Source organism: Rhinoderma darwinii, chromosome 3 (genome assembly GCF_050947455.1).
Source record: "Rhinoderma darwinii isolate aRhiDar2 chromosome 3, aRhiDar2.hap1, whole genome shotgun sequence".
Lineage (NCBI taxonomy): Eukaryota > Metazoa > Chordata > Amphibia > Anura > Rhinodermatidae > Rhinoderma > Rhinoderma darwinii.
The window spans coordinates 409,632,531-409,687,777 of record NC_134689.1 but is presented as its reverse complement, the minus strand read 5'-3'; the positions used below and the strand labels follow the sequence as shown (position 1 = coordinate 409,687,777).

At 44.3% G+C, this 55,247-nt stretch overlaps 1 protein-coding gene across 1 annotated transcript; it reads left to right on the top strand.

The window, feature by feature from the left end:
- The first annotated feature begins 24,150 nt into the window (after positions 1-24,150).
- On the top strand, positions 24,151-53,952 carry GPC2 (glypican 2). Its single transcript, XM_075859203.1, has 11 exons — positions 24,151-24,255; positions 28,922-29,103; positions 31,002-31,160; positions 32,478-32,791; positions 40,444-40,524; positions 41,387-41,552; positions 44,487-44,617; positions 46,509-46,643; positions 46,726-46,862; positions 48,969-49,144; positions 50,122-53,952. Exons 2-11 carry the CDS (start codon positions 28,950-28,952, stop codon positions 50,367-50,369), a joined length of 1,701 nt encoding a protein of 566 aa, XP_075715318.1. The 5' UTR covers positions 24,151-24,255; positions 28,922-28,949; the 3' UTR covers positions 50,370-53,952.
- The last annotated feature ends 1,295 nt before the right edge of the window (positions 53,953-55,247 follow it).

Sequence of the window (55,247 nt, the reverse complement as noted above, 5' to 3'; positions counted from 1 at the left end):
TAATATTGGCCTTCTATTGGTGAGTTGTGATCAGTAACAGTATGCAGGTAATATTTCATCTGGTGTAGTGGTATGATATAATAACTGTATATGTATATAGATCATTTTTTTATGTGAGAGAGGGACATATGCTTTGGGTTTTGCAACACTCCTGGACGTGCTAGAAATCAGTGATGCAGTTATCTGCACACGGCCTTCAGAATTGACTGCATTATTAATACACTAAGGCCTCCTGCACACTTCAGTCTTTTTCTTCAGGGTGCTAGCCATTTTTCTGACGGCTTGCACCCTGACTGATTAATTTCAATGGGGTCATGAACACTTCAGTTTTTTTGACGGTCCCGTTCTCCGTTCCGACAAAAGTAGAGCATGTTCTACTTTGGTCCGAGATTCCGTGACCGTGAGGCCCATGCAAGTCAATGGGGCCATCAAAAAAGCTGAAGCCTAGCAACGGCCGGGCGGGCAGAAGTATATTACAGATATATTACACTAATCGGCAGCCACTTCTCTCTATCCAGCACTGATAGAGAGAAGAGGCTGCTGATAAAAATAAAATAAAAAGCAGTTCATACGTACCCCGGTCGTTGTCTTGGTGACGAGTCCCTCTTCTTCCTCCAGTCCGACCTTTCTGTATGACGCGGCAGTCTATGTGGCCGCTGCAGCCTGTGATTTGCTGCAGAGACGATCACGTGGGATGAAGCGTCATCCCTGGAGGCCGGCCTTCTGACCTCATCCAGACTTGCGTGACCGCCACTACAGCCTGTGAATGGCTACAGCGGTGACATGGGATGAAACGTCATCCTAGGAGGCAAGACAGGAGGAAAATGCAGGGAGTTCTGGGTAAGTATGAACTGATTTTTTTATTTATTAAAATTTTATCTTGCGAGCGCCGAGCATGGTCATTCTTCAGAGCTAGTCACTGTCCAGGGTGCTGAAAGAGTTACCGCCGATCAGTGTAGCCCATTAACTCTTTTAGCACCCTGTACAGTGACTAGCGCTGAACAACCCAACCCTGCTCTTTCAGCACCCTGGACAGTACCATGCTCGGCGCTCGGAAACGGAAACACGGAGTGCACACAGAAATCACACGGCCGCTAAAACGGGCACACGGATCCATCAAAAACGCCCGTGAAAACGGTGATGGAAGTGAGCACGAGGCCTAAGGGTGTGTTCAGATCTTCGTAGGGGTTCCATTGATGGCTTACAGAAACCTTACTGAATGGAGACAAACGTTGTAAAACATTGTAATGCAAACGGAAGCTATGGTTTACTATTGGTTTACGTTCATGGTTTCCCCTGACGGATAGGTCTGACGGAACCCATTAATGGAAGCCCAACGCAGATGTGAACAGGCCCTAATTCAGCATTTGGAGCCCCACTTTTAACCTTGCCCAGGGCCACACTTTGTGTTAAATCGGCCCCTCTCCACATTTCCCACTAACATCTGTTAGACATGCTCAGTCAGGGAGTACAGACTATAAAGGTAGCTGCTATGGGGCCCTGCATATTGAGAGAGCGGCCACCTCATATTGGTCCTATCTCCATTTCTATTGGTTGATGTGAACATGTGAAGGACACACTTATTCATTAATAACCCATCATCATCTCTGTATATAACCCCCATCATCCCTGTATAAACCATTGTAGCGGGCACTGTCCGCTCGCTGTGGTGCGGTCATTGAGGCAGAACAAGTAAAGGGGGTGGGCATTGACAGCGTGGACCAATAGGATGCCTGAAATATGAGATAGTCATAGAAAAGTAAATAGAGAGTATATGGATTACACCGCGTTCCAAATTATTATGCAAATGTTATTTTTCGCTGATTTTCCTAAATAGTCGATGCAAATGAGAGTCAGTATAATCTTCAAGCCATCAACCGTCGGAGTATAATTTGAATTTTATTGAACAAATCTCCTGATGATAACAGATTTTGTTTTAGAAGTAAAAAACTCAAGATGCGCTGTTTCACATTATTATGCACAACAGAGATCAAAACATTTTAAAGGTTGTAAATAGAACAAAAATGGTAATTTGTTGAATTTGCAGCATCAGGAGGTCATATTTACAGAAATCAAAAGCTCTTTCAATAAAAAAAAACTTAACTGTAAAGGATCTGCCAGGCACTACGTCTGTGTATACTCCCAGGATTAATCAGTCGACACCTGAGGCCAGACCTCTTAGACTGACACCGGCTCCCACCAATCAGGGTGGCAGGCTCAGGAGTGGGAGAGCCTATCGCGGCCTGGTCAGTTGGAGTTAGCTCCGCCCCCTGTCCATTTATACCTGCCGTTTTCTCTTCCTCATTGCTTGTGATTCTTCTTGGATTCCTGGCCCCACTGCTGCCTTGCTCCAGCCTGCTTCTGACGTGCTTCTGCCTTGCTTCAGTTCCCGCTTATCCTGCTTCGCTCTGCCCCTGGCTTGCTTCCTGCTCCGTTCTCTGCGTTTGTATACTCCACTTGTTAGGGATCTGCCAGGTACTACATCTAGGTATACTCCTGGGATTAATCAATCCACACCTGAGGCCAGACCTGTTCGACTGACACCATCTCCCACCAACCAGGGTGGCAGGCTCAGGAGTGGGAGAGCCTATCGCGGCCTGGTCAGTCGGAGTTAGCTCCGCCCCCTGTCCTTTATTACCTGCCGTGTTCTACTCCTCAGTGCTTGTAATTCTTTTGGATTCCTGGCCTCACTGCTGCTTGCTCCAGCCTGCTTCTGCCGTGCTTCTGCCTTACTGCAGTTCTGCTTAACCCGCTTTGCTTTGCCTCCGGCTTGCTTCCTCCTCCGTGCTCACTTGGGTATACTCCACTTCATCCTGGTCCTGACAACTCATTCACCGCTCCATTTCCTCGCGGCGTTCCGTGGGCTACTGCCCCTTCCCTTGCGTGTTCCCTGTTTGTTCTCCCGTGCACTTAGACAGCGTAGGGACCGCCGCCCAGTTGTACCCCGTCGCCTAGGGCGGGTCGTTGCAAGTAGGCAGGGACAGGGCGGTGGGTAGATTAGGGCTCACTTTCCCTTCACCTCCTTCCTGCCATTACATAATTACAAGCCCCTTACCTAGTCTACCATTTCCCCTACGCTGACGCTATCATGGACCCCCTTGAGACCCTGACCCAGCAGATGCAGGGCCTCTCCCTACAGGTCCAGGCCCTGGCCCAGAGGGTCAACCAGGGTGACGCTGCCGTAGTAGTTCCCCTCACCTCACCTCTAGAACCCGACCTCAAGTTACCTGACCGGTTCTCAGGGGACTGTAAGACGTTTCTCTCCTTCCGGGAGAGTTGCAGACTGTATTTCCGCCTTAAACCCCACTCCTCAGGTTCCGAGAACCAGCGGGTGGGTATCATCATATCCCGACTCCAGGAAGGGCCCCAAGAGTGGGCCTTCTCCTTGGCTCCTGACGCCCCTGAACTTTCCTCTGTTGATCGTTTTTTCTCTGCCCTCGGACTCATTTACGACGAGACTGACAGGACTGCTTTAGCCGAGAGTCAGCTGGTGACCTTACGTCAGGGTAGGAGACCGGTTGAGGAGTACTGTTCTGATTTTAGAAAGTGGTGCGTAGCTTCTCGGTGGAACGATCCGGCCCTAAGGTGCCAGTTTAGGTTAGGATTATCTGACGCCCTGAAGGATCTGCTGGTTAGCTACCCCTCTTCTGACTCCCTTGACCAGGTTATGGCCCTAGCAGTACGACTTGACCGACGTCTCAGGGAACGTCAGCTTGAACGCTTCAATGTGCTCCCCTCTGACTTTTCTGCGACCCCCCCCCGAGGCCCCGTCTCCTCGCCCCTCCACGGAGGACTCGGAGGTACCTATGCAACTCGGGGCCTCCATGTCCCCTCGACAACGTAGGGAGTTTCGCAGAATGAATGGTCTCTGCTTCTACTGTGGGGACGACAAGCATCTTCTGAACACCTGTCCCAGGCGCAAGAATAAAAAGCCGGAAAACTTCCGCGCCTAAGTGATCATCGGGGAAGTCACTTGGGCGCACAGGTATTTCCCGTTAATGTGAAACGCAATAAAATTTTGCTTCCCTTTCAGGTCTCGTTTGCTGGCCGGTCTGCCACTGGCAGTGCCTTCGTGGATTCTGGCTCATCTGCTAATATCATGTCTGTGGAATTTGCTATGTCTCTAAAAATGCCTTTTATTGATTTACCTTATCCTATCCCTGTAGTAGGTATCGACTCAACTCCCCTTGCTAATGGTTATTTTACTCAGCATACTCCTGTTTTTGAACTCCTGGTTGGCTCCATGCATTTGGAGCAGTGCTCTGTACTGGTGATGCAGGGATTATCGTCTGATCTGGTATTAGGTCTTCCCTGGTTGCAGTTGCATAATCCCACGTTTGATTGGAATACTGGGGATCTCACCAAATGTGGTAGTGAATTTCTTTTGTCATGTCTTTCTGTTAACTCTATTTCTCCCTGGAAGGAGGTAAACGCGCTTCCTGAGTTTGTTCAGGACTTCGCCGATGTGTTTTCTAAGGAGGCCTCCGAGGTGTTGCCCCCCCATAGAGATTACGATTGCGCCATCGATTTGGTGCCTGGTGCCAAGCTTCCTAAGGGTAGGATATTTAATCTTTCATGTCCTGAACGTGAAGCTATGAGGGTGTATATCCAAGAATGCCTGGCCAAGGGTTTCATTCGCCCCTCGACTTCTCCTGTAGGTGCTGGCTTCTTCTTTGTGGGGAAGAAGGATGGTGGTCTTAGGCCGTGCATTGATTATCATAACCTGAATAAGGTCACCGTAAGGAACCAGTACCCACTTCCTTTGATTCCGGATCTTTTTAATCAGGTTCAGGGAGCCCAATGGTTTTCTAAGTTCGATCTATGGGGGGCATATAACCTTATCCGCATCAAAGAGGGGGATGAGTGGAAAACTGCGTTCAACACACCCGAGGGTCATTTCGAATACCTGGTCATGCCCTTTGGGTTGTGTAATGCCCCTGCTGTCTTCCAGAATTTTATTAATGAAATCCTGAGAGATTACATGGGTAATTTTCTTGTTGTGTACCTTGATGACATACTGGTGTTTTCCAAGGACTGGTCCTCCCACGTGGAGCATGTCAGGAAGGTGCTCCAGGTCCTTCGGGAGAATAATCTGTTTGCTAAGACTGAAAAATGTGTCTTTGGGGTACAGGAGATACCATTTTTAGGGCAAATCCTCACTCCTCATGAATTCCGCATGGACCCTGCCAAGGTTCAGGCTGTGGCGGAATGGGTCCAACCTGCCTCCCTTAAGGCGTTACAGTGTTTTTTAGGGTTCGCCAACTATTACAGGAGATTTATTGCCAACTTCTCGGTCGTCGCTAAGCCTCTTACGGACCTTACTCGCAAGGGTGCTGATGTCCTCCATTGGCCCCCTGAGGCCGTCCAGGCCTTTTGAGACCCTCAAGAAGTGCTTTATCTCGGCCCCCGTGCTGATTCAGCCCAACCAAGAGGAGCCATTTATTGTGGAGGTTGACGCATCCGAGGTGGGAGTGGGGGCCGTCTTGTCCCAGGGTACCAGCTCCCTCACCCATCTCCGCCCCTGTGCTTACTTCTCTAGGAAGTTTTCGCCCACGGAGAGTAACTATGATATTGGCAACCGCGAACTTCTAGCCATTAAATGGGCTTTTGAAGAGTGGCGGCACTTCCTGGAGGGGGCCAGACACCAGGTAACGGTCCTTACGGATCACAAGAATCTGGTTTTCCTAGAATCGGCCCGGAGGCTTAATCCTAGACAAGCTCGGTGGGCACTATTCTTTACCAGATTTAATTTCTTGGTTACCTATAGGGCTGGGTCCAAAAATATTAAGGCTGATGCCCTGTCACGTAGTTTCATGGCCAATCCTCCTTCCGAGAAGGATCCTGCTTGTATTTTACCCCCTGGTATAATCGTTTCTGCCACGGATTCTGATTTAGCTTCTGATATCGCGGCTGATCAGAGTGCAGCTCCCGGGAACGTCCCTGGGGACAAACTGTTTGTTCCCCTGCAATACCGGCTAAGGGTACTCAGGGAAAACCATGACTCCGCTCTATCTGGTCATCCTGGCATCTTGGGCACCAAACACCTCATTACCAGAAACTATTGGTGGCCTGGGTTGCCTAAAGACGTTAGGGCTTACGTCGCCGCTTGTGAGGTTTGCGCTAGGTCCAAAACCCCTAGGTCCCGACCTGCGGGCCTACTACGTTCCTTGCCCATTCCCCAGAGACCTTGGACCCATATCTCCATGGATTTTATCACCGATTTGCCTCCATCTCAGGGCAAGTCGGTGGTGTGGGTGGTAGTAGACCGCTTCAGCAAGATGTGCCACTTTGTGCCCCTTAAGAAGCTACCTAACGCCAAGACGTTAGCTTCTTTGTTTGTGAAACACATCCTGCGTCTCCATGGGGCCCCAGTCAATATCGTTTCTGACAGAGGGGTACAATTTGTTTCCTTATTTTGGAGAGCCTTTTGTAAAAAGTTGGAGATTGATCTGTCCTTCTCCTCCGCCTTCCATCCCGAAACTAATGGCCAAACGGAAAGGACTAACCAGTCCCTGGAACAATATTTAAGGTGTTTCATCTCTGACTGTCAATTCGATTGGGTCTCATTCCTTCCCCTTGCTGAATTTTCCCTGAATAACCGGGTCAGTAACTCGTCAGGGGTCTCCCCGTTTTTCTGTAATTTCGGGTTTAACCCAAGGTTCTCCTCCGTTTCCCCTGGTTGTTCCAATAATCCTGAGGTAGAGGATGTTCATCGGGAAATGTGCACTGTCTGGGCCCAGGTTCAGAAGAACCTAGAGGCGTCCCAGAGCGCACAAAAGATTCAGGCGGATAGTAGACGTTCTGCTAACCCCCGGTTTGTCGTCGGGGATTTGGTCTGGTTGTCGTCCAGGAACTTGCGCCTTAAGGTCCCGTCCAGGAAGTTTGCTCCCCGATTTATTGGGCCTTATAAGATCATTGAAGTCCTCAACCCTGTATCCTTCCGTCTGGAGCTGCCCCCATCCTTTCGCATACATGACGTCTTCCATGCCTCCCTCCTTAAACGCTGCTCCCCGTCCTGGTCCCCCTCGAGGAAACCTCCTGTTCCCGTTCTCACCCCTGAGGGGGTGGAATTCGAGGTGGCCAAGATTATGGACAGTAGGATGGTCCAGGGCTCCCTCCAGTACCTGGTCCATTGGAGAGGATACGGGCCGGAGGAGAGGACTTGGGTACCTGCCCGTGATGTTCACGCTAGGGTATTGATCAGGAGGTTCCACCTTCTCTTCCCTACTAAACCGGGTCCTCTTAGTAAGGGTCCGGTGGCCCCTCATAAAAGGGGGAGTACTGTTAGGGATCTGCCAGGTACTACGTCTAGGTATACTCCTGGGATTAATCAATCCACACCTGAGGCCAGACCTGTTCGACTGACACCATCTCCCACCAACCAGGGTGGCAGGCTCAGGAGTGGGAGAGCCTATCGCGGCCTGGTCAGTCGGAGTTAGCTCCGCCCCCTGTCCTTTATTACCTGCCGTGTTCTACTCCTCAGTGCTTGTAATTCTTTTGGATTCCTGGCCTCACTGCTGCTTGCTCCAGCCTGCTTCTGCCGTGCTTCTGCCTTGCTGCAGTTCTGCTTAACCCGCTTTGCTTTGCCTCCGGCTTGCTTCCTCCTCCGTGCTCACTTGGGTATACTCCACTTCATCCTGGTCCTGACAACTCATTCACCGCTCCGTTTCCTTGCGACGTTCCGTGGGCTACTGCCCCTTCCCTTGCGTGTTCCCTGTTTGTTCTCCCGTGCACTTAGACAGCGTAGGGACCGCCGCCCAGTTGTACCCCGTCGCCTAGGGCGGGTCGTTGCAAGTAGGCAGGGACAGGGCGGTGGGTAGATTAGGGCTCACTTTCCCTTTACCTCCTTCCTGCCATTACACCACTACATCCTGATCCTGACTGGCTCGTTCACCACTCCGTTTCCTCTCGGTGTTCCGTGGGCTACTGCCCCTTCCCTTGCTTGTTCCCTGTTTGTATCCCCTTGCACTTAGTCAGCGTAGGGACCGCCGCCAAGTTGTACCCCGTCGCCTAGGGCGGGTCGTTGCAAGTAGGCAGGGACAGGGCGGTGAGTAGATTAGGGCTCACTTGTTCCCTTCACCTCCTTCCTGCCATAACATTAACAGGCCAAGTTACATGTTAACATAGGACCCCTTCTTTGATATCACATACACAGTTCTTACATCCATTGAATTTGTGAGTATTTGGACAGTTTCTGCTTGAATATCTTTGCAGGATGTCAGAATAACCTCCCAGAGCTTCTGTTTTGATGTGAACTGCCTCCCACCCTCATAGGTATTTTGCTTGAGGATGCTCCAAAGGTTCTCAATAGGGTTGAGGTCAGGGGAACATGGAGGCCACACCATGAGTTTCTCTCCTTTTATGCCCATAGCAGCCAATGACACAGAGGTATTCTTTGCTGCATGAGATGGTGCATTGTCATGCATGAAGATAATTTTGCTACGGAAGGCACGGTTCTTCTTTTTGTACCACGGAAGAAAGTGGTCAGTCATAAACTCTACGTACTTGCAGAGGTCATTTTCACACAGTCAGGGACCCTAAAGGGGTCTACCAGCTCTCTCCCCATGATTCCAGTCCAAAACATTACTCCGCCACCTCCTTGCTGACGTCGCAGCCTTGTTGGGACATGGTGACCATTCACCAACCATCCACTACTCCATCCATCTGGACCATCCAGGGTTGCACGGCACTCATCAGTAAACAACACGGTTTGAAAATTAGTCTTCATGTATTTCTGAGCCCACTGCAACCGTTTCTGCTTGTGAGCATTGTTTAGGGGTGGCCGAATAATAGCTTTATGCACACTTGCAAACCTCTGGAGGATCCTACACCTTGAGGTTCGCGGGACTCCAGAGGCACCAGCGGCTTCAATACCTGTTTGCTGCTTTGCAATGGCATTTTAGCAGCTGCTCTCCTAATCCTATTAATTTGTCTGGCAGAAACCTTCCTCATTATGCCTTTATCTGAACGAACCCGTCTGTGCTCTGAATCAGCCACAAATCTTTTCACAGTACGATGATCACGCTTAAGTTTTCTTGAAATATCCAATGTTTTCATACCTTGTCCAAGGTATTGCACTATTTCACGCTTTTCGGCAGCAGAGAGATCCTTTTTCTTTCCCATATTGCTTGAAACCTGTGGCCTGCTTAATAATGTGGAACGTCCTTCTTAAGTAGTTTTCCTTTGATTGGGCACACCTGGAAAATGAATTATGACAGGTGTCTGAGATTGATTACAATGATCCAAAGAGCCCTAAGACACAATACCATCCATGAGTTTAATTGAAAAAGTAATAATTAAATGTTTATGACACTTAAATCCAATGTGCATAATAATTTGGAACACGGTGTGTGTGTGTGTGTATATATATATATATATATATATATATATATATATATATATATATGTATATACATGAATATATCTATCAATGCGATTGGTGCAAGTTTTAATTACTTTTTATTGAAACTTATTTTTACTTTTTGAGATACAGCTGCTTTGTATCTTGTATACAGAGCAGCTGTATCTAGTGCTGAGACCTGAATCCATTAGGTCACCTATTATCGATCACATCTAAGTTATGAACCTAGATGTGATCGGTAACAGCTCGATCCCATCCCTACTAATTTAAAAGGGCTCGGCCGACGCTAGGGGGCCGGGAGTATACTGCAACGGGGGTCTGGGCGTTTTACTGACAGCAGAGGGCTCTATAGGGGGGAATAATCCCCCCCATAGAGCCCTCACTAGTTACTATAATGGCGCATCCGAGAAAGTTGTATCAGCCAGGGGATGTCAATCAAACATGGAAAGGTGGGTGTGGAGGCACGACTATGTGACTCTTCAGGATAGCGGCCTCGCCCCATGACCCTTTAATGAGTAATTAGCATATAGTGTGTGCCAGTTTAAAAGTGGATATTAAAGATTCTGCTGCATCTGAGAAAAAACATGCAGGGGAAATATTATCAGGTCTTGTATCACCGCATGGTGGCGGTTCAAGGGGTTAAAACTACCAGACAGATTTCTATTATATATACAATGAATTGAAAACAATTCCATCTACCCTGCAATTTTGTTATTATAGATATATCTTATATAATTACAGCTCCAGAATCAAGATCTGACATATATACAGTACCACAACCAAGCTCATATATATATATATATATATATATATATATACATACTGTACAGTACCACAACCAAGCTCAGTACGTAAATACAGTACTAGAACCAATCTCTGACATATATACAGCACCAGAGCAAAGTTCATACATATATATGCACAGCACTAGATCCAAGCTCAGTATATACAGTGAAGGAAATAAGTATTTGATCCCTTGCTGACTTTGTAAGTTTGCCCACTGTCAAAGACATGAACAGTCTAGAATTTTTAGGCTAGGTTAATTTTACCAGTGAGAGGAAGATTATATAAAAAAAAACCAGAAAATCACATAGTCAAAATTATATATATTTATTTGCATTGTGCACAGGGAAATAAGTATTTGATCCCAGTGGCGTAGCTATAGGGGTCGCAACTGCGTCCGGGCCCCCAGCTAGGGGGGGCCCGCAGGCCCCTCTCACCACAGTAGCACAGTAGTGCTACAATGATTCCTCTGCATTGCTGGGTCCCTGCTGTGGTACAAAAGAGACCCAGTAATGTATTTTGAAGCATTGGTGGCAGCTCGGCGGTGAAACAGTCATTGCACGGAGGGGGAAGACTCTTGCCCGCCCACTGTGCTGTCCAGCCAATCAGCTCGCTTCTAGCTGTTTGCCTCTTCCTCGTGGCCTGTGCAGAGGGAAAGGAATGGCTACAGCAAGAAGATGGTGTGTGTGTCGGCACCTCCAAGGAATCCTGACTCCTGCTGCTCCCTGACCCCACACCAGATGTATGGAAGTAGCTGCTAGTAATGCAGCTATTAACCCCTTCACTGTGTGTAAGTCTGTCATGCTGAGAAGTCACACTTCAGGGATGACTGTTTAGCATAACAGACAAAGTATATCTCTCTCTCTCTATCTATCTATCTATCTATCTATCTATCTATCTATCTATCTATCTATCTATCTATCTATCTATCTATCTATCTATCTATCTATCTATCTATCTATCTATCTATCTATCTATCTATCTCATAATCTATCTCATAATCTATCTCATAATCTATCTATCTCATAATCTATCTATCTAATATCTATCTATCTATATCTATCCACTGGCGTAGCTATAGGGGTCGCAGCGGTCGCAATTGCAACCGAGCCCCGAAGCCAGGGGGGCCACAGCCCCCCGCACCACGTCAATAAAAAGTTACTATAGTAACTCGGGCCGCAGGCCCCTGTTACTATAGTAACAGACTGTACTTACCTTCCTGGTTCCGGATCGCAGCGGAGGTCCTGACGTCACAGCGCTATGCGCCGCGCGCAACATCGAGAGGACAGAACTACAGCCACGGCTGAAGAGGAAGGTAAGATTAGTAGCCCTGACTGGCGGGGTCCGACTCCCGGGACCCGCCAATCAGCTGTTTTGAAGGGGCCGCAGCACTCGTACCAGAGCTGCTCCCCTTCATTCCTGTCACTTCATTCCGGTCACACTGTGAATCGGTGTCGGCGATTCACAGTGTGAGCGAGTAGTGAAATGAAGGGGATTCAGCTCTCGTACGAGTACTGCGGCCCCTTCAAAACAGCTGATTGGCGGGTCCCGGGAGACGGACCCTGGACACATCAGCTATTGATGGCCTATCCTGTGGATAGGCCATCAATGTTTAGGAACTGCACAACCTCGAAGCCTACGATGTAGCAGGCTTAGAGGGCCCATGAGACAGGATCACAGATTGTGTGATCCTGTCTGCTGGGCCCTGTATCTAAGCCAATCACATGGTAGGCTTAGATACATGGCCCATGGGTGATCCTGTCTGATGGGCCCTGTATATAAGCCTACCACACTGTAGGTTTAGATACAGGGCCCCAGCACACAGTAATCTTATACTGTATAAGATTACAGTCTGCTGGACCCTGTATCTAAGCCTACCTTATGATAGGCTCAGATACAGGGTCCCACAGACAGTATCACACATGGGCCCTGTATCTAAGCCTAACACATGTGTTACTAATCGTTTTTTTTGTGTGTTTTCTTACAGGTTCGGTCGTTGGACTACGTCGGATTCCAGGACTACTTCGATGACGGCTTTTTTTTTTTTATTATCAATAAAATTGTTAATGAGGGTTGTGTGGGTTTTTTTCATTTCAATAAAATATTTTTTCTATGTCTTTGTGTTTTTTTGAACTATATTACTACCACCTTAGTAATGGCCGCCGGCTGATTGACAGCGTCCATTGCTAAGGCGGGGCTTAGTGTTAGCCGGTGCCATGGCTAACACTAACCCCCTTTATTACCCCGGTACCCACCGCCACCAGGGGTGCTGGGAAGAGCCGGGTACCATCCAGTACTTGACCATCTGTAGTGATGGTCGGCCACTGGGGTGGCCGCAGGCTGGTGTTATCAGGAGGGGAAAGGCCAAAAACAGTGGCCCTTCCCACCCTGGTAATGCTAGGCTGCTGCTGCTTTATTGTATCTGGCTGGTTATGAAAAATGGGGGGGACCCCACGTCATTTAAAAAAAAAATATAATAATTGGAAAGAACGATGTGGGGTTCCCCCCAATTTTCATAACCAGCCAAATACAACACAGCAGCAGCATTACCAGGGTGGTAGGTGCCACTGTTTTTGGCCTTCCCCAGCCTAATACTACCAGCATGCGGCCGCCCCGGTACCTGACCGTCACTACAGATGGACAGGTACTGGTTCGTACCCGGCTCTTCCCAGTACCCCTGGTGGCGGTGGGTACCGGGGTAATAATGGGGGTTAGTGTTGGCCTCTGCACTGGCTAACATTAAGCCCCGCCTTAGTAATGGAGGTTGTCAATCAGCCAGCGGCCATTACTAAGGCGGTGATAATAAAGTTTAAAAAGATACAAGCACATAGAAAAAATATTTTATTGAAATAAAAATACACAACCCCCGTTAACCATTTTATTGAGAATAAAAACGCCGTCATTGAAGTAGTCCTCGAACAACCGAACCTGTAAAAAAACACAAACACACAAAAATAATCAGTAACACATAAAGAAGCACAATTATTATTCTTACCTTTCCTGGGTCCAGCGCTGGAGCCGCAATGTCAGCGAACTGGGCCCTATATCTAATCCTATCATGTGTGATACTGTCTGCTTAGCCAATGTATCTAATCCTACCCATAGTTTATAGGGTTGTAGTGCTATAGATATGCTATGCTGTCTCCTATACACACATACAATTTTTTGGGGGGGACACATATGTATTGGGGCTATTTCCCCTGACATTTTAAGTCCTTAGTGACGCCCCCGGCTGCTAGTGCTGCACTGTTGGGTCACTTAGGAGACCCAGCGATGCAGCTGAAAGCTGCGGACCGTCGGCCATGAGAAGTTTGCGGGGGGGGGGGGGCAATAAGAACTTTTGCATCGGGGCCCATGAGCCTTTAGCTACGCCCCTGTTTGATCCCCTACCAACCATTAAGAGTTCAGCCTCCTCCAGACCAGTTACACGCTCCAAATCAACTTGGTGCCTGCATTAAAGACAGCTCTTACATGGTCACCTGTATAAAAGACTCCTGTCCACAGACTCAATGAATCAGTCTGACTCTAACCTCTACAACATGGGCAAAACCAAAGAGCTTTCTAAGGATGTCAGGGACAAGATCATAGACCTGCACAAGGCTGGAATGGGCTACAAAACCATAAGTAAGACGCTGGGTGAGAAGGAGACAACTGTTGGTGCAATAGTAAGAAAATGGAAGACATACAAAATGACTGTCAATCCACATCGATCTGGGGCTCCATGCAAAATCTCACCTCGTGGGGTATCCTTGATCCTGAGGAAGGTGAAAGCTCAGCCGAAAACTACACGGGGGGAACTTGTTAATGATCTCAAGACAGCTGGGAACACAGTCACCAAGAAAACCATTGGTAACACATTACGCTGTAATGGATTAAAATCCTGCAGTGCCCGCAAGGTCCCCCTGCTCAAGAAGGCACATGTACAGGCCCGTCTGAAGTTTGCAAATGAACATCTGGATGATTCTGAGAGTGATTGGGAGAAGGTGCTGTGGTCAGATGAGACTAAAATTGAGCTCTTTGGCATTTACTCAACTCGCCGTGTTTGGAGGAAGAGAAATGCTGCCTATGACCCAAAGAACACTGTCCCCACTGTCAAGCATGGAGGTGGAAACATTATGTTTTGGGGGTGTTTCTCTGCTAAGGGCACAGGACTACTTCACCGCATCAATGGGAGAATGGATGGAGCCATGTACCGTCAAATCCTGAATGACAACCTCCTTCCCTCCACCAGGACATTAGAAATGGCTCGTGGCTGGGTCTTCCAGCACGACAATGACCCGAAACATACAGCCAAGGCAACAAAGGAGTGGCTCAAAAAGAAGCACATTAAGGTCATGGAGTGGCCTAGCCAGTCTCCAGACCTTAATCCCATCGAAAACTTATGGAGGGAGCTGAAGATCCGAGTTGCCAAGCGACAGCCTCAAAATCTTAATGATTTACAGATGATCTGCAAAGAGGAGTGGGCTAAAATTCCATCTAACATGTGTGCAAACCTCATCATCAACTACAAAAAACGTCTGACTGCTGTGCATGCCAACAAGGGTTTTGCCACCAAGTATTAAGCCTTGTTTGCCAAAGGGGTCAAATACTTATTTCTCTGTGCACAATGCAAATAAATATATATAATTTTGACAATGTGATTTTCAGTTTTTTTTTTAATATATATAATCTATCTCTCACTGGTAAAATTAACCTAGCCTAAAAATTCTAGACTGTTCATGTCTTTCACAGTGGGAAAACTTACAAAATCAGCAAGGGATCAAATACTTATTTCCTTCACTGTAGTTATACACAGCCCCCCTCCCTTGTAAATAGTGCCACACAGAACCCCCTTGTATATAGTGCTACACAGCCACCCCTCCCTTGTATATAGTGCCACACAGCTCCCCCCTTGTATATAGTGATACACAGGCCCCTCCCTTGTACACAGCCCCCATCATTGTATATAGTGCCACACAGCCCCCTCCTTGTATATAGTGTTACACAGAACCCCCCTTGTATATAGTGCCACATAGCTCCCTTCCTTGAATATAGTGCCACACAGCCCCCGTCCTTGTATAAAATGATACACAGCCCCCTTCCCTTGTATATCATGCCACACAGAACCCCCTTCCTTGTATATAGTGCTACACATCCCCTCACCTTGTATATAGTGCCACACAGCCCCCCATTGTATATAGTGCCACACAGCCCCCTCCTTGTATATAGTGTTACACAGAACCCCCCTTGTATATAGTGCCACATAGCTCCCTTCCTTGAATATAGTGCCACACAGCCCCCGTCCTTGTATAAAATAATACACAGCCCCCTTCCCTTGTATATCATGCCACACAGAACCCCCTTCCTTGTATATAGTGCTACACATCCCCTCACCTTGTATATAGTGCCACACAGCCCCCCATTGTATATAGTGCTACACAGCCCCCTCCCGCGACAGACGGAGCAATGCACTGCCTCCAGACGGGACGCATGTGCAGACCAGTGTGATGCAGTGACGTCATCATGCCGGCTGTGCAGGGATTCTTCACAGCGCCTTATAGGTTGCAGGCTATATTCTAATATTAATTTGAATGTTGGATGTTGCTAGCACCGGGGCCCCCTCCGGTGCTAGTGACGCCACCGGGCATGAGGGGGCCCATGCCGTCCAGCCCATAAATGTTATGGGCCGGGTGGCACGGGCCCCGTGGCAGCGACGGGCAGGGGGCCCTAAGAGGATTGGGGCCCTGGGCAATTGCCCAGTTTGCCCCCCCTAACGCTGGCCCTGGAAACAGGCTCATGGGCTAAGCACGCTCCATACTGTATGTTACAGCTGACACCTCACTGCAAGAATCACTTTAAAACCGCAGTTTTAACTCCTAAGATGCCACAGTCAATAGCGACCATGGCATCTAAGCTGTTAGAAGGATCCCATAGTGCCGATGGTTATCATATCAGCCTGGGGCCTAATGAAGGCCCCCAAGTCTGCCATCTTTGTGCTCCTATTAAGCTACTACTAATTTACAAATTTAATTTTTTGTTGTTGCAGAAATTCATTTTTAATCCATTTTTTTTGTAACACAAAGTTTTACTAGAAAAAATGCAACTCTACTATATTTATTGCCCAGGTTCTGCAGTTTTAGTAAATATCCCACATGTGGCTCTAGTGTGGTACTGGGCTGAAGCACAGGCCTCAGAAGCAAAGGAGTACCTAGAGGATTTTGGACAATCCTTTCTATTAGAATATATTTTAGGCACCATGTCAGCTTTGAAGAGCTCTTGTGGTACCAAAACAGTAGAAACCCCCCAAAAGTGACCCCATTTGGGAAACTACACCCCTCGAAGAATTTATTTAGGGGTATAGTAAGCATTTTGACCGGACAGTTTTTTTGCAGAAATTTTTGGAAGTAGGTCATGAAAATCTACATTCTTTCAAATAAAATGTAGGTTTAGCTAATTTTTTCCAAAATGACTAAAGGAGAAAAAGCACCACAACATTTGTAGAGCAATTTCTCCCGAGTAAAACAATACCCCACATGTGGTCATAAACGGCTGTTTGAACACACGGCAGGGCTGAGAAGGGAAAGAACACCATTTGGCTTTTGGAGCTCAAATTTAGCAGGAATGGTTTGTGGAGGCCATGTCACATTTGCAGAGCCCCTGAGGGGACAAAACAATGAAAACGCCCAAAAAGTGACTCCATTTAGGAATCTACAACCCTTGAGGAATTCATCTATGAATTTGACCCCACAGGTGTTTCATAGAATTTATTAGAATTGGGCAGTGAAAATAAAAACAATCCTTTTTCTTCAATAAGACATAGCTTTAGCGCCAAATTTTTCATTTTCTCAACAAATAAAGGAAAAAAAGAACCCCAACATTTGTAAAGCAACTTCTCCCGAGTACGGCAATACCCCATAAGTGGTCATAAACTGCTGTTTGGGCACACGGCAGGGCTCAGAATAGAAGGTGCGGCATTTGGCTTTTGGAGCACAGATTTTGCTGGATTGGTTTCTTGACACCATGTCGCTTTTGCAAAGCCCCTAAGGTACCAGTACAGTGGAAACTACCCAAAAGGAACTCCATTTGTGATACTACACCCCTTGATGAATTAATCTAGGGGTGTTGTGAGCATTTTGACATTTTGACTCCACAGCTGTTTCATAGATTTTATTTGAATTAGGCAGTGAAAATAAAAATTATTTTTTTTTCCAATAAGACGTAGTTTTAGCGCAAAATTTGTCATTTTCTCAAAAAATAAAGCAGAAAAACAACCCCAACATTTGTTAAGCAATTTCTGCCGAGTATGGCAATACCCAAGATGTGGTAATAAACTCATTTTTAGGCACACGGCAGGGATCAGAAGGGAAGGAGTGCCATTTGGCTTTCGGAGTACAGATTTTGATGGATTGGTTTCTGGTCGCTATGTAGCATTTGCAAAGCCCCTGTGGGACCAAAACAGTGGAAACCACGCAAAAGTGACCCCCATTTTGGAAACTACACCCCTCAAGGTATTCACCTAGGGGTGTAGTGAGCATGTTAACCCTGCATGTGTTTTGCATAAATTAGTGTGCACTCGATATTGCAGAGTGAAAATGGGATTTTTCAATAGATATGCCAATATGTAGTGCCCAGCTTGTGCCACCATAACAATACAGCTCTCTAATTATTATGCGGTGTTTCCCGGTTTTAGAATCACCCTACATGGGGCACTAATCTTTTGCCTGGACATTTGACAGGACTCAGGAGTGAGAGAGTACCATGCGAAATTGAGGCCTAATCTGGTGATTTATACAGAATTGGTTCACAATTGCAGAGGCTCAGATGGGAAATAATAAAAGAAACCCCCCAGAAGTGACCCCATTTTAGAAACTACACCCCTCAAGGCATTTATTAAGGGGTGTAGTGAGCATTTTCACCCCACAGGTCTTTTCTATAAATAAATGCGCTGCGTATGGTGCAAAGTAAAAATTAAAGTTTTTCCCCAGAATTGCCAATTCAGTGGCAAGTATGTCATGCCCAGCTTATGCCACTATAGACACACACCCCAAAAATTGTTAAAAGGGTTCTCCCGGGTATGGCGGTGCCATATATGTGGAAGTAAACTGCTGTTGGGCTCATATGGGTGGGAGCGCCATTTGGCTTTTGAAGCGTAGATTTTGCTTGGTAGTAGTTATGTTTGAGTATTACTGGTGTTTCCGTTTATAATGTGGGGGTACATGTAAACTGGGCAGAGTACATCAGGGGCATAGTCAGGGGGTATAATAATGGGGTAAACAATAAAATAATCCATAGATGTGTGTTACGCTGTGAAGCAGTCGTTTCTGCACAGGCCGGAGTCGCACTGTTAAACTGTGTCTTTACTTATCCCCCTTTTGGTCCACACTCCGCACCTTTGCAGTTTGGGGAATTTTGCTGGGATGTGTTGTCCTGGTATAATACGGGCACCCTCGCTTCTAGCAGATATGTTTGGGCCCTCCCCTTCCTGGTTCCCTAATTTTAGGGCCCCGATAAATCGCCTCTTGAAACAGACGAAATGTTCCCCTCTGATCTGCACAACCCCATATTTTTTATTTCCTGACATATTGGAGCCTTAACTAATTTTATTTTTCATAGATGTAGTGGTATGAGGGCTGTTTTTTTTGCGGGACGAGCTGTAGTTTTTATTGGTAATATTTTGGGGTGCATGCGACTTTTTGATCACTTTTTATCCTATTTTTGAGAGGCAAGGTGACCAAAAAACGGAAATTCTGCCATCGTTTTTTAGGGTTTTTTTATACAGCGTTCACCATGCGTTAAAATTTACATGTTACCTTTATTCTGTGGATCAGTACGATTCCGGTGATACCAAATTTATAGCACTTTTTTATGTTTTACAACTTTTTGCACAATAAAATTACTTTTGTAAAAAGAATGTAGTTTTTCTGTCGCCAAGTTGTGAGAGCCATAACTTTTTCATTTTTTCATCGACGGAGGTGTATGAGGGCTTGTTTTTTTGCGAGACGAGCTATAGTTTTTATAGGAAACAATTTTGGATACGTGCGACTTTTTGATCACTTTTTATTTTAATTTTTGTAGGGCAAAGTGACCAAAAAACAGAAATTCTGGCATTTTTTTTTACGGGTTTTTTTACGCCGTTCACCGCGTGGAATAAATAACATATTCGTTCTTATAGTTTAGGCTGTTACGATCACGACGATACCAAATATGTATGGTTTATTTTTATTTTTCAATGATAAAGAACTTGATAAGGGAAAAACGGCGATTGTGTTTTATTTTATAACTTAAAATTTTTCCTATTTTTTTTACAACTTTTTTTTCACATTTTTTTTACACTTTTTTTTACACTTTACTTTAGTCCCACTAGGGGACTTGAAGGTCCAACTGTTAGATTAGTTTTTTTCAAATACATTGCACTACCTACGTAGTGCAATGTATTAGATCTGTCAGTCATTCACTGACAACAAGCCGATTAGGCTTCGCCTCCGAACGGGGCCTAATCGGCTTCCATAATGGCAAACAGAAGGCCATTGTTAGGTCTCCTGGTATCATAATAGCAGTCGGCAGTCATGCGATTGCTAGCAACCACAAAGATGAAGCGATCGTATCCAATCGCTGCATCTGAGGGGTTAATGGACTTGAGGGCAGGAGACCCTGATCGCAATTCAAATGCACTGCACTACATGCGTAGTGCAGTGTATTAGAGTAGTCAGCTGGCAGCAAGCATAGTGGGTCCTCACTTTGTCAGGACCCACTAGGCTTCCGTAGACGGCATAGCCGGAGGCCATTGTTAGGTCTCCGGTTGCCATAACAACCATCGCCGCCCGCTATCGTGTAGTGGGCCAACGATGGTGGTTTAACCCCTAAGAAGCCGCGATCGCTATTGAACGTGGCTTCTAAGGGGTTAATCGGCGGGGACACCGCGATCAGTCCCCGCTGAAGGAGCTGTGGCAACTGCTGAACGAGACATCAGTTGTCACAGCTCCTGTATGTGCCGGGAGAATGGCCGAAATGGCCGATCCTCCCGTGACATACTATTATGTCATAGAGCGCGAACGATGCACTTACCATGACCTAATAGTACTTCCAGGAGCGGGAAGGGGTTAATGTACAAAAAAAGATATTATAAGTAATAAAAAAAAAACTTTTCCAATTTTTTTTCCCTAGAGTATTTTAAAAAAAATAAAAATTAACATAACTGGTATAGCCGCATCCATAAAAGTCCGAACTATTACAATTTAACATTTTTTGTCCCAAGCTGTGAATGCAGTAAAAAAAACAAAAATAAAAAACGCCAGAATTGCTGTTTTTTGTCACCTTAGCTCGCCAAAAAAATGGAATAAAAAGTGATCAGAAAGTCACATGTAGCACAAAATGGTACCAATAAAAACTAAAGCTCGCCTCGCAAAAAATAAGTCCTCGTAACGCTCAATTGACGAAAATATTGAAAAATTCTGGCTCTCAGAATATGGCGACACAAGACAAATAATTTTTTTAACCAAGCTTTTTCTTTGTAAAAGTGGTAAAACCTTAAATGAAACAGAAATTTGGTATCGCCGTAATCGTATCGACCAGTAGAACAGAGTTAATATGTCATTTTTACCGCACGATGAACGCCATAAAACCGAAATGCAAATGGTGGAATCGCTGTTTTTTTTTTTATTTCACTCCACAAAGATTTTTTTTTGCAGTTTTCCAGTACATTATATGCATAGTTGCCAACAATCCCGAATTCGCCGGGACTGTCCTGAATTTACAGAGACAGTCCCAGCAAATTACTGTCCCGGGACTTGTCCCGGCAACTGCTACATTCTATTGTATCTGCATCCTCAGGACGCAGATACAATTGAATACTATGGCAGAGAAGAAAACTATCTGCTTGCTGCTCTGCCATTCACTCCGCCTGGCCGGGGATTCCGCTCATAGAGGGAGCCCCTGACTTTACTGTCCATACAAGGGCAGCGACGTCATGGGCACCTCCTGCAGCGGAATGCCCGGCCAGAGCTTGCCGACGCTCTGGCCGGGGATTCCGCTCACAGAGGGAGCCACTGACGATGTCACTGTCCTTATATGGACAGTGAAGTCAGGGGCTCCTGCTGGAGCGCTGCAATCCCCGGCCAGAGCATTGCCAATTCTTCTACTGGTGAAACCCTTGGCGTCACTGTCCCTATATGGACAGTGAGGTCAGGGACTCCTCCAGGAGAGGAATCCCTGATCAGTGCATCGGCAACGCACACAATTGCTCTATCTACAGGGAGAGATATGGCACTATCTACAGGAGGGAGTGTGTGACACTATCTAAAGGTGGGGTGTGTGGCATCATCTACAGACAGGCTGCATGTCATCATCTACATACGGGCTGCATGTAATCATCTACAGTGGGGCTGTGTGGTATCATCTACAGAGAAGCTGTGTGGCATCATCTACAGGGGCTCTGTAAACCATCATCTAAGGGGGGCTGTATGGTAACATCTACTGGGGTGCTGTGTGGCATCATCTACAGGGGGGCTGTGTGTCATCTATAGGGGGGCCACGTGGCACTATCTACAGGGGCACTGTGGCACTATCTACAGGGGGCACTGAGGTATTATCTACAGGGAGCAGTGCATGGCAATATCTACAGGGAGCCGTGTGTGGCAATATCTACAGGGGGCAGTGTGGAGCACCGTCTACAGGGGGGATGTGTGGCAATATCTACAGGGAGCAGTGTGTGGCAATATCTACAGGGGTCAGCGTGGCATTATCTACAGGGAGTAGTATGTGGCAATATCTACAGGGAACAGAGTGTGTGGCATTATCTACAGGGAGGAGTGTGTGGCACTATCTCTTGGGGACATTGTGGAGCACTATCTACAAGGGGCACTGAGTGTGGCACTATCTATGCTGGTTTTTACGCTTCCAGTAATGGTCAGCACATATCACCTAGCCTTAATGATAAAGTAAGACATCACCTGCCTGTAAACAACCAGATAACCAGAGACATACCGGCCACCATAGTAGTTGTCAGCCAAACTAGTGCAGAAATTTTTGTTTGCTTGTTTGTATGCATAAATTCTGGAACGCCACGCCCACTACCCCACACCTACCGGATAAGCCACGCCGCATAAAACACACACACACCAAAGACGCCACAATCTGAGTGTTGGCAACTATGCATATGGTACAATAAATAAAATAAAAAATGAAAAATAAAAAAAGTTATGGCTTTTGGAAGGCGGGGAGGAAAAAGTGAAAATAAGAAACCGCAAATTGGCTGCGGAGGGAAGGAGTTAAAACATAATGTGTGTAGAGAGAATAAAGAGGGTCTGTGTGAATTGACTGCTGGCGGTCCCATGGATGCGCCACTACTAGGCCTGCTACATGGTGGTGACATATAACTGAGACATCCGGCTGATCATCTTCCTCATCCTCTTTATCTGGTATTCCTGCAGGGAAGGCGCCAAACTAAACCTCAGCAGCGCCTGTATGTGTCCATCAGGCCGGTGCTCTAGTGTATTGTTATGGGGGGGATAGAAAGGATTTAGTGTAGGGATTATGTCACCTTCATCATAACAGTCAGTAAGGGCATCTGCACCACTATGATAGCTGTCAGTGTGAGAGTGCAGGGCACCTGCTACCACTGCTAATGGCACTGAAATGGCAATTTACTGTCCACCCCCTGCAGGGTGACAGATGGACCACAGAGAGAGAGGAGGGAGGGGGTGACAACTTCTGATCATTTATCTGTAGCTTCCTCTATAGTGACATTGCAGACATCTAAATAGGATATCTATCTATAATCTATCTATCTATAATCTATCTATCTATAATCTATCTATCATCTATCTATCTATCTATCTATCTATCTATCTATCTATCTATCTATCTATCTATCTATCTATCTATCTATCTATCATCTATCTATCTATCTATCTATCTATCTATCTATCTATCTATCTATCTATCTATCTATCTATCTATCTATCTATCTATCTATCTATCTATCTATCTATCTATCTATCTATCTCTATCTATCTATCTATCTATCTATCTATCTATCTATCTATCTATCTATCTATCTATCTATCTATCTATCTATCTATCTATCTATCTATCTATCTATCTATCTATCTATCTATCTATCTATCTATCTATCTATCTATCTATCTATCTATCTATCTATCTATCTATCTATCTATCTATCTATCTATCTATCTATCTATCTATCTATCTATCTATCTATCTATCTATCTATCTATCTATCTATCTATCTATCTATCTATCTATCTATCTATCTATCTATCTATCTATCTATCTATCTATCTATCTATCTATCTATCTATCTATCTATCTATCTATCTATCTATCTATCTATCTATCATCTATCTATCTATCTATCTATCTATCTATCTATCTATCTATCTATCTATCTATCTATCTATCTATCTATCTATCTATCTATCTATCTATCTATCTATATCTATCTATCTATCTATCTATCTATCTATCTATCTATCTATCTATCTATCTATCTATCTATCTATCTATCTATCTATCTATCTATCTATCTATCTATCTATCTATCTATCTATCTATCTATCTATCTATCTATCTATCTATCTATCTATCTATCTATCTATCTATCTATCTATCTATCTATCTATCTATCTATCTATCTATCTATCTATCTCATATCTATCTATCTATCTTACTATCTAATCTATCTATCTATCTATCTATCTATCTATCTATCTATCTATCTATCTATCTATCTATCTATCTATCTATCTATCTATCTATCATCTATCTATCTATCTATCTATCTATCTATCTATCTATCTATCTATCTATCTATCTATCTATCTATCTATCTATCTATCTATCTATCTATCTATCTATTATCAGTGTCACTTCTATCTTGTATGTTGTCTATGACATCCTGGTGTCTTTTTGCAGTCTGGTGGATAAGATATTTGTGATATTACTATCCATGGGTGGGCTATGAGCTGCCTCCCCCTGTACACGCCCTGTCTGTACTATGCATAGACTGAGTCAGCAGCAGTATCCGGCGGCTCTAGGACCGCGGGGCAGCGCGCATCTCCTTTGTCTTCCAGCTGATCCAGCGCCGGGGTCTGATCACAGCTGCTCTCTGTATAGTATGTATTGTATGTGTTGTATGTGTTGTATGTATATGTTGTATGTATTGTATGTGTTGTATGTATATGTTGTATGTATTGTATGTGTTGTATGTATATGTTGTATGTATTGTATGTGTTGTATGTATATGTTGTATGCATTGTATATGTTGTATGTGTTGTATGTATATGTTGTATGCATTGTATATGTTGTATGCGTTGTATGTATATGTTGTATGCATTGTATGTTGTATGCATTGTATATGTTGTATGTGTTGTATGTATATGTTGTATGTATAGTATGTATAGTATGTGTTGTATGTATTGTATATGTTGTATGTATAGTATGTATAGTATGTGTTGTATGTATTGTATATGTTGTATGTGTTGTATGTATTGTATATGTTGTATGTATAGTATGTATAGTATGTGTTGTATGTATATGTTGTATGCATTGTATATGTTGTATGTGTTGTATGTATTGTATATGTTGTATGCATTGTATATGTTGTATGTGTTGTATGGATTGTATATGTTGTATGCATTGTATATGTTGTATGTGTTGTATGGATTGTATGTGTTGTATGCATTGTATATGTTGTATGCATTTTATGTGTTGTATGTATGTATTGTACTTAATGTATGTATTGTATATGTTGTATATATTGTATGTATGCATTGTATATGTTGTATATGTAATGTATTTATTGTATATATTGTATGCAATGTATATATTTTATGTGTTGTATTGTATGTAATGTAGGTATTGTGTGTAATGCATATATTGTATGTGTTGTATGTATTGTATGTATGTAATGAATGTATAGTATGTATTATATATATTGTATGTAATGTTTTGTACGTCATGTATGTATTGTATGTATTATATCTAATGTATTTATTGTATGTATTGTATGTGTTGTATGTATTGTATGTGTTGTATGTATTGTATGTGTTGTATGTATTGTTTATATTGTATGTATTTTATGTTTTGTATGTATTGTATGAATTATATATTTTGTATGTATTATATGTATTATATATATTGTATGTGTTGTATGTATTTTATATTTGTGTGTTGTATGTAATGTATGTATTGTATATATTGTATGTGTTGTATGTATTTTATGTTTTGTATATATTGTATGTATTATATATATTGTATGTATTGTAATGTATTATCTATATATCTACATTTATATTTTATACTATGTACATTTATATGTATGTATGTCATTGACATGTCCTATGTTTACCTCTGTTTATATAATGTAGATGTAGCTCTACAGCTCTTCTTTGTATATACTTGTATTTATATTATGTATCTCAACACTTATACTTGGCACAGATTTATCTATACGTGTCTATTCTGCCTATGTGAATAGAATAGATAGTGTAGGCATAGTACAGGTCCAGTATATCTACTCATCAGTATTCCTGTATCTACACCTGTGTGTATATCTCTATGTGTCATCTCTTCCCAGACACTCTGCATCACCCCATATATCGCTGCCTTACACTACAATCACATACTATATGTCTATTTATACTGTGTGTGTGTGTGTGTGTGTGTATATATATATATATATATATATATATATATTCAGTCCATATATATATATCCCCCCTACACTGTCCCTATATACCTCTACACTGTCCTTTTATATCTCTACACTGTCACTACATGCCCCTACACTGTCCCTTTATATCTCTACACTAACCATATATCTCCAAGCTGTCCCTATATGTCTCTACACTGTCGCTATATACCTTTAAACTGTCCCTATATACCTCTATATTGTCCCTATATATCTCTACTGTCCCTATATGCCTCCACACTGTCCCTATATGCCTCTACACTGTCCATATATCTCTCTACACTGTCCATATATCTCTCTACACTGTCCCTATATATCTCTACACTGTCGTTGTATACATCTACACTCCCACATATACCTCTACACTGTCCCTATATACCTCTACACTGTCCCTATATACCTCTACACTGTCCTTATTTACAGCTACACTGTCCCTATATATCTCTACATGGTCCCTATATAACTACACTGTCGCTATATATCTGCATTGTCCCTATATATCTCTACACTGTCCCTATATACCTCTACACTGTCCTTATTTATATCTACACTGTCCCTATATATTTCTACACTGTCCCTATATTTCTCTATATTGTCCCTATATACATTCACAATGTCTCAATATATTTCTACACTCTCCCTATATATCTCTACACTGTACATATATATTTCTATACTGTCCCTATATACCTCTACACTGTCCTTATTTACATCTACACTATCCCTATATATCTCTACACAGTCTCTATATAACTCTACACTGTCCCTATATATATCTACATTGTCCCTATATATATCTACACTGTCCTTATATACCTCTACACTGTCCCTATATACCTCTACACTGTCCTTATATACCTCTACACTGTCCCTATATACCTATACACTGTCCTTATTTATATCTACACTGTCCGTATATATTTCTACACTTTCCCTATATTTCTCTACACTGTCCCTATATACATTCACAATGTCTATATATCTCTACACTCTCCCTATATACCTATACACTGTCTCTATATCTCCCTACACTGTCCATATATATCTGCACTGTCCCTATATCTCTCTATACTGCCCCTATATATCTTTACACTCTCCCTATATATCGCTACACTGTACATATATATTTATATACTGTCCCTATATATCTCTATACTGTCAATATATCTCTAAACTGTCCCTATATATCTCTATACTGTCCCTACATATCTACACTGTCCATATATATCTCTACACTGTCCTATATACCTCTATACTGTTCATATATATCTACACTGTCACTATATATCCCTACACTGTCCCTTTTTATCTCTACACTATCCATATATCTCCACGCTGTCCCTATATGTCTCTACACTGTCCCTATATACCTCTATTTTGTCCCTATATATCTCTACACTGTCCCTATATGCCTCTACACTGTCCCTATATGCCTCTACACTGTCCCTATATATCTCTACACTTTCCTTGTATGCATCTACACTGTCCCTATATACCTCTACACTGTCCTTATTTATATCTACACTGTCCCTATATATTTCTACACTGTCCCTATATATCTCTACACTGTCCCTATATATCTACATTGTCCCTATATATCTCTACACTGTCCCTATATACCACTGCACTGTCCCTATATACCTCTACACTGTCCTTATTTATATCTATCACAAAATATGTAAGGATGCACTCCAAATTGACTCTGTGTTGGTGCTATACAGGTTCGGGTTTGGAAACCCACACTATAGATACATAGAACAAACCTAAAGCACTCTAGGAACACTTAGAATTAAACTGTCTCTATATATGTTTAAACTGTCCCTATATATATCTACACTGTCCCTATGTATCTTTACACTGTCCTTACATATCTCTACACTGTCCATATATATATATATATATATATATATATATATATATATATATATATATATATATATATATACTGTATATCTCTACACTGTCCCTATTTATCTATACACTATCCCTATATACCTCTACACTGTCTCTATATATATCTATACACTCTCTCTCTATATATATATATGTACTATCCCGATATACATCAACACTGTCCATATAACTCTACACTGTCCCTATATATCTCTATACTGTCCCTATATATCTACACTATCCCTATATACCTTTACACTGTTCTTATATATCCCTACACTGTCCCTATATATCTATATACTGTCCCTATATATCTTCACTATCCCTATATACCTTTACACTGTTCTTATATATCCCTACACTGTCCCTATATATCTATACACTATCCCTATATATCTTTATACTGTCCCTATATATACATAATCCCTATATACCTCTACACTGTCCATATAACTCTACACTGTCCCTATATCTCTACAGTATCCCTATATACCGCTACACTATCCCTATATACCTCTACGATGTCTCTATACAGTATCTCCCTACACTTATGTCTCTATAGATCCCTCTATCATTTGCCTATATATCTCTCTACACTGTTCCACTGTCCCCTATATCTCCATACTCATACCTTATAATCGCTCTGCACAGTCCGGCCTTTTTTGTGTGTAACACTATAACTTTCTAAATTGTCCCTATAATCCACTGTCCCTACATTTTTTTTCTGCATTACCCGTATAATCTCTATACAGTGCTCTACATTTTCACCTTATGTTTCTACATTATTCCTGTTTTTCTATTGGATATTATCTCTATATTTAGCTATTATTCCTCCTTACTGTTTCTTTAATTTCTCTCCATTGTCCCTATAATATGTTTATACTGTCCTTATAATGTCCTTATATAGTGCAGATACAAATATATGGACAGTGTGAAAAATGGATAGGGACATTATTATTCTATATTTTTCAAAATGTTGCCTCCTGTACTCTCCCTCTATCAATCGGTTTTGTCCCTGTAGAATTGTGCGCAGTCCTTGTAATTCCCTATACCTGAATGCATTCCTCCTATAATATCCTACTCTTATCTCTATACTGTTCTCATATCTCTCTCTGCTCTGTCTGTATTCGCACTATGTGACTGTCCCGTATATACGTGGCTTGCAGTGTCTCTGTAATATTCTGCTGTGTTTGCAGACCTCTCCTGTACAGAGACCCCGGCGTCATGCGTGGTTACAAGCTTGTCCTCCTCTTCATGACTGCTGTTCCAGGAATCTTCAATGCTGGGGCCAGTGAAGTGCGAAGTTGTGTAGACGCTGCCCGGGAGCTTCGAGACAGGGGGCTAAGTGACATCCCAGAGGTCCGAACCCCAATATCCGGTACATCAACCGTATAAATGTACATATAATGTATACACATACAGGCACCTGTATACACAAATATGCATCTATCTATCTATCTATCTATCTATCTATCTATCTATCTATCTATCTATCTATCTATCTATCTATCTATCTATCTATCTAATGTCTGTCTGTCTATCTGTCTATCTGTCTATCTATCTATCTATCTATCTATCTATCTATCTATCTATCTATCTATCTATCTATCTATCTATCTATCTATCTATCTATCTATCTATCTGTGCCTTCGAAACAGCAATAAATTCTTCTAGGTACACTTGCACAAAGTCATGGATTTTGCAGGATTACAGGTGTATGATTACCCAATTATACCAAACAGGTGATAATGATCATCATTTTCATATGTAGGTTGAAACACAGTCATTAACTTCAATAGAAACAGCTGTGTAGGAGGCCTAAAACTGGGTAAGGAACAGCCAAATTCTGCTACAAAGGTGAGGTTATGGAAGACAGTTTCATGTCACTGGTTCACTATGGCAAAACTGAGCACAGCAACAAGACTCATGGTAGTTATACTGCATCAGCAAGGTCTCTCCCAGGCAAAGATTTCAAAGCAGACTGGGTTTTCAAGATATACTGTTCAAGCTCTTTTTGAGAAGCACAAAGAAATGGGCAACGTTGAGGGCCGTAGGTGCAGCAGATCAAAGACACATCATGCTTACTTCCCTTCTAAATCAAATCGGATGTCCAGCAGTGCCATCAGTTCAGAACTGGCAGAAACCAGTGGGACCCAAGTGCACCCATCTACTGTTTGGAGAAGTCTGACCAGAAGTGGTCTTCATGGAAGAATTGTGGCCTAAAAGCCATACCTTTGACGTGGAAACAAGGCCAAGCAACTCAACTATCAACGAAAACATAGGAACTAAGGTGCAGAAAAGCAGCAGCAAGTGCTCTGGACTGATGAGTCAAAATTAGAAATATTTGGCTGTAACAGAAGGCAGTTTGTTCAGTGAAGGGCTGGAGAGCGGTATAATAATGAGTGTCTGCAGGCAACAGTGGAGCATGGTGGAGAATCCTTGCAAGTTTGGGGCTGCATTTCAGCAATTAGAGTTTGGATTTGGTCAGGATTAATGGTGTCCCCAATGCTGAGAAATACAGGCAGATACTTATCCAGCATGCAATACCATCAGGGAGGCTTCTGATTGGCTCCAAATTTATTCTGCAGCAGGACAATGACCCTAAATATACAGCCAATGTCATTAAGAACTATCTTCAGCATAAAGAAAAACAAGGAGCCCTGAGTGATGATATGGTCCCCACAGAGCCCTGATCTCAACATCATCGAGTCCGTCTGGGAATACATGAAGAGGCAGAAGAATTTGAGGAAGCGACAACCACAGAAGATCTGTGCTTAGTTCTCTAAGATGTTTGGAACAACCTCACTGTCGAGTCCCTTCAAAAACTGTATGCAAGTGTACCTAGAAGAATTGATGCTGTTTTGAAAGCAAAGGGGGGTTACACCAAATATTGATTTGATTTAAATTTCTCTTCTGTTCTTTTACTTTGCATTTTGTTAATTGATAAAAAAAACTATTAACACTTTTATTTTTGAAACCATTCTTACTTTGCAGCATTTTTCCACAACTGCCTAAACTTTCTCACAGTACTGTACATCGCAAAATAACAGTAGTAAATCTATTAAAATGCAAACAAGTGCACACTATGGAGCCATCCATAGCGACATCAAACATTCTCCATGACATGGACATGTTTTGCATGGATGTCATTAATTTGTGTAAGAATGATAATTTCCAGTCTACCCAAACCCTATGCTCTTTAAAGGTTGAAATGTATAACGTATACATGATAATATATTCTGAATTATGGTATATTACCATTGCTGTGTCTTGTAGGGGAACACCTCCGGATATGTCCCCAGGAGTACACGTGTTGTCCCAGTGAGGCCGAGCAGAGGCTCAGCGAGGAGAGTGTGAGAGATTTAGCACGCATTGTGAATGAGACCGTAAGCTATCCCACTGGAGTATTAACCAAGGCAAGGAAGAGGTTCCAGGGTGAGTTTGGACATTGGTTTTTTCTTCATATTCCATTGAACATGGTGGCACTATTAAATGGACACTAATATGGCTGACACTTTAATATAGGCACTAATATGGTTTAGAGGAATTAATATTGAAGGACCGTATGGCACTATTAGTTTGGCACTGTACAGAATTATTATTCTCAGCAGTTTACGGCAGTATTTTTAGCTAGTAGAGGTTGGCAAAAGCTTAGTACTGTTGAGGCAGTCATGGCTCAAAATATATTAGAGTGAAATTTAGACGAGTGTTCCAACAGACACTCATTTCAGTAAATTTATACAGATCCTAATCAGGAGATTTCATACCGATATATATCAGAGAGGAATAGACACACACAGACATTGCTTGTATGCTCAAAATACTCCTCTGAGGTTTATTGCCAAACTCAATTACAATAATATCATTCAAAATCGGTGTAGGCAAGAGGTTAACCAATTAGAGGCAATGTGACAATAACTCTGATTCAGCCAATATCATACAATGAGAATATTTCATATTCAGCCAATCACAGACATACATTACATTTTAAATGTAATATTATAATTTCATTAGATACTGACGTCAGCTTTGCAGTTGGATTATTTCTCTTGGCAAGAATAGAATAGCCTGTTCGTTTAGGTGACATAGACATACATATATGAATGCTGGGAATAAAGACAAATAGTTGAAAATGTGATAATTTTATGTCTGGACCTTAAGCCAGACAGCCAATTTGCTACCTTTGTCAAGGTTATACAAAGAACATTCAAAGGTTACATATTTCTGAAATGGAAGGGGGGGGGGGGGTCATTGCAGGTGAGGTGGAATTCGGCCTGCTTGATAATTCACAATGTAATTTAATACAGAGAATATAAGCAAATTGACCATACATCACAGTACTATTTTCTTGGCACAAATTTGACTGTAGTATTACTGTCTAAATATTTTCCATATCATACATTGCACATTCTTACTAGTTCTGCTTTTTTTCTACGATCAAAACACATTTTTATCAGGGGAAAATATCCGTGAAATATTTGTGCTTGCTTTTTTCGATAATAAATATTATTCACACGTTCCTATGCCTTGCTGTGTTTTATGTATAATAGGAATTAATTATATGAAAGAGAAATGGTGAACTGTGAGATCATAATCTCATGCGAATTGTTATCCTGCATCCATTTCAATGTAATCTCATCCCACAAAATTAACTTGTCAATATGGAAGCTCTAGTGTACATTATAGTGAAATAAAGGCCGCTGTTTCCTGCTCAATTTTAGTAATGCTTATGTTTATTTTACCTTTTTGCAGAATTTTTCCTCGCTCTCCTTGACTCTTCTGAGAACTCCCTCTCCGCCATGTTTGCACTCTCTTATGGACATCTGTACTCCCAAAATGCTGCTCTCTTCAGCACTCTCTTCTCGGAGTTGCGAGCTTATTATATGGGAGGAGGAGCCACCAGGCTGGCTGAGGCACTCTCCGAGTTTTGGGCAGCGCTTTTGGAGCGCACGCTTCGGCTGCTGCTTCCCCATTATGAGCTGAACGCAGACTACATGGAGTGCGCGGCTCGTAGAGCTGAGGAGCTTAGGCCCTTCGGAGATATCCCACGAAAGCTTCGGATACAGGTTTGGATTTATTTATCTCTTGATGCCAGTTTTACCCTATTCTTAAAGACGAACTTAACCCAAAATGTTGTTTTTAGCCAACTCTGAAACCAGAGCTACACTACGACTTCAGTCACGCTAAAGCAGTTGTGAAACACTTCCATTAGAAGTAAGCAGAAAAATGCTGTGCTACAGTTGTGTTTTGCCATTTACTTTTATTTAGGGGTTATCTAGGCTAGAAAATCCATTTTCAAATACCCCATTATAGAGTTCTGAGAACCCAACACGTCTGTGCGTTACACTGACGGCTCATTGATTTAAATGAGGACTGTGTAATTGTCATGTACCTCTAGTAGGCTGTGGACCCACCGAGTTGGTAATGACTTGACTTGGGCTTAACCCAGAAGCAGAGTCTGAGGAAATCCCCGGTGTTCACCCTTTAACCCCTGAACAAGTATCTGTACTTCGCTGCAAGAAATTCCCAGGTCGCTACCGTGGGAGTAGTCGCCCTTACCAACAGCGAACTTTTCTGTAGAGAATATGACGGGACACAAGACAAAGTCAGCGGGCAGAGAACGTAGTCAGACAAGCGATAGGTCAGGGCGTTGAGTCGTAACGGGTAGTCAGGCAGAGGACAGGGCCAGCAGCAGTAGAATAATAGTCAAAAGGTGGGCTGAGGTCAGGGCAGGCAGCAGGCAAAATACGTGACAAGGAACTAGACGGGTCAATGACGGGTATAACAGGACAGGAAACAACTTAGCAACGGTCTTGCAGATAAGAAGCCTAATTACTCATGCCCAAAGGTACCTAATATACCCTGGAAAGCTGGGTGGTTTGGCACATGCTAACTCTTTTAAAGGATAAAAGGTCAGCGCCCGCACTATAGGGAAGTGTGGGATCAGGAGGAAGCAGCGCCAGTAGAGACCATCAGCTGCATGACCCTGAGAAGTGGGGTCAGCCTGGGCAGAGGAGACGCCAAGGCGAGGTAACTTGCTGCCAGTTTCCTCCACAGATTACAGCTCATCATTAGGGGTCCCAGGAGTGGGACTCACTGTAATCAACTTAATTTCAAGGGACTTGTCAAACAAAAAGGGATTGTGCAAGGTGAACAACACCTTTAAATTCAACAGTCCTGCAACTCTTAGACTATGTTCACACGGGTTGGATACGCGGCAGAAAAGTTTGCAGCATACCCGATCTAGAACCTGCAGACAAGTCTCCACCAAATTGTGTTTCATTTTGTGCAGTTTTTCGGCCAGAAAGTGTCTAAGCTTCAAAGAGTAAACTCACACGGACTGGATTTGTGGCAGATTTTCCACCCAAATTTGCAGACGGAAAATCTAGAGGGTATTACAGTAGCAGCAAAGTGAATGAGATTTTAAGAAATCTCACCCACACGCTTAGGAAAAAATTTACAGTGAAAACGCTCAGAAATCGACCTGCGGTGGCGATTTTTATTCCGCAGCATGTGAATTTATGGTGCAGCATCGTTGCATTTTTGTCCTAGGTTTTGTCCACTGACTTCAATGGGGAAATGAAAGTCCGCAACGAATTGCAAATATTGGTATATATGCTGCGGACAAGTTTAGAATACGCAGCAAATATCACATGTAGGGATTGGCTGCAGTGGTCACATGAGACACATTACAGGAGGCCAACAGCACGGAGAACAGCTGAGGGGACAACAAGCCGTTACTATGGCAATGGTGAGTATAGACTTTTTTTCTATTTTAAACGGGAATTAGGTCTTTTCTTTTCCCTACTTGCGATTTTTGTGCAGATTTGCATCTTTTCTGCAGCAAAAATTACAACATTTGTAGACTTTCACTTCCCCATTGAAATAAATGGGGAAAATCCGCAACAAAAATGCAACAATTCCGCAGCATAAATTAAAAATCTGCATCGCAGGTTAATTTATGAACGTTTTCGCTGCGTATTTTATCTGCAGCGTGTGGATGAGATTAGTTTAAATCTCAGTCTACTTTGCTGCTTGTGTATTATGCTGCGGATTTTATGTCCGCAAATTCATACGATAAATTTGCAGCAAATCTTATTCCCTTTCTAAGACTTGTTCTCAGCATGGTCTTCTTACCGCTTATATCAGCTGAGGCATCTTCTCCCTCTGGGAACTGTATTGGTCAATTTGAAGCAACAGGACTGCAAGCAGGGTGAACCAACCGTGAACTATGTGGGTAGCTTCCTTATAAACTAAAGTAAGTAAAGACCAGGACAACAAATATTATTATTTTGCCGGCGGGTGATCGGCCACAGCTCTCTTGGCCCCTCCTTAAACCATCGAAGTCTCAAAAGACCGCCATGAAGGAGCCCTACACAGGGTTCCGACCCCCACCCAGCAGAAATAGTGCCTGTTCAATTCCGTCCTGTAGGCCGGAGAGAAAAATATCAACCCCAATATCGTTAAAGTGAACCCCATCATTCCTTACCAGTTTGTTATTATCCCCTTCCAGTTGGCGATGCCGAACAACCACACCAGAACGGGCTCTAACAAATCTGGACATACGGCTATTAACTGTGCCCCTAGCTCTTTCCACCGCATCTGCATCTCGCGCACCCTGCCATACCACACGGGGGACAATCTCTGACCAAATAAGTATTAGTTCTGGAAAAAAGGATGAGAAACGCTCCATATCGGAGCGCATTATACTCATGAGCTTAGCCGTTCTAAGGAAACAGAGATCATTGCCCCCCCCCCTGCGTGAATTACTAGAATGACCGGGCCGTTGACCCCTTTGCTGATGTTTACCACTTCTGGAAGGACTTGACTCCACTTTAGACCTCGTATTCTTCTCCATGAGATGTTGATCTCATAAAAGCCCAAAGCACGGCCACCAGGCCTGCATTCAGCCCTTTGAGCGGCCCAAAATATGTATGAATGCCCTAGCAACCATACAGTGGGCTTAAATTGATCTAAAAGAAAAGACGCATATAAATGTCAGAGCTATAACAACAGATCCGGACGGATATACTTAGCAAAGCAAGCAGAACGCCAACGTCCTATGCGCTGTACCTCAGCGTCGGATAATCCCGCCCTAGCGGCCTCAGTGGCCGCACCAATTCTTAATGAATGTGTTCGGAATTCTTTTGGGGAGACACCTGAATTATCAGCCACCGTGTGAGGACTGCCCTAAATTGATATATCGTGAGAGGGGTACTATCTACATGCACTAGGAATTGAGTCTGGCTGGATCGAATAACAGAGTACTCATTAATTAAATCAATGGGGCAGATTATGCTTTCAACAGCACGCAAGGGGATCCAAACTCCTTGGCCAAATATGTCAGTTTTGGACCTACGTACTCGTATTTATATCTGTGCAGTCTCTTTGGTGAAAATGACATCTGTGTGCAGTAAACCTCCAGATTTAGTTTTGGAAGGCGGCAATAATTCACTAATTCGAAAAGCACCAAAGAAGGTAAGACTAAAACTGAGGGACAACAAAGTAATCTTATAAGGAGATGAGCAGATTTTCTGACATGCCATTACTAAACCCTTCACAACCAGTAACCAGTCTAACTACGCCTTACCATGCCTTTTCCATGTAGCAGGCGCTACAGATGATCCGACGAGAGACAACAGTTGAGGTCCACCAACTCCCATAAGTGACTCAGGCAGGGGATGCCGAGCATCTCCACATTGGGCAGTAAAGACCGGAATTCCTGCCATTGAAAACGTGATAGAGAATCAGCGACCACATTATGAACACCGGGAACATTTCTGGATCTGAAGAAAATATTATATTGCAAACATCGCAACACTAAATGCCGTAGCAATGATCTAACAGGTATTGAAGAACAAGACAGACTGTAAATGCAAGCAACCACACTGGCATTGTCGGACCAAAAAAAATGTGCCGATATTGAAATGATGTACCCCAGATTTCCACTGGCACTATTATTGGGAAAAGTTCCAACAAAGTAAGATTCTTGCAAAGGCCAACCATATATCATATTGCAGGCCAGGAGGAGGCACACCATGAGGAGCTGAAAACAGCTCAGAAACCACAGGAGCCAGATGCATCCACGTATAAAGATAATTCTGCATTGCGGCATTCTCCTGACCTGAAACACGTATGACCATTATAATTGCAAAGGAAACTCCGCCATATTGTCAAGTCAGATGTCAAGGCTCTGGTGGGGCAAATTTGATGGCCTGGTAGTTTAACTCCCCGAGTAGCCAATGATAAATGGCGGGAAAAAATCCTGCCCTTTGGCATAACCTGGCAAGCAAAGACCAAAAGGGCACCTGTTTTAACATGACCTTGGATACACTGCAAAAACCTTCAATCTTGTCAAACAGTTTTTTAAGCTTATCATCAGGTAATCTAAAGACCATTGCCATAGTGTAAATTTTGATACCCAGGAAAGACAGCCTTGTGACAGGACCTTCTGTTTTTGGAAATAGGGACTCCAAAACAAGACATGAGGAACTAAAAGGTATTAAGCATGTATTGGCAGGTATCACTATCTGCAGGGGCAACAAATAAATCATCTAAATAATGGATTGCCGATCACGTGCAGGTTTCATATCGCACCACCCACTGAAGGAAGGAGCTAAACAACTCAAAATAGTGCCATGATATGGAGCAGCCCATGGGTAAACAAGTATCAAAATAATAGTGATTTTCAAAGAAGCAACTTAACAGGTGATAGTAATCTGGTAATAATCGAAAGCCAGACTCGATGTCCGATTTTGCCATAAGGGCACCTCCCGGACCAATGCTACTGCGTGATCAAAGGAAACGTAAGAATCCAAGGAGTCCTCAGACAAAATCCCATCGTTGACTGGTAGGCCTTTTGGAAATGAAAGATGGTGAATAAGGCGGAATTTATCAATTTCCTTCTTCTAAACTATGCCTAAAGGGGAAACTCTGTGTTTGGGAAAGTTGGACGGTCGAAAGGGCCTTCGATTATGGCCAAAGATACTTCTTTGGACAACTTCTTCCTAAGTACCCCCGGGTGCTCCCTTACCGATTTTAGATTGTCCGCAAATAAAGAATGTCTTCTCAGATTAAACGAAATAAAGAAACCAAAACTGAAACCGAAACTTAATTGTGCGGCAGAGTTCTTATCCGGGTATTTGTCTAGGCAAGGCCCCATCGTGGTTACGCTCACTGTAGTCCTTTGCATCACCATGTGTATTTTGTTTTGAGGGTGGCTTAGAGGCTGGGCGAGAACAGCGAGATGCTGTGTGTGGACCTCCACATGCGGAGCACTCATACTTATATTTACATAACCCTGCATACTTGCAGTGTCCTTCATTGAACAACCAGCATGCGGACGGCCACTGACCCCTGAGAGAAGGAAGCTGAGGAGCCAGCGGCCATTGATGGAAAGGGGGGTGTTTTTTGCGCCATCATAATACGCAACCATACGTTGGTGGATTTGACTCTCCAAACAATCTCTGGTTGTAACGCTAGACGCCTTCTGAAATCTTCATCATAGAGCCACCATGCAGAAACACCAAGTGATTTATAAGCACTATAAATGCTATCAAAGTAAATAAAAAGTTCAGCACAGCGTTCAGGGTGTTGTTGGCCCATTACACAACCCATAACGGAAAAGGCCTGTATCCAGTTATTCGTAGTTTTCGCTGCTCATGGCTTACGGTTGTACGGTTTACTATCCAGAACCCATCTTTCTTTGTCTATAGTGTGTTGGTCCACTGATACCAGAGACCAAATATTCACATATTGGTTGTTCCAAATTTTAGTTTTAGTGTCGTCGTCCAGATGAGCCCCTAATGGACTGATCCCACAGAAACAAGCATCCTTATGTACTATGGCGGAGCACTTTTTATCACAGGGGTTATTGCAGGGCTGTGGCTGGGGGGGGGGGGGGGAGAGTTTCTCTAAAACCACTTTTAAAACAGACACAACCTCTGACCCATCCACTTCCGCTCCACAAGCCCCAGTATAAGTAAACTCACCAGCACCCGATGAAGTAGATGGTAACAGGACAACAGGAGTCGTGGGCGGTACAATCTGCATTTGAGGAGACTGCAACGTCACTGGCGTAGTATTACTATCCTGTCATGGTGAAGTGATGGATACCAGGCTGGACACCCTGGAAACATGGCTAGGTTCTTGCCTTTTACGTTACCTGAGCACCGCTCTACCAGACTCCTCAGATGCGCTGGAAGACGCCTCAGATGTTGGGAGAGAACGCCACATGGAGGATCTGGATCGCCTCCTACTCCCAGAGACCCTGGAATGGTGTTGGGAATGGCAGAACCACGACGACTACGCCTCCTGGAACCCTGGGAAGAGGATGAGGAGGGGGATCTACGTCTCCTACCTCGTGGTCTCTCAAAAACTTGTGGTAATGGATGAGATACTACAGGTGTTAATTGTGGCAATGGAGGAGAAATTAAAGGTGTTACCCCCATAGGAGTATAAGTCTGGCTAATCAGGGGAGGAGAAGCCGGGGGATGGCAGGCTCTCTCACTATACTATCATCATGGACAGGAATAGCGCTGGTCACATCCTGTACTGCATCAAGCACAGGGGCAGGCGGATGCAATATCTCTGGGGGAGTAGGGGGAACCTCAGAGGCAGAGGAAGAGCTAGCCTGACCTCCCATGTTGGTGGCAGCGGAAAAAAGTGTTAGCGATGGAGGAAATTGGGGGGCAAGCTAACTGCCCATGCTGCATTGCGGCTTGCCTGGGGCGGTGGTACTCACAACTCGCCTCCAGGATCCAGTAGAAAGGGGAAGTACATAACATAATACTGTAATATAAACCCTATGCTACTGACCCCCTTACAGTCAGTGTGCCCCTTCCCTACTTGGTTGGATGTACTTCAGAAAACCCCATAGTCATGCCTCAAACCTGCTTCCTGATACTCCCAGCTCTGCACAGTCAACCAGCATGAATAGATTTAAAGGGGTGTCCCATCAGAACAGATCCATTTAGAAATTCTGCCCAGGTGATCATCTGATCGCCAAAAATTCTGACAGGCATAAACCTTGGCCTTTGCGGGTGCAGTATAAGGGTAAGTTCACACGTAGTGTTAATACTCGCAGCATATTACAGTAGCAGCTGAGTAGATCTCATCCTGAATGATGAGCGGGAAAAAACGCTTCGAAATGGACCTGCGGTGCGTTTTTTTAATCCGCAGCATGTCAATTGTACTTGTGTAATCGCTACTTTTGTGTTGTGGGTTTTCCCCATTGAATTCAATAGTGAGGTAAAACCTGCAACAAATAGCAATTCTTGCTTCTTTTTTTTGTCGTGGAAAAGCAGCGATTCCGCGGCAAAAAAAACGCAACTCAGAAAAAGACCAAATCGTATACAGAGGTAGCCAAGTTTATCTTGACTCTGATAACTTGCTGCAGCGTGATATCACACAACAAAAGCCATTGAAAAAGTTATTGAAAGGCTATGTTCACACAGGGTGGATACGCTGCGTACAAGCACAAAGCGTGTCCGCCCTGGGCGCTGCAGGGATTTCCGGACGAAAAACCGCACCAAATTCTGGTGCCGTTTTTAATCCAAAATGTCTGCTGCTGATACCATGGCGACGCGTCCCTCCGACGTCCTGACGTTCTACAGCCCTGGAATGATATTTATTTAATAAATGAACGTGACTATGAGTCACGCAACTCGTCTATAGACAGGTACTGTAATCGTCATTATCATTACTCCGTCTTCTGCAGGTCACACGAGCATTAGGAGCAGCGAGGACACTGGTCCAAGGACTGGCAACGGCAGGTGACATCGTCAGCAGAGCAACCAAGGTATAACGCTGACGGATTGTACCAGATACCTTCCCCACCACCTGTAGATTTATTTCACTTATTTCCCGAGAGACAACTCTCTAGTTAGATAAGTATTTCCAGAAAAACGTGGGTAGAATCAGGTAAGGGATGCCGATGATGATGATGTGTTGATTTTGTATATATTCTGAAATAGCATCCGTGTGTTGTCAGTATTTACGGATACGCAAAAATAGGAAGACCGGAATTGATGTCAGCAGTTTGTCCCAACCCCCCGAATAGGTCACATGTCCGCACACGGATCGGTGAACATGGCGGTTGTGTGCATGGCGCCATATAAATAAATGCGTTCGTACGCTATCTGCAAATAGCAAATGGACAAAAAACCACGCTCGTCTGCATTAGGCCGTAACTTTGTGAACCCATCTATGAGGACAGACTGACGGAAAGCACGTACTGTGTAAAAAAAACAGCACGTACCTATCTTTGATTGGCCAAGGAGGATCAGCTGACCCACTCGATTACAGAAGATTTGAGCCAGGCGGGTAATGCCCCTTCAACGAGACGGATGCAAAATTTCAGACCTTTGGATCGGGAGTTCGGGGGGCTATTATGTAGCCCTCATCATAACGCTATTGGGCCTTTATATAAAGTGGTCTGATCCTATTCTCAGGTATATCTGGGAGATTTCATGACGTCAGATGGCAGATTTTACGCTAAACCAATGTCGGCAGATGCAACCGACAATCTAATGTGTATATAGGGCCCCCCTGACAAATGTATAAAAACCTAAATGTCACATGTCTCTACCTCGCTAGTCTGTCTCGCTAGTCCTCTGTATGGACATGAATCTTCTGTGATATTTTATTATTTCCCTTTCTAGACAGTGCCACCTCCTGATTGTCTCCGGGCTGCCATGCGGATGTGGTATTGTCCATTATGCCGAGGTTACACTGGGCTGCTGCCATGTCACGGCCTATGTCTGAACGTCATGAAGGGCTGCCTTGCCCATCAGGCAGATATGGATGCTGACTGGAACAGTTTGATAGGTGAGTTTTGTTTCTGGTTACTTCATGTAATTTAGGGAGATTGCATAATGTAAAGATACTCTTTAAGGCACCATATGAATTCCAAAAAAGTTTGTAACTAATCGTTGACCCACATGCAGCAGCAGCAGGACGGGGGTATATTAGAAAGTGGCAGCCTGCATGGAGGTTGTCAATGGTCCAGGTGCAGTAGACCGGGCCGGCATGGGATCTCTAGAAGGGCACATCATGGGCATCTCACCCCTATGTGCACGGTTGGTGCAGAGAGGCAGAATTTAAGAATGAGATCAGGGGGCATAATAGGATGTCGGACCCCACCTTATTAGAGCCACAGCTGTAAATAAAATAAAAAAATAGTGTAATGAAATTCGTCACCATTTTCAAGATCTCTACTTGCAGCAAGAGAATGGAAATATTGGGGCAAATTTACTAATGCTGTCTAAAGCCGGGTTAAGACGAGTCAGATACGCTGCATAAAAACTGTGCTGCATATCCAACCTGGAACCCGCATCACCCTCCGTCCAAAAAATCGCACCACTTTGTGGTGTGGTTTCTCGGACAGAATTTCCGCTTTTTTTATTTTCTGGAGTTGCGATTTTTGCGGCGTAATCGCTGAGATTACGCTGCAAAAGTCGCAACGCTTGGCTTTCTGTTGCAGGTTTTGCATCCCCATTGAATTAAATGGGGAAAACCTGCAACAGAAAATCAACTAAAATGCAGCATAAATTGACGGCCGGGTTAAGTATGAACTTTGCTTTCTGCAGCGGAAATTCTGCCCAAAAAAACGCTCCACAATGTGGTGCGGTTTTTCGGAAGGAATGTGATGTGGGTTCCGGGTTGGATATGCAGAGTATACGACCTGTGGAAACCCGGCCTTCATGTCCAATTGACACTGGTGCAGGGAGTGTTACAGCCATTAATTTCCTTAAGGCCGGATTCACACGAGCGTTGCGTTTTTGCGCGCGCAAACAACGCGGCGTTTTGCGCGCGCAAACACCATTTGACAGCTGCGTGTGTCATCCGTGTCTGATGCGCGGCTGCGTGATTTTCGCGCAGCCGCCATCATAGAGATGAGGCTTGTCGACGCCCGTCACTGTCCAAGGTGCTGAAAGAGCTAAATCTTTCAGCACCCTCGACAGTGAATGCCGAACACAACAGCGAAAAACCTGTCCAACAAAAAGATAAAGTTCCTACTTACCGAGAACTTCCCGGCCGTTGCCTTGGTGACGCGCCTCTCTTGACATCGGGCCCCACCTCCCTGGATGACGCGGCAGTCCAAGTGACCGCTGCAGCCTGTGATTGGCTGCAGCCTGTGCTTGGCCTGTGATTGGCTGGAGCTGTCACTTGAACTGAAGTGTCATCCCGGGAGGTCGGACTGCAGGAATGAGACAGGAGTAATCGGTAAGTTAGAACTTCGTTTTTTTTTACAGGTTCATGTATTTTGGGATCGCAAGTCACTGTCCATGGTGCTGAAACAGTTTAACTCTTTCAGCACCATGCACAGTGAATGTCTCCCGGCGTCGCGGACCGGGAATTTTTTTGCCGGGTTTGGCCAAAACGAGTTTGGCCGAACCCGGTGAACTTAGCTTCGGTTGTCGGGGTTCGCTAATCGCAAAGACACTCCGTTTGGATGTTCGGAAACAGAAAAGCACGTGGTGCTTTTCTGTTTACATTCATCCTTTTTGACAGCTGTTGCGCAAACACGCAGTTCGCACGGAAGTGCTTCCGTGCGACATGCGTGGTTTTCACGCACCCATTGACTTCAATGGGTGCGTGATGCGTTGAAAACGCTGAATCAACGGACATGTCGTGAGTTTTTTGCAACGGAGCAACGCTGCGCAAAAAACGCTGCCATGTCTGCACGGCCCCATTGCCAAATATAGCTACGGGCAACGCACGTGCGTAGTTTACGTTCGTCTGAATAAGCCCTAATACCGATCCTCTGGGAGCAGCGTGAATATGAAACCCTTTCTTGGTAACACTTAGGGTATGTTCACACACACACTAATTACGGACGTAATTCGGGCGTTTTTGCCCCGAATTACGTCCGAAAAATGCGGCTTGAAAGCGTTGACAAACATCTGCCCATTGAAACTGTCAAATGACGGCGCGTAAATAGACGCCCGCGTCAATGAAGTGAGGGTATGTTCACACGACAGCGCCCGTAACGGCTGAAATTACGGGGATGTTTTCAGGAGAAAACATCCCCGTAATTTCAGTTGTAACGGCATGTGCAGGCGCTTGAACGCCGCGTCCATTACGGACATAATTGGCGCTGCTTTTCATTGGAGTCAATGAATAATGGCTCCAATTACGCCCCAAGAAGTGACAGGTCACTTCTTTGACGCGGGCGTCTATTTACGTGCCATCATTTGACAGCGGCGCGTAAATATACGCCTCGTGTGAACAGACAAACGTCTGCCCATTGCTTTCAATGGGCAGATGTTTGTCAACGCTTTCAAGCCGCATTTTTCGGACGTAGTTCGGGGCAAAAACGCCCGAATTACGTCCGTAATTAGTGTGTGTGAACATACCCTAACAGTATTTACAGCAGCATATCGCTTTCCTGCTTTCCTTTTTTTATTGCTTTTCTTTCTAAATACATTGATTTTTTCTTTTTCTTGGCCCGGTCGTGTTTTTTTTTTTCCACTCCAGTCCTGTCATTACAAGCAATAACAACACTATACAACCGCACAATCCGATTTCTATGATGATTGCGTGATTTTTCCGATAGGACGTGGATCACTGCTTACACAGAACAATAGACCCCTTCTGACTACAAGATGTCAGATACACTTTAATTACAATTGCAGAGATACAGGTTCAGTTAAACGAGCTGCAATATCAGACACAGACCATGGACAGGGGTGGCGCTATTTCTGGAAAACACAGCAGAACCTTCCTTCTATTCTCAGACGAGCTTGTTTCTTCTTGCAGATGGTTTGCAGGAAGTGGCGGAGCGTCTGACCGGTCCGTTCAATGTGGAACTTGCCACGGAATCAATCTCAGTGAAGATTTCTGAGGCAATAATGACTCTGCAGGAGGAGAGCGTGCAGCTCACGGCACAGGTATGGCAGTCTCTCTTGTCCTGAATGGCATGATTTTCTCTACATTAAACAGCAGTATGCCATTTAAAGAGGACCTATCGGTTTTGAGAAAAACGCAAAAAGTGACAGTACCTGATCGGTGAGGGTTCGACCCCCAGCACCCCCGCCGATCAGCTGATTTGGAGGGGCTGGAGCGCTCCCCCTTATTTGTTACCTGCTGTACTGTGAATCACCGACACACTTGTAGCGGCGGTTCACAATTTTACAGCCTTCTCCTAGTCACTTTACTGTAAGACTGTGACGCGATCGACGAACATACAATTGAAGGACCCCAGGGCCGTCTGACCATACTTCCTGTTGCCGGGGTATACTTAGGTACTATCAGTTCGCAGGTTAATATACTGGCATATAAAAAAATCATAACATTGTTCTGGTCCTCTGGTCCCAAATTGGCTCAGTTGTTAAGGCCGGGTTCCCACGTAGCATAAACGCTGCGGTTTTTACGCAACAGAATTCTGTGCGAAAATTCCGCAGCATTTACAGTAGCAGCAAAGTGGGTGAGATTTAGAAAATATCATGCTCACGTTGCGGAAAAAAAACCGCAGCATAAATGTTAATAAATTAACCTGCGGTGCGGAATTTAACTGCGCAGTATGTCAATTTATGCTGCTTTTTTGTTGATTTTCCGTTACAGGTTTTCCCCATTAAATTCAATAAGGATACAAAACCCGCAACAGAAATCCAAGTGTTGCGACTCTTGTGGCGCATTTCCAGCGATTACGCCGAAAAAATTGCAACTACGGAAAATAAAAAAAAATCATACTTACCCAGAACACCCTCTTCTTCCTGCAGTCCAGCCTCCTGGGATGGCTTGGCATCCCATGTGACCGCTGCAGCCAATCACATGCTGCAGCGTCATCCAAGGAGGCTGGACTGCACAGGAGGTACGCACCCTCCAAAATATTGGAGCAAACGGATTAAAATTTATCAACAAATCCCCCCCGACATCTTTCACCATTACATGGCATCTCCATGGGTTTCGGAGCTATAGCTTGATCACCATCGATAGCTGATAAATGTCGATATTGGCACAACCCTTGTAAGCTCCGCCCAGTTGTGACTAGGAACGCCCATAAAACCACAAAGAAACGGCCCATTTGGACATATTTGCATAGGCCCCGCCCTTTTGGGATGGAAAGTTTCATCCTTCTCCATAACTTAAATTTGGTGGTTTCCTTGTAACTTCCAGCTTCATGTACCAAGTACGTTTTCACTTTGTGGAGTCTCAAATATGCTCCTTAGTCATTCCTATATGAGTCGGAACCTCTGTTTCTCCAAGAATGCAGCCACTTCTGTAAATGTTAACATTCTAGATGCCACTAGATGGCGCCAACTTAATACAACTTCCTTTGAAATCAGTGCCAGCTGAAATCCGGATGCGACCACGTCGATCCTCTTAGCAAATCGGTGCGAGGGCGGTGTTATTTATATACAGGGCTCACTCTACTGTATACTGCAGTAGCCGCCATCCTCTATATTAGGGAGTCTGTTAGATGCCTCTAGTTAAAGAGCTCTGTCATGGTGACCGCTTCCCTCAATCAGGAGCAATCTATGCAAAAGTATCTGGGTGCACGCCGTAATAAAGAAGTTACATTATATTTAGATAAACAATTGATCTTGAAACGAAACATTCTGAAAATATTCTGTATATTTTTAGAATTAGTGCTATATTATAATCATTATTTCATTCACGGCGCCCCCATATGTAGAGCATTCAACGTGAACCGTAAGTATACAATTATTGATACGGTGTATGCGTCACGCGTGCTGATCGTGGCACCGCAAGTCTCAGCATGGTCTATATCACAGCGTCTGCCATTGTGTGTAAACTGATCATAGTGTCCTTGTATAGATATTCCAGTCATGTGGCACGCCGCGTCCATCCCGAACCAAACGTTCCCCTCAGCAAGAGCCAAAGAGAACCTTTCAAGTATACAGCAACGAGGAGAAACCCACTTCAGCGGCCGGCACCAACATAGACAGGCTGGTGAGACAGGATTGATGTATCACAGCTGCAGATCTGTTACCTGTGCGTTACCTTCCTTCATGTAGCATTTTCTTCTATACAGGTGTCAGACGTGGTGTCCAAACTCCGCCAACTGCGTGGCCTCTGGAAGCTTCTCCCTCTTTCTCTGTGTTCTGATCACAGGGTTTCGTCTGGTCTCAGTAACCACGAGAGGTGCTGGAATGGACAGACTCGGGGAAGGTGAGCAAAGACATAACAGGCGCTGTACAAAAAGCCAAAATGACACGGCGCCCGTTAATGGTGTGGACCCCGTTGTCCCAGCAGATGTTTGTGGTCACCCAGTGCTGGTTCCGCTAGATTTTGGCCTAATAAGATGTGTAATGAATATTTACCCAAGATCTTCTATGTGAACTGTCGTCGCTGTCTATTTAGGTCCAATATTTTGTACTGATCAATTTCTTTTTAAGGCTACGGTCAGACGAGCGTGTCCGATTTGCGCACGTAAAAAAACGCTGTGTTTTTCCTACATTTCATGTCCGTGTGCGTTGCATATTGGCATCAGTGTGTTTTGCGTGTAGCATGCTTTTTTTCACATCCATGCAAACACGTCGATGTCGTCCGTGTGCAGTTTGTGGTTTTCACACACTTTAGGCTCCATGCACATGAACATAAAAACGCCCGTAATCACGGGCCGTAATTACGGGCCGTAATTACGGGCCGTAATTACGGGCCCTTAGACTTCTATTGGCCACGGGTACCACCCCGTATGCTTACGGGAAGGTGCCCGGGCCGTTAAAAAATATAGAACATGTCCTATTTTAGGCCGTAATTACGGCACGGGTAGCCCATAGAAGTCTATGGGGCTCCCGTAATTACGGGTGACTATGTGTGTGCACCCGTAATTACGGGAGCGTTGATAGGCGACGTCAGTAAATAGTCACTGTCCAGAGTGCTGAAAGAGTTAAACGATCGGCAGTAACTCTTTCAGCACCCTGGACAGTGACTACCGATCACAATATAGATTAACCTGTAAAAAAAAAAGACTTTCATACTTACCGAGAACTCCCTGCTTCTTCCTCCAGTCCGGCCTACCGGGATGACGTTTCAGCCCATGTGACCGCTGCAGCCAATCACAGGCCAATCACAGGCTGCAGCGGTCACATGGACTGCCGCGTCATCCAGGGAGGTCAGGCAGGATATCAAGAGAGGGACGCGTCATCAAGGCAACGGCCGGCTAAGTATGAATTTCTTTTACTTTTACCTCAGAAAGGGCTGCCCCTTCTCTCTATCCTGCACTGATAGAGAGAAGGGGCTGCCGATTAGTGAAGTGCAATTTTGCAGCGAAAACGTGCCCGTAAATACGGGTGGAATACGGGTGACACCGGACCCATATTTAAGGGCACGGGTCCGTAAATACTGGTGCAATATGGGTCGAATACGTGTGACCAAGGACCCGTATTTACGCCAGTATTTACGGGAGGGAAAAAATAGGTTCGTGTGCATGAGGCTTCAATGGGCGAATAGGTGCGCAAAAACGCACCTATATAGGACATGTGGTGAGTTTCACACAACTGAATAGCCCCATTGAAATGAATGGGTCCGTGTGCTGTCAGTTATTTCAGTGTACAGCACATAGACGAGGAACATGCTCGTCTGAATGGGCCCTTAGGGTCAGCGCTCAGTTTTTCTATTTCAAAGCTCCAAAATCCACTGCATACAGAGTTAAAGGGTAACTAAACATTTTAAAAACTTTTTGATCGGTGGGGATCCGAGCACTACAGATTGGTAAAACGAAGAGGCAGAAGCGCTGGGGTAATCGTTGTGTCTCATTTCTGATCTGCTCTCCTCAGAAAGGCGAGCGAGCGTTGTACGGACCCATAGACCTTCTTATGAGCCCGTATACCGCTCCGAGGAAAGGCGATCAAAAAACGAAGCGGTACAGCGATCACCCAAGCGCTTTGTTTTAGCGATCGGCGGGGGTGTCAGTGCTTGGGCTACCCCCAATCAAAACTTCTGACATGTCACTATGACATTTTAAAAGTTTAGTTACCCTTCAAATGATAAAATTCTGGCTGCCTGTAGCAGCCACTAGAGGGAGCTTACTGCATACTGTGCTCTTCTTCAGTGTATACAGTGAACTCCCCCTAGTGGTTGAAGCAGTAAGACAGAATTTTACCATGTAACTCTATAGCTATTCTCTAACACCTATTAATATATATTAAGAGATTAATCAGCACAGAAGGTTTGACCTAAAAAATAAAAACAAAAAGGTATTGATGGTGGACATTCACTTTATCGTTTACTTGGTTATTTTTGTTGACATTTCACTTTTTATTCTCGTCTCAGGTATCTCCCACAGGTAACAGGTGATGGCGTTGTCAATCAGATCAATAATCCGGAGGTGGAATTACCAATGTCACCTCCAGATCCCAGAACCCGTCAGCTGGGGCTGCAGCTTCGAGTGGTGAGGAGCAAACTAAAAGCAGCATACAGCGGGAAGGACAGCGAGACACAGGAAGCCTGTAAGTCTTCAAATATGTGCAGCTGTTTATACTCCGATCATTTATAGACTGTATGCCGCAGAGGAGCAATAATTTATTCAGCACCCAGACCCCCACCGATCAAAACTTCTGACATGTCAGAACTTTTGTGAAATAGCAGATATCCTTTGGAGAGTGACTGTACTTTTAGAAAACTTTTGATAAGTCATAGTGACCTATCAAAAGTTTTGATCACTGGGGTCTGGGTGCTAAGAACCCCACAATTGCTGAAACGAAGGGGCAGAAGTGCTCAGCTTAGCCCTCCACACCTTCAGCTGTGATCAGCGCTCCTCCTTAGGCTGAAGACATTCGACTGACGAGGAGAGCCGATCACAGACGAAAGTGCAAAGCGCTCAGTTGAGCGCTACTGCACAGTGGCGTATCTATAAGGGTATGTTCTCATGCTGTTTTTTTCAGCCATTTTTTGGGGTGTAAATGCCTCGAAATACGCCTGAAAAAACGGTAGCTAACAGCCTACAAAAATCTGCCCATTGAATTCAATGGGAAAAATGGCGTCTTGTTCAGACACGGTGTTTTGTTACGCCGCCGTTTTAAAATACGGCGCTTTAAAAAACGCTTTGTAAAAAGAAGGAGCATGTCACTTATTGAGCCGTTTTTGGAAATATTTTTCATTGTGTCAATGGAAAAACAGCTCCCGAAACGGCTCTAAAAAACATTTTCAGCTTCAAAAACCTCTGAAAACAGTTCCGTTTTTGACTCAGTGTGTGAACATAGCGGGGTTACAGTGCTCGCAATTGCGACCGGGCCCAAAAGCCAGGGAGGCCCATGCCCCCCACCCGCACCATTTCTATCCACTATTACTGTAGTACCTGAGGCCTATGTAATAAACTACACGAGCCCCTGTTACTGCAGTAAAGTTCACACCTTCGTTTCAGCGATGGACCCCCACGATCAATACTTCTGATATGTCTGACCCTCCTGTACGTATGTTTTTCCAGATGATGAAGGCAGCGGAGGCTCCGGTGGAGGGGACCCTGTAACCGAGAAACCTGTCATCAAAGTCCAGGGAGGTGGCGGAGAGCGAAGGGAGCGGCCCGGCAAAGACAAGAAGCAGGGTGCCGGCGGGAGAGGGAGGGGCGGTAGGAAGGGTGGGGGTAGGTACAGTGATGGGGCAGGAGGTCTAAGTTCTCCCACATGTATCATCATCCTCATGACCTTAGTTTCAGGACTTTTAGTGTCCGTGTGACCCCGGAGAATGGATTGTAGCTATCACGGTTCTGACCAATGCTGCGCGTGATCATAAAATACATTTTACTACTTACTAAATGAATGTACGTTCCAATTCTGCACTTTACGGTTGTTAATAGTATTAGGTGACGTGGCATATCATCCGTGGCTGCCGTGGTCACGTGAAATACCCAAGTGGCTGCTTTCTACATGTAGCCCTGCTGATTGGCAGCTCAATAATGGTACATAATTGGAACATATATGAAATGGGGTTTAAGTCAAACAGTAGAGAGATTTGAGTTGCCTTTGTTACCGTTGTGTGTCAACTCACCAATTTCAAAATCTCAACTTGCTGTCAGTGTATAGAAGCATTCTTGTTTAATTCCAGAACCCGAAAACCTGTCCTACCTGTGCGAGTGGAACATGATCAGGACAGCCTCTGGATGTAAGCAAATGTGTTTCTATTCACTGGAAGCAAGCAGAGATGTCATTGAAACACAACGTATATTACAAAAATCCAGACATTTTCATTAGTTACATAAAAGCAGGAAAACGCCTTTTTATATGTTGTGGTGATTCAGCAGCATGAGTCACACACCAGACGCCCTCTTTAATGAAAGTGTTATTGTGGGGGTCAGTGTATACCCGCCACATGTAAGCATAGGTCCCATGATGGCTGTATACAAATACGGTGTATATATATGTGGGGTGACCATTCATTAGACATTAACCCTCCAGTTTCTTTCTGGTTTTCAGCAATGAATTGTTAAATATACAGACGACTTTTTTATTATAGAATTTTTTAGATCTTGTCTTTTAATGTGGATCCTTTGTTAGCGAAAAGTTCAGTGTTTAAGAAATGCTGCCGAAATGTATTTTATTGAAGTGATTTATTTAAAGGAGCCGTACACTTGTGGGTAGCCCCTTCTCATTTAGGGTGTATTAACATGGTACGGTTTTGCCATAATTTTTGCCGCACGGCCGAAAACCGCACCTAAAAAAAAACCATACATTTTTACAGCACCGTGTGAATACACCCCTACTGATTCCTGTAATATCCTCGAGTGTCTAGGGGTCTAGAGTGGCTGAGCTGTTAATACCTCGTATCTCTGGTTGCCTAGGGTGATGAAGGGGTTAACATTGATATCCATTATACTTGGTAGTCTAGGATGGTAATGGGTTGATATCCGATATACCCGGCTGGAGGTTTCGTGGGTGTTTAGTGGTCCAGTTAAAGGCATTGTCCATGTTTAGAAAATCCATTGTCATACATCCTATTAGTGAATTTGGAGGTAATAGAGGGGGGGGGGGGTCCTCTATTTCGAACCTTCATCTCTTGGCCAGAGTCGAGAGTGGTTAGAAAGAGCGACTCTCACTCTAGAAGACCTGTCCTGAGAATAGATAACTCATTGGTATGAATGGGCACTGTGTAATGCTTAATTTCACCTGAAGTGGCGCTGCAGAAAAATGTAGCACTTATTGCCAGGTTATCCCACAGATTACAGCTGATCGTTGGGGGTCTCAGCAGGGGGAGAATTTGTGATCAGCTTATTGTCCAGGGGGCCTACTAACAAGTAGGGATTGTCTAAAGCAGAGAACCCCTTTGATATTATATAATTATAGGGTTAAGGGTAATAAAGGTGTTGGTGATGCTCTAGGGCAGGAAAGCGTACCTATAACTGAATTTTGTAAATCTAAATTTTTTTTGTAGGGGCTGGAGCTCTATTTTTCTATCCCAGAGCTCCAAATTTCCTTCTTCACTTTACTCAACCATCTGGTTAAATGATAACATTCTATCTGCCTGCAGCCGCCACTAGAGGGAGCTCACTACATAGGATTTTATACAGCGCCCAAATAATTTTTTAATTTAATGGGAATCTATCACCAGGTTTATACTGTCCTATATGAAGGCGGCGTAAAGTAGCGCCACAGACTCTCATTCCAACGCTGTATGACTTCTCAATGATCAGTCGTCTTATAAAAAAAAAAAAATCTCATACGGCCCGATACTGATGAGCTGCGACTAGCCCCGCCCACTGATTGGAAATACCCCTTTAAGTGGTACCTGGCAAACAGCTCTTCATTATTTGGCATTGGCAACGGAGCCAGATAGGTTAGATTTTTTTTTTTTTTTTCCTGTCCGATTCTGCTCCTATGATGATGATGAGGGCCCGTTAGCCGCTTATGTCCATCTATACAGGAATAATACACATAATGGGGCAATCTCAAGTGCTTTATGGGCAATCTCATACATAGGACACCCTCTATGGGGGGGGGGGGGTTAGTATTGACACATTAGATAGGGTGTCAATACTGATAGGGTAGTCCTCACCTCATCTGGCCCAAACATCCAAAGCTTATAGTCACAAGAGACATAAAATATATATATATCCCTCCATACAGATATACGTGTACTGCTCCTTTAAATGAAATCCGGTTATTTTAAAAGGACTCTCCATCTACTCTCCGCTGGCTGAACAAATCATGTCTGACAGTCTGGTTGCTAGGGATACAATGCCTAGTAACCACAGTATTTTCCATTAGGTGTAAATGGAGCACCCCTTTAAGCTCCACTACTTATGAGGTCAGAGGTTAGTGGTACTTTGTACAGGGACCTATAAAATACAAATAAGTCGCTGTCCCGGAGTCCAGATAATGTGTTATTTGTAAGGTATTTACTTCCACTTTTACGTTTGTATTCTTAAAATAAGGAAGTTTTTGCGCCAATGTTACATTCCATTTTTATAATGAGCATAAAAGGATTTTGTAGGGTCATTGGACTGTAAAGGGGTTTTCGACTTTAGGATTTATCCTAAAATACAATCGTTATAACCTCCTCCTCGCCTTCCCCATATTACAAATACAGCCTAAAGATATAATCTACATCTAATATTTACAGATCAGTGAAATGCCATTAATCTGTCATTTGATAATCCAGAACATCCATCAGTTTGATCTTTCTACTCGGTTTTATTTTTCTGATCTTGTGGAAATCCCACATTTTGGGCTCTCGTCCTGGAGGTTCTTTACCCGTGGAAATTAGTTTTCTGTACTTTTCTATGACTGTTTTATAATCCAGAATAATTTATATTCCAGAACCCATTGATGCCGGATTAAAGGAATTTGACTGATTTTTGCTAATCTTATACTGATTGACATCATGTCTTAAAGACACGAGATTAACCCTTTTTGACACTTAATTTCTAGCTATTCATTGATTGTGTTCTCTTGATCAATAACTGATGGACATGGGCGGAGATTTATTAATGCCGTCATTGTGTGCGATGTGACTCCGCAGCGCCATTAACTCTCTCAGAATCATTCTTATGGGTCAGAAATAATGGCACAGACGCTTCATGAATAAAAGTTTGTGTCTATAATCTGCTTTATACTCAAATCCAGAGCTGCGTTCATTATTCAACTGGTGGCGCTTACACATCTCACAGCTGCCTCCTGCTGGTGCACATTCTGCAGGCGCTCACATCTCACTGCTGCCTCCTGCTGGTGTAGCTTCTGCAGGCGCTCACATCTCACTGCTGCCTCCTGCTGGTGCACATTCTGCAGGCGCTCACATCTCACTGCTGCCTCCTGCTGGTGTAGCTTCTGCAGGCGCTCACATCTCACTGCTGCCTCCTGCTGGTGCACATTCTGCAGGCGCTCACATCTCACTGCTGCCTCCTGCTGGTGCGCATTCTGCAGGCGCTCACATCTCACTGCTGCCTCCTGCTGGTGTAGCTTCTGCAGGCGCTCACATCTCACTGCTGCCTCCTGCTGGTGTAGCTTCTGCAGGTGCTCACATCTCACAGCTGACTCCTGCTGGTGTAGCTTCTGCAGGCACTCACATCTCACTGCTGCCTCCTGCTGGTGTAGCTTCTGCAAGCGCTCACATCTCACTGCTGCATCCTGCTGGTGCAGATTCTGCAGGCGCTCACATCTCACTGCTGCCTCCTGCTGGTGCACATTCTGCAGGCGCTCACATCTCACTGCTGCCTCCTGCTGGTGTAGCTTCTGCAGGCTCTCACATCTCACTGCTGCCTCCTGCTGGTGTAGCTTCTGCAGGCGCTCACATCTCACAGCTGACTCCTGCTGGTGTAGCTTCTGCAGGTGCTCACATCTCACTGCTGCCTCCTGCTGGTGCACATTCTGCAGGCGCTCACATCTCACTGCTGCCTCCTGCTGGTGTAGCTTCTGCAGGCGCTCACATCTCACTGCTGCCTCCTGCTGGTGTAGCTTCTGCAGGCGCTCACATCTCACTGCTGCCTCCTGCTGGTGCACATTCTGCAGGCGCTCACATCTCACTGCTGCCTCCTGCTGGTGTAGCTTCTGCAGGCGCTCACATCTCACTGCTGCCTCCTGCTGGTGTAGCTTCTGCATGTGCTCACATCTCACAGCTGACTCCTGCTGGTGTAGCTTCTGCAGGCACTCACATCTCACTGCTGCCTCCTGCTGGTGCAGATTCTGCAGGCGCTCACATCTCACTGCTGCCTCCTGCTGGTGCACATTCTGCAGGCGCTCACATCTCACTGCTGCCTCCTGCTGGTGTAGCTTCTGCAGGCTCTCACATCTCACTGCTGCCTCCTGCTGGTGTAGCTTCTGCAGGCGCTCACATCTCACAGCTGACTCCTGCTGGTGTAGCTTCTGCAGGTGCTCACATCTCACTGCTGCCTCTTGCTGGTGCACATTCTGCAGGCACTCACATCTCACTGCTGCCTCCTGCTGGTGTAGCTTCTGCAGGCGCTCACATCTCACTGCTGCATCCTGCTGGTGCAGATTCTGCAGGCGCTCACATCTCACTGCTGCCTCCTGCTGGTGCACATTCTGCAGGCGCTCACATCTCACTGCTGCATCCTGCTCGTGTAGCTTCTGCAGGCGCTCACATCTCACTGCTGCCTCCTGC

Bases quoted from the DNA above. Each gene is read 5' to 3' on its own strand.
- GPC2 (XM_075859203.1), top strand. From the start codon at position 28,950: ATGCGTGGTTACAAGCTTGTCCTCCTCTTCATGACTGCTGTTCCAGGA. The intron at 41,553-44,486 runs GTGAGTTTTGTT...TTCTTCTTGCAG, and splicing joins TGACTGGAACAGTTTGATAG to ATGGTTTGCAGGAAGTGGCG. The intron at 46,863-48,968 runs GTGAGCAAAGAC...TTCTCGTCTCAG, and splicing joins AATGGACAGACTCGGGGAAG to GTATCTCCCACAGGTAACAG.